The sequence below is a fragment of the Saimiri boliviensis genome, chromosome X, assembly GCF_048565385.1.
Source record: "Saimiri boliviensis isolate mSaiBol1 chromosome X, mSaiBol1.pri, whole genome shotgun sequence".
NCBI lineage: Eukaryota > Metazoa > Chordata > Mammalia > Primates > Cebidae > Saimiri > Saimiri boliviensis.
The window spans coordinates 67,132,991-67,205,079 of NC_133470.1; the positions used below are offsets into that span (position 1 = coordinate 67,132,991).

A 72,089-nucleotide genomic window follows, 5' to 3' on the forward strand; every position below is an offset into this window, starting at 1 on the left:
AAACACCGTATATTCTCGCTCATAGGCGGGTGTTGAACAATGAGAACACATGGACACAGGGAGGGGAGCGCTACACACTGGGGTCTGTTGGAGGGAAATGGGGGAGGGGCGGGGGGGAGTGGAGGTGGGAAGAAATAGCATGGGGAGAGATGACAGATACTGGTGAGGGGACGGAAGGCAGCAAAGCACACTGCCATGTGTGTACCTATGCAACAATCTTGCATGTTCATCACATGTACCCCAAAACCTAAAATGCAATAAAAAAAAGAAAAAAAAAAAGGAAATAACAGGAATGTTATTTGTAATGGGAAGATCCAGATAATATAGGAGAAATTATTGTCCCATTTAATCCGTACTACAAACACCATGAGCTATCTACTTGGAACTACTCCATGCATGTGAATACAGGCGTCATCACCAAAGCCTACCAGACATCATGTGAATTAATTCATTTTCATGCTGCTGATAAAGATGTATCTGAGACTGGGCAACTTACAAAAAAAAAGAGGTTTATTGAACTTACAGTTCCACATTGCTGAGGAGGCTTCAAAATTATGGTGGAAGGCAAGGAGAAACAAGTCATGTCTTGCAAAGATGGAAGCAGGCAAAAAGAGAGAGCATGTGCAAGAAAACTCCTCTTTATAAAATCATCACATCTCCTGAGACTTATTCACTATCATGAGACTAATATGAGGAAGACCTGCCCCCATGATTAAATCACCTCCCACTTGGACCCCCCCACAACACACGGAAATTGTGGGAGTTACTATCAAGATGAGATTTGGGTGGTGACATAGCCAAACCATATCATTCCATCCCTGGCCCCTCCCAAATCTCATGTCCTCACATTTAAAAACCAACAGTGCTTTCCCAACAGTCCCCCAAAGTCTTAACTCATTTCAGCATTCATTCAAACGTCCAAAGTCAAAAATTTCATCCAAGACAAGGAAAGTCCCTTCTGCCTATGAGCCTGTAAAATCAAAAGCAAGTTGGTTACCTCCTAGATAAAAGACGGGTGCAGGCATTGGGTAAATACAGCCATTTCAAATGTGAAAAATTGGCCAAAACAAAGGAGCTACAGGCTCCATGCAAGTTCAAACTCCAGTGGTGCATTCAAATCTTAAAGCTCCAAAATGATCTCCTTTGATTCCATGTCTCACATTCAGGTCACACTGATTCAAGAGGTAGACTCCCACACCCTTAGGCAGCTCCATCCCTGTGACTTTGCAGAGTACAGCCTCCTTCCTGGCTGCTTTCACGGGCTAACATTGAGTGTCTATGGCTTTTCCAGATGCATGGTGAAAGCTGCCAGTGGCTCTGTGATTCTGGGTCTGGAGAATGGTTGCCCTCTTCTTACAGCTCCACTAGGTGGTGCCCCAGTAGGGACTCTGTGTGAGAGCTCTTACCCCACATTTCCCTTTGGGACTGCCCTATTAGAGGTTCTCCATGAAGGCCCCACCCTTGCAGCAGACTTTTGCCTGGGTATCTAGGTGTTTCCATACATATTCTGAAATCTAGGCAGAGGTTTACAAACCTCAATTCTTGACTTCTGTGCATCTGCAGGCTCAACAACATTTGGAAAGTGTCAAGGCTTAGAGTTTACACCTTCTGAATCCACAGGCTGAGTTCCATTTTGACTCCTTTCACCCATGGCTGGAGGGGATGGGATGCAGGGCACCAAGTACCTAGGCTGCACACAGCATGAGGACATGTGGCCCAGCCAACTAAGCCACTTTTTCCTTCTAGACCTCCAGGCCTGTGATGGGAGGGCCTGCTGTGAAGACCTCTGACATGCCCCGGTGACATTTTCCCCATTGTCTTGGGGATTAACATTCAAATCCTTGTTACTTATGCAATTTTCTGTAGTGGAATTGAATTTCTCCTCAGAAAATAAAATTTTCTTTTCTACAGCATTTCCATGCTGCAAATTCTCCAAACTTTTATGCTCTGCTTTCCTTATAAAACTGAATAGCTTTCAAAGCACCCAATTCATCTTTTGAATGCATTGCTGCTTAGCAATTTCTTTTACCAGATACCCTAAATCATCTCTTTCAAGTTTAAAATTCCACAAATCTCTAGGGAGTGGCAAAATGCCACCAGTCTCTGCTAAAACATAACAAAGGTCACCTTTGCTCCAGTTCCCAGCAAGTTCCTCATCTCCATCTGAGATCACCTCACCCTGGGATTTATTGTCCTTGTCACTATCAGCATTTTGGGAAAAGCCATTCAACAAGTCTCTAGGAAGTTCAAATCACTTCCACATTTTCCTGTCTTCTTCTGAGCCCTCCAAACTGATCCAACCTCTGCCTGTTACCCAGTTCCAAAGTTGTTTCTACATTTTCAGGTATCTACAGCAGCACTCTACTAGTTCCAATTTGCTGCATTCATCTGTTTTAATACTGATGATAAAGACATATTCGAGACTTGGCAATTTACAAAAGAAAGAGATTTATTAGACTTACAGTTCCACGTGGCTGAGGAGGCTTCATAATCATGGTGGAAGGCAAGGAGCAGAAAGTCACGGCTTACATGGATAGCAGCAGGCACAGAGAGAGCATGTGCAGGGGAACTCCTCTTTATAAAACCATCAACGTTCATAAGATTTATTCACTATCACAAAAAAAGCATGAGAAAGACTTACCCCCCATGATTAAATCACCTTCCACTGGGTCCCTCCTATGACATGTTGAAATTGTGGGAGTTTCTATAAAGATGAGGTTTAGGTGGGGACACAGCCAACCATATCATCACGTGAGAGTATAACAACTGCTATGGGAAATAGAAAATTCTAAGCCAAATTCCATGGTGTATTGTTCATGGCCTGTTTTTCTTCTCTAAGGCTTACATAACCCTAAAGCCTTATTACTTATTTCCCTTTGAGTCTTCTGTACAAATACTTCTCTTTTCTCACACAAATAACAAGAGTTATTGTGCATAGCAATTAATTTATACACATTTTGGTTGCACATGTGTATGTGAGAGGTTTTTTCCCTACCAATTCTAAAAGCAGATCAACTCTTGACTTCTTATTTAAATAATTTCAACTTTTATTTTAGCTTATGGGGGTTCATGCACAAGTTTGTTACATGAGTAAATTATATAATGCTGAGGTTGTTCAACCTTTGCCCTCCTCCTTTTCTCCCTCCTCTAGTAGTACCTATGTCTTTCATGACATTCACTATGTGATCTTGAAAAAGTTACAACTTCATGGGTATTCATTTCATCATCAGGGGGTAAAACAAAATAAATAAAAGAAAAAGTGAGGCAATTTCTAACTACTCTTTACATAGAATTAGATTGTTCCTAGGTTTTAAAAGCTATAAAGGGCTATATAGTTGCTAGTGCTTTATCAATAGTTTTAGTGAATTAGAGTTTTATTAATTTACATACTGCCATAATTTAAGGTGGCAGTAAGTCTATCAGAATAGTTTTATAACAATGAAAGACTATCTTGTTGAGTATCTGCTTATTCCTGAATTCATAAAGACTTGAGTGAAACTTTTATAAAAGTAAAATTGTTGGATCGATGTGCATATACATTTAAAATATTTCTAGAACTTGCCAAATTGTCCTTCAAAACATTGTCTGAGACTAGCTGATTCCCCACATTCTTATCAATGTTGTATATTCAAAATATAATCTTTGGTGATCTGCTATTTTGCTTATTTTAAAAAATTTTCATTAAATTCACCAATTTTTCTTGGAGTGAAAATAGAATTTTGTAGAATGTGGGAGTTCAGTCAGGGTGGTGGCAAAAATATTAAAGGAAAAATATTAGATGAAGTTATAGAATATAGTCTCAAACTCTTTTGGAAGGCCTAAAAGTTTTTTCTATAGTTCTTGGTTGAAGGCAGCCAGAGTCTCTTCGCAGAAGCCAAAGAGATTAGGGTGCAAATACACAGGAATGTGAGTAGTTTACCTAGCTAGCTTGTTTACTCATGTGGGCCTATAAAATTAACCTTTGATCATTCTGGATGGCCCTCTATTGGGGGAGGTCCACAAGGGATATTACCTACTAATAGTATTTGCTTTAGACTTCAGAACCTGTCCTTTAATCTTTAACCTCTAGTGGTGTTGACTCAGAGTTTTTGTCGTTTAATGTGTGTTCAATAAAGGCCAGGGAGGCCAGCTTGTGGGGGTCAGTGATCACAACTGTTTTCAGCACTCTTCAGAAAGTCTGTAAGTGGCCAGGGACACACAGTCGAACTGACAAAGCGTAACATCTGTGTATCAGTGTACTTTATTCATCTTTCACTGAGTCAGGGTCTGCAGGACAGAACCCTTCAAGTGGTGACCCCCACAGTGGCACCCAGTGTGGGGTGACCCTGCCAGTAGAAGACTTTGGATGACAGCAAGCAGTGATAATCCTTTATTAAGAACATGACTAGACAAACTTTCATTCTGGAATCTAGACAACATATATTTGAAATATTTGCTTTAAAACATTGGCAACCTTGAATAACATTTTGGTACCTTGACAAAACTCATGCATACAACCAACTTGAAGTGATAGCATTCTTGTGGTCTCAGAGACTTTCAGGGATTCTGAATAAATTTGAAATTTTCTACATTTTGTGCATCAAATGTCTTTCAAATCAGTGTGATGAGATAACTTATTTAATTATTGTAAAAAAAGGTAAAGCTGCCAGACTCCAGGGTAACTTTTTGAATTAGTAAGTAGTTTTTCCCCATGAGAATCTGGCATAAGTTACTCCACAGCTGCAAGAGATCTGATCAAGAAAAAGGACCAAGGATGACCTCAGCAAAAGCATTACTGGCTTCCTGTTTCTGTATACTTCAAAATATAATTAGGCTGAAATGCAAAGAGCTAGGGAAAACACTTGGAATAAAGCTGGATCCAGGTTTACAAGCCAGATGATTTTTTTGGAAGGTTAATCATTTAGCATTTGAATTGTTTATTCTTGTTCATCTTTTGTTTGCTAAGATGACTTTATCACATCAACTGTTCTGTAATCTATGTTTTATATGACTTAATCTAAGCACAGTTTTAAATAAGTTATAATGATGTAATAGTTTTATTGAAGATCAATGAAGCGTCTAGCTATACTGGCTTCAGTATCTTGTTTTGTTATCTTTCAAAGCCACTTATTTCACATGTATTTTTGCACTTGATTTTTGCAGAAGTCTTCTGAGGCAAGGGTTATTATTTGTATTTTTACAGCAGAGTTGGAACTGAAAGCCAGCTCATTTATCTATTGTGCTTTCCCCTAGACAGATAGAAGGAAGCTCTGGTGAATAGAGGCATTGCAATTGCCTTATAAGTGTAAAAAACAGACAAGATGCTTTGACTATAAAAGGAAAATATAATAGAATTTAAAAATACTTTAGGGGCTCAAAACATTAAGTTCACACCAAAAGTGTTCTTTAAATTTGGAGTCATTACAAAAATATACATCAGTATTTTACTTTGGCTTTACAAATAAAATACTCTTGCTACAGGCAAAGACTCACAGACATTTTATATTTGCATCTTCATCACTAATTATGAAGTAAAAAGAGAAGATTCCCCATGCCATACATATATTGATTCTAACTTGATAGCTACTAAATTTGATCCATTCAATAAAATTACTGAGCACCTATCATATATATGACAGGAGCTTGCTGTTTGTTGGGGGGGGGAGGGGGCATAATAGATAAGACAGATACACATAGAACTAAGATGCCAAACAGAGTATAAATGCCTAAATGTTCTGGAGGTTCAGAAAATGGAAATTTCCTATCCAGTAAGGTAAATAAAAGGACATAGAGAGAGTGTTGTGTAAGAGGGGTAGTTTTGACAGAGTCTCAACAGAAAGATGGGTAGGATTTTAAATGACAGAAGACTTCAGGAAGATAACTCATACTGAAGCTTGGAAATAAAGTTTAATGTGTTTATGAAATAGTGATCATCTAGTTTTCTTGAGATACAAGGTACCACTAGTAATATGTACAGAATTAGGATAGAAAATACAACACATGGACACAGGGAGGGAAACATCACACCCCAGGGCCTGCTGGGGGATGGAGGAGCTAGGGGAAGGGACCATAGAGGGTGGGGGAATTGGGGAGGTATAACATTAGGAGAAATATCTAATGTAGATGATGGGGGAATAGATGCAGCAAACCACCATGACATGTGTATACCCATGTAATAATCCTGCATGATCTGCACATGTACACCATAACTTTAAGCATAATAAAAAAAAATCAAAATAAAAATTAAAAAATTAAAAAAAAGAAAAGTAGAGTGAAACCATAGGGCTTTTAAAGTACAAATAAAAGTGTTTAACAAAGAACTGGTGCACAGTGGTGAATTATTGAAGGCTTCTGATCAGGAAAAAGGACATGATTAAGCTGCACTTAAAGTAAATGAAGCTCATAGCTCTGGGTAGGACATATATATAGCAATGTAAACAATTGGGAGAATGTTTGAGTAGCTAAGCTAAATAATGAAAATGTCATGAAATGCAAATTTCAGTGTCCATAAATAATTTTGGAACATAGCCACATGCATATATTTAGATACTGTCTATGGCTACTTTGGTGCTACAATGACAGAGCTGAGGAGTTGTGACAGAACTGTGATTTACAAAGCTGAAAATATTTGCTATTTGGCCCTTTTTAAAGGGCCTAATTTTATTTATTTTGGTATTATTTCTTCTTTTTCTATCTTTTTTAAATATTTAACTTTTAAGTAAATGGTACATGCACAGGTTTGTTATACGGGTAAACTTGTGTCTTTTTTTTTCACAGATTATTTTGTCACTCAAATATTAAGCCTAGTAGCCATTAGTTATTTTTTTCTGATCCTCTCCCTCCTCCCAGCCTTCATCCTCCAGTAGGCCCCAGTGTGTGTTGTTTCCTTCTATGGGTCCATGTATTCTCATTATTTAGCTCCACTCATATGTGAGAAAATGCAGTATTTAGTTTTCTGTTCCTGCATTAATTTGCTAAGGATAACAGCCTTCAGCTCCATCCATGTTCTGCAAATGACATGATCTCATTCTTTTTTATGGCTTTATAGTATTCCACACTGTATATGTACCACATTTTTTAAAATCCAGTCTATCATTGACGAGTATTTAGGTTGAGTCCCTATCTTTGCCATTGTGAACAGTGATGCAATGAACACACGTGTGCATTTGTCTTTATAATAGAATACTTTATATTCCTTTGGGTATATACCCAGTAATGAGATTTCTAGTGGGTCCGGGGAAGGCTGCAGTAAGGAGAGGGAGCATTTGGTCTGGTGCTTGGCCTTAGAGACTCTCCACCTTTCAGTCATGGTCTGCCATTGCAGGAGCTATGGTGTGGTCCCCAGGGCACCCCAGGCTGCCCTGCAAGCAGGTGGGTAGGCTGGGGCCCTGAGAGAGGCCAGCAGACCAATGGGTGCTCAGGTCAGACTGGCCCCGCCTGACTGACAAGACTGCTCTTCACAATTTAGGATGACAGTTCTCAAAGGGCTAAAGTCTCCTATGGGAGCAACTTGAGCTTAGGGGGATGGTCATCCCTGGCTGTACTCAGCTACAGTTGCTCCCACACTAAACCTTCTGTGCTGCTGCACATCAGCTGGCTTGCTGCTCCACCACTTCTCTAAGCAGCTCTCCCTGCCAACTAGAGTGTCCATGGTGAGGGGTTCTGAAGCTTGTGGCTAGAGCGGGTTGCTTCTTTTCAGTTCAACTCATTGGCTCTCTTGGAGTCCTGGTGGGGTGGGCAGCTATGAGTCTAGATGTATTATTGCCCTGTGTGGACTTCCCAACTTTCTCCCCCTTCAACCCAACTTCTGTATCTTCCATCTGTCCACTCTCAGTGCCTTCTCTCTGAAGATCTGTTAGCAACATGCCAGTTGTCTGGGTCCCTCTGTGGGATCGGTTCCATCTGGTTGTGTCTGGTTGGCCACCTTGCCCTCCCCTCCCATTCATCTGTTGTTGGACATTTAGGTTGATTCCATATCTTGGCTATTATGCATAGTGCTGCAATAAACATGGGAGTGCACATATCTTTCATATACTTGTTTCCTTTCTTTTAGACATATACCCAGCAGTGGGATTGTTGCATAAAGTGATAGTTCTATTTTTAGTTTTTGAAGGACTTTCTACTGTTTTCCATTGTGGCTGTAATAATTTACATTTCCACCAACAGAGTATGAACAATCCTCTTTCTCCACGTCCTGGACAGCATTTTATTTGGCTGTCTTTTGGATGAAGGTAATTTTAAGTGGGATGAGATGATAGTGTAGTTTTGATTTGCATTTCTCTGACAATTAGTGATGTTCATTTTCTCATATACCTGTTTACCATGTGTATGTCTTCTTTTGAAAAATGTCTACTCAGGTCTTTAGCCCATTTAAAAATCTGATTATTTTTGTGTTTTTTCTCCTATTGAGTTGTTTGAGCTTCTTATATATTTTTATTGTTAGATAGGTAGTTGGTAAATACTTTCTCTGATTCTCTGTGTTGTCTCTTCACTTTGCTGATTGTTTCCATTGCTGAGCAGAAGCTTTTTAGCTTGATATAATCCCATTTATGCATTTTTGCTTTGGTTGCCTGTGCTTTTTAGTTCTTACTGAAGAAATCTTTGCTCAGATCATTGTCCTAGAAAGTTTTTTGGAGAGTTTTTCCACCTTTTTTTTCTAGTAGTTTAATAGTTTCAGGTCTTAGGTTTAATTTGGTTGTCTATTTTGATTTGATTTTTGTATATGGCAAGATAGGGGTCTCATGTCATTCTTCTGCATATGGATATCCTGTTTTCCTAGTACCATTCATTGAATAGACTACTGTTTTGCCAATGTATGTTATTGGCACCTTTGTCAAAACTGAGTTAACTCTAAATGCATGGATTTATTTCTGGGTTCTCTATTTGGTTTTATTTATCTGTATTTCTCTTTTATACCACTGCCGTGCTATTTTGATTATTATAGCTTTGTAATATATTGTGCAGACAGAGAGTGTAATGCCTTCAGCTTTGCTCTTTTTGCCTAGAATTATTTTATTTTAACTCTTTGGGGTCTTTTGAGGTTTCATATGAATTTCAGGATTTTTTTTTGTTCTATTTCTGTAAAGAATGTCATTGGTGTTTTCATAGTGATTGCATTGAATTATGTCCCATTTTCCCTTTATGTTTCTCTTTACCTTTTTTTTTTTCTTTTTTAAATTATACTTCAAGTTCTGGGATACATGCATGGAATGTGCAGGTTTGTTACATAGGTATACATGTGTCATGGTGCTTTACTGCACCCATCAACCCATCATCTACATTAGGTATTTCTCCTAATGCTATCCCTCCTCTATCCCCCCACCCCTCAATAGGCCCGGGTGTGTGATGTTCCCCTCTGTGTGTCTATGTGTTCTCATTGTTCAGTTCCCACTTATGAGTGAGAACATGTGGTGTTTGGTTTTTGGTTTCTGTGTTAGTTTGCTGAGAATGATGGCTTCCAGCTTCATCCATATCCCTGCAAAAGACATGGACTCATCCTTTTTTATGGCTGCATAGTATTCCATGGTGTATATGTGCCACATTTTCTTTATCCAGTCTATTGGGTTAGTTTCAAGTCTTTGCTATTGACCTATTATTAGTGTATAGGAATACTTGTGATTTTTGCACATTGGTTTTGTATCCTGAGACTGCTTAAGTTACTTATCAACTTAAGGAGATTTTGGCTAAGATGATGGGGTTTTCTGAATATATAACCATGTCATATGCAAACAGAGACAATATGACTTCCTATTTAAATACCCTCTATTTCTTTCTCTTGCCTTAGTGCCCTGACTGGAGCTTCCAATAGTATGTTTAATAGCAGTGGTGAGAGAAGGCATCCTTGTCTTGTGAAGGTTTTCAAGAGGAATGCTTCCAGCTTTTGCTCAGTTAGTATGATATTGGCTGCCAGTTTGCCATAAATAGCTCTTATTATTTTGAGATATACTCCATCAATACCTAGTTTCTTGAGAGTTTTTAGCACAAAGGGGTGTTGAATTTTATTGAAGGCTTTTTCTGCATCTATTGAGATAATCTTGTGTTTTTTGTCACTGGTTCTGTTTATGTGATGGATTACATTTATTAATTTGTGTATGTTGAAGCAGCTTTGCAGCCTAGGGATGAAGCCAAATTGATAGTGGTGGATAAGCTTTTTGATATGTTGCTGGATTTGGTTTGCCAGTGTTTTATTGAGAATTTTTGTATCTATGTTCATCAGGGATATTGGCCTAAAATTTTATTTTTTGGTCTGTTTCTGCCAGGTCTTTGTATCAGGATGATGCTGACCTCATAAAATGAGTTAGGGAGGAGTCCCTCTTTGTGTATTGTTTGGAATAGATTCAGAAGAAATGCTACCAGCTCCTCTTTGTACCTATGGTAGAATTCTGCTGTGAATCCTTCTGGTCATGGGCTTTTTTTTTTTTTTTTGGTAGGCTATTAATTACTGCCTCAATTTCATAGCTTGTTATTGGTCTATTAATCGATTCTACTTCTTCCTGGTTTATTCTTGGGAGGGTATATGTTTCCAGGAATTTATCCATTTCTTTTACACTTTCTAGTTTATTTGCATAGAGGTGTTTATAATATTCCCTGATGGCAGTTTATTTTTGTAGGATCAGTGGTGATATCCCCATTATCATTTTTGTTAGGTCGATTTGATTTTTCTCTATTTCTTCTTTATTAGTCTGGCTAGCAGTGTATTTTGCTGATCTTTAAAAAAAAAAAAAACAGCTCAGGGATTCACTGATTTGTTGAAGGATTTTTCAGGTGTCTATCTCCTTCAGTTCTACTCCAATCTTAGTTATTTCTTGTCTTCTGCTAGCTTTTGAATTTGTTTGCTTCTCTAATTTTTTTAACCATGATGTTAGGGTGTCAATTTTAGTTCTTTTCCCCTTTCTTTTGTGGGCATTTAGTGCTATAAGTTCTCCTGGATAATGTCCTAAAGAGTATTTTCTGACTTGGTTTCATTCGCCCCGTCACTTCCCGGTACACCAATTAAACATAGGCTTGTTCTTTTCACATAGTCCCATATTTCTTTGAGGCTTTGCTTGTTCCTTTTCATTCTTTTTTCTCTAATCTTGTCTTCACACTTTATTTCATTAAGTTGATCTTCAGTCTCTGATATCCTTTCTCCCACTTGATCAATTTGGTTATTGATATTTGTATATTCTTCACAAAGTTCTTATGTTGTGTTTTTCAGTTCCATCAGGTCATTTATGTTCTTCTCTAAACTGGTTATTCTAGTTAGCAATCCCTCTAACCTTTCTACATGGTTTTTAACTTCCTTACATTGGGTTAGAACATGCTCTATTAGCTCAGCAGAGTTTATTATTATCCACCTTCTGAAATCTTCTTCTGTCAATTTGTCAAACTCATTCTCTGTCCAGTTTTGTTCCCTTGTTGGTGAGAAGTTTTGATTCTTTGAGGGAGAAGAGGATTCCTGTTTTTTGGAATTTTCAGTCTTTTTGTGTGTGTGTGTGTGTTTTTTTTTTTTTAATCTTTGTGGATTTATCTACCATTGGTTTTGGATGCTGATGATCCTCAGATGGGGTTTCTGTGTGGATGTCCTTTTTGTTGATATTGATGCTATTCCTTTATGTTTGTTAGTTTTCCTTCTAACAGTCAGGCCCCTCTGCTGCAGGGCTGCTGGAATTTGTTGGAGGTCCACTCCAGACCAAAGATTGCTGCCTGTTTCTTCCTCTGGAAGCTTTGTCCCAGAGGGCCATCCACCAGATGTCAGCCGTAGCTCTCCTGTGAGGTGTCTGTCAACCTCTACCGGGAGGTGTCTCCCCATCAGGAGGCACGAGATTCAGGGACCCACTTGAGGAGGCAGCCTGTCACTGGATTCAGGGACCCACTTGAGGAGGCAGCCTGTCCTTTAGCAGTGCTCGAGCACTTTACTGGGAGACCCACTGTTCTCTTCAGAGCCAGCAGGCAAGAATGTTTATGTCTGTTGAAGCTGCACCCACAGCTGCTCCTTCTGCTAAGTCCTCTGTCTCAGGAAGATGAAAGTTTTATCTGTAAGCCATTGACTCTGGCTGCTGCCTTTCTTTAAGAGATGCCCTGCCCAGAGAGGAGGAATCTAAAGAGGCAGTCTGGCTACAACAGCCTTGCTAAGCTGAGGTGGGCTCTGCCCAGTTCGAACTTCCTGGCAGCTTTGTTTACACTGTTAGGAGAAAACCACCTACTCAAGCCTCAGTAATGGCAGATGTCCCTCCCCCGGCCAAGCTTGATTATCCCAGGTGGACTTCAGACTGCTATGTTGCCAGAGAGAATTTCTTACCAGTGGATCTTAACTTGCTGGGCTCCATCTGGGTGGGATTTACTGAGCTAGACCACTTGGCCCCCTAGGTTCAGCCTTGTTTCCAGGGGAATGAAGAGTTCTGTCTTGCTGATGTTTCAGGTGCCACTGGGGTAAGAAAACAAAACTCCTGCAGCTACTTCATTTTCTGCCCAAATGTCCACCCAGTTTTGTTACTTGAAACCCAGGGCCCTGGTTGTGTAGGCACCAGAGGGAATCTGATGGTCTCCAGTTTGTGAAGACCATGAGAAAAGCATAATATCAGGGTTGGAATGCACTGCTCCTCACGGCAAGGTCCCACAGGGCTTCCCTTGGCTAGGAGAGGGAGTTCTCCAATGATTTGCACTTCCTGGGTGAGGCAATGCCCCACCCTGCTTTGGCTTGCCCTCCATGGGCTGTACCCACTGTCTAACCAGACCCAATGAGATGAGCCTGGTACCTCAGTTGGAAATGCAGAAATCACCCACTTTCTGTGTTGATCCTGCTGGGAGCTACAGACTCGAGCTGTTCCTATTTGGCCATCTTGCTGGATACCTTCTTCTTAATTTTTTTTTTTTTCAGTAAGTGAGGAGCTTTTTAGTGTAATTTTAAAATCATTTTAATTAGTTTTCACTATATATATGTATGTATGTATATATATATATATATTTGAGGCTTTTTGTTGTTTCTCTCTCTATATATATATGTATACATATGTATATATATATTCTAACTTTTTCAGATTCCACTTAAACTTATGCAAAAGTAATTTCCATGAGATATAGAATGTTACTATTATATAGTTGTGTTTTCTCCTCTTTTGTGTTATTATTATATCCATTAGGCATATGTATGTAATAAATCCAGCATTACATTGTTGTCATTATTGCATTATGTTTTTATATATTTTAAAAGAGATGAGAGAGGAGAACATGTATATATTCATAAATTTTTAAATAAAATCCTTCTCATTTGAAATTTCTGGTTCTCTTTACTTTCTCCTGTGTTTCAAAATTACTATCAGGGTCATTTTCCTACTCTAATATATCTGAGCTCCCATTCACCTTCTTAGTGCTATTATTGTGAAATAATTCTTTTCTATGTGTTACAGCCGAATAATATGATTATTTTCATTTGATTTTATGCACTATTTTTTAAGTAAGTTAAGGGAAGGAAGAAGAAGGTATATGCTATTATATTATCTTTTTTATGTTTACCTACATTTACTGGCACTTTTGGGTTTTTCATGTGGGTTTTTATTACTTTAGTATCTGTATTCCTTTAGTATCTCTTGTATAGTGAATTGGCCAGAAACATGATCTCAATATTTGTTTATCTGGGAATGTCTTTTCATCTTCATTTCTGAAAAATAGCTTTGCTTTATATAGAATGATTGGCTGACTGTTTTTCTTAATTTATTTCAATATACCACTTCACTGACTGTTGGCTTCTATGGTTTCTGATAAGAAGTTATTCCTTTCAAGATTCTGTTTGTTTTGGATGTTAACAGCTTAATTATGTGGTATCTAGGTGCGGATCTCTTTAATTTATCACTTGTCGAGTCTATTAAGTTTCTTGTATATGTAGATTAATGTTTTTCACCATTTTAATATTTTCCTTAGATTAATGTTTTCATCTATTATTCCTTTGACTATTTCTTTGATTTTTTTTTTCTGCCTTTTTCTCTCCTCCCCTCTGGAACTCCTATTATGCATTTATTGGTATGCTTGATGGTGCCCCACAAGTCCCAGAGTTTTTTTCATTTATTTTTTTTTAATTTTTCTGTTTGTTTTTTAGATTGGAAAACCTCAATTATTCTGTCTTCATGTTTACTAATTCTTTCTTCTGCCTGCTTTAATGTTTTCCTCTGTATATATAGTAAACATTGTTTTAGTGTTGTACTTTCAACTCCAGAATATCTATACCATTCTTTCAAAAAATGTTGATCTCTTTATTGATATTCTGTTTTTGCTGAGACTTTTTTATTTTCTTTAGTTTTTTAGACATGTTTTTTCTTTAGTTCTTTGAACATATTTTAAACAACATATTTATTTATTTGTTGAATAGAGATGGGTCTTGTTATGTTTCCCAGGCTGGAACACAGTGGCTATTCACTGGTGTAATCATAACATATAGCACCCTTGAACTCCTGGAATCAAGGGATTCTGCTGCCTCTGCCTCCCAAGTAGTTGTGAGTACAGGTTCATGTAACTGTACCACCTTAGCTAATTCAATTTCTGTTTAGTAACCCTACTCTCTGGGCTTCTTGGGAACAGTCTCTATCAATTATTTTATTTTCTCCTGTGATTGTGCCATACTTTATTGCTTCTTTAAATTTCTCATTTTTTTGTTGTAAACAGCTGAAGTTATATAATGTGGCTATTCTAGTAATTGGATTTTGCTCTTTCTCAAAGTTTGTTTCTGTTGCTGTTTACTGTAATTTCTGTTTACTGCTACCATTGTTTGTTTAGTGACTTTCTAAAACTTATTCTGTAAATTTTTAATTTAAACTCTGTAATTCTTTTCTTTAATGTGACCACTAAAGTCTTTGTTCAGTTAGCTTAGTGATCATCTATTTAATGATTGAACAGAAATTGCCTAGAATCAATAAGTCTCCCTAACTTTATCAAAAGCATATGTGTGCATATTGTGGTGCACCTTCAACACAGCCTAACAGTCTCAAATCTGTATTGCCTTTCACTTCTTCCTTGTGCAACCTTAAGTTCAGGCAAGGTTGAGAGATTAGAATCTTCTCAAGTCTTTCTTGAGCATGTGCACAGCTTTGGGGGTGTACCTAGCCTTACACATTTGTGAAGTCTTCATATTTCCAGGAATATGCCAAAGCTTTTCAAAGCCCCTTATGTGCTTATTATTCTCTAGCTTTTCTTTTTGAACATTTTGATTAGGTTAACATCTTCCCCAATTATCTACCACTTTAGGCATCCATAATCTTAAACAATTACTGATACTATTTTTGACAAGTGTCTTCAGGGAAAAATGCTGTTCAGAACAGTAGATCTCTGAGTCAGGTCAAAGAAGCCCTCTTAATGGCATTTTCCAGGGGATTTTCAGACATGGTCCAATAGTGGCAATGCTCTTAGAGTGCTGCTTTGGAAGACTTTCAACCTAATTCTAAATCTCTCAGTGGCTGCCAGATTGCTGGTTTTCACCCTGGTAGCAAAATATTGGTTTTCAAGGTTTGAGAGAGCATGATGGGAATCAAGCTAAAATACAACAAAGTTCATTGTTCTTACCAATACTCAGCCATTTTTTTCTCTAGTATACACTCTCTGAATTGTTGCAAGGCTTTAATTTCTAAAATTCTGAAGAAGTCTATTTTGATAATTTCTCCAGTGTTCTCATTCCTTTCTTACAGAAGTGCAGTTTTGAACGTTCTTACTTCACCATTTTATTGAGTATTGACCCAGAGTAAAGATCTTTTTAATATTCAGTTGTGAAAAAATGGAAAACATGTATAAAGTACTTCTCCACATTAATGGTTGTCTCAAGGAAAAGTACCTGTATACTTGTATAAGATTTGTGGTGAATTAGAAATAATTTCCATGGAATACCACTTTTACTTGAAATAAGATTTGAAAGAAAATTCTTGTTATTTATATTTTTGTATTTGGAAAACATTTTTAAGTGACTGAAGTAAGTCTGTCACTTTGAAAAAATCAAATGACAAGTATTTGTTGCCAATGATAAAAACTGAATTTTCAAGTTAAAATTAGAACTTTGAAAAATCTGCACCCATCAACATGAACTTCATAGCTTTTTATTAATTAGTTTTCTGATGAGACTAGTAGTGATAGTAACAAATGTGATGCATTTGTGATACTGTGTGGTAAACTATGTCAACATTTGCATAAATCAGTGAACCAATATTTTCCAAAAGACCAAAGCATGTTGTTATCAATAATACACACTTAAAAGAATCATTAAAAGTACAAGATAGACCAATGAATCATATTGCAATAGAATAGAAAATATTCATCAGTATGTTTTCAGAATCCACACTGAAATTATCTTGTAAAAAGCTACTGCTTATCTAGTTTTGGTATGGTATGAAAGAAAAAATTTGTACATTTTTCTGAAAAAGCTATTAAAACACTCCTCCCTTTTTTATCTACATACCCATGTGAGGCCAGATTTTTCCCATTATTGCAACTAAAACAACATATTACAACAGATTGAATGTAAAACAAGATATAAGAATCCAACTACCTTTTGTTAAGCCAGAGATTAAGAGTTTGCAAAAATGTAAAACAATGCCACTCTTCTATTTTGGTAAAGTACTTATATTTTATGAAAATGTGTTATTTTTATTAATGTGTAACAAATTTATTATTTTGATGAATATGTGAAGTATTCATTAATACTTTTTTTTTAAAAAAGTATTACTTATTTGAGGAATATTAATTTGGAAAATCTTCCATTGCTTGTCAGTGCCTAAAATTGCAGGCAGTTAGAACCTATTATTCTGGGTTTGTAGTGCTCTCTTCCTAAATACTTTTTTTCTGTTTTAATATGAAGGGCCTATTCATACCACATTATTTTGTAAGAATAGAAACCCAGAGGGTCTGGAAACATACCATATTCTTGAGAAGAATGCTGAACAAAAAGGCTAGTGGAAAAAATAGGGTGCAAATATAGTCTTCACCTATTCCACTATTTTCCCAATAGTCAATCCTGGTGACACATATGAAAGTTAATAAGTCTCATAGCAAAATGCCTGAAGTATAAAACTGATACAAGAGATGCCATTCTTTGCTTCATTCCTTGGCCTCTTGCTCACTGTTTACAACTTTGACTAAATGGGCACCAAAGAGATCACTCACAATTTATTGAAATCTCATTTTTCTGGTTAATTCACAGCACATTGACCGAAATGGCTGGTAATTTGACTGAATAAAATTTCTTAGGAACATTTTCTGAAACACAATTCATTAAAAATTCATATTATGTGAATCGTTTTCCGTGTCAAGACTACAGATTCTTCACAGGGGCCCTCAAGGACTGGCCATGTGCTAAACCTGTCTCCATAACAAGCCTTTGAATTTCAGAAAAAAAGAATCTCTCTTCCAGCTACAAAGTATGTTTTTTTCCTGAAAGAAGTTATACATCCTCATATGACTCTAAAAATGTCTTAATGGAAAATATGCAAATATTGAACCCTTTCAAAGATTTATTTATTCTTATTCATGAAAATTTATTTCCTCTTTCATTTTGCTGATTACAGTTTTAAGAGTTATTTGAGAAGAATATTTTTTGAACTACCCTCTGTCTTAATTATTGTTATTGTTCCAATTCAGGCTCTAATTACCTCAAACATAATGATCTATCCTCTAAAAGAGGGCTTCACCTCCTCTTTTGCCCTCTCCTGCAATCCATTCTGTGCACTATTGTCTCAGTGATCATTCAGAGAAAAGTAGAAAGAAAGCAGGCTCTAGAGCCAGTGAGATGTGAGTCTGAATCTTGCCTCTCCCACTTCCTTATTTATAATCTTTAAGAAGTTATCTAATTTCTCTGTGCTTCAATTCATTAATGGTTAAAATGGGAGATAATATTAGTCCCTATTCCATAGGATTGATGAATTAAATTAGATGATGAGTGCAAATTGCCTAGAATGGTTATAGGACATGGAAAGTACTCAATAATAATTTTATTTTCCCTCCTCCAACTCTATTTATATCCTTTCAATTATTTCCTGTGTCCCAGGACTTGTATACTCTAAGACATTTTTGCAGAACTCCATCCTCCAAGCTTCTTTCCCTCTGTTTCATACCATGCTCTATGGGTCAGACAAAATTTTGTCCTCACTTTCACACAAATAGTACATATTTATTCTCCATTCATGTACTTGGCAATATTCCTTCTCTCTCCTGGAATCCCTTGCCTCTGGTACTCTCTTTAAATTTTCTGAACTTCATACACTCAAGTGTTCCTCTGCAGATTTTATTATTTGCATATGCTCTATAGTTTCGTGGGGTTTCTTTTGTAGTTTTTTTTTTTAAATAATCACAGGATTTAAAATTTAGTTACCCACTTTAGCCTCTTCTTAAGATGTATTATCTAAGAAATAATATATTTGTATGGCTAATGTTATTATACTGGAAAGATTTAATGAATATATAGCTTTAATTTTTAAGCTTTTCTTCATACCATCTAAAATACAACAACCTTGGTATGTCTCCACTAGGACACATATTATATTTTGGGAGACACTGCTTTAAGCAAAATTTGCTCATCAAGAAAGGACCAGAAAATCACCTCCAACAGATTCAGCCCCTGGTTAATTTGTCATCTTAATTTTCACACAAATTAACAGTAAATCATATACTATGCTATATTTTCTAATTATTTTATGAGTAATTAACTTGTCACTTAACCTGTGGAATCTTGGAGGATAGGAAACACAGTTTTTGCTTCCAAAACCCAGCCTTCCCACACAGCTTTGGAGAAATTTCTCATTATTGTAGTTCATTAAGTATTTGTTAAATGATTAGTTTCTTAAAATGCATGGAAATACTCTGCAGATATATAATCAGACATGGAAAACTCTTGATGGTGGTTTATCTGAAGCAATTTAGTTTCACTAGCTCTGATTAAAAAATAATTGAGGTTTGCAGTTCACTCTGTCCTTTATTTTTCATTTTTTGATTCCACTAATGTTCCAGAAAGGACTGGAAATTGTTTCAAAGGAAGAATGTTATAAGAAGGAAATATAAGTTAAGAGTAGATAAATAATAATAATAAAAAAATTGGCAAAGACATAAAAATTGAGATATGATAAAAACGAATCCCACAAAGTACACCATGAAATATCTCCATAATTGCTACCAGTAGACTCTAAGTTGGTTCAAGATTTCAGACTTTGTAAAAGAGACACATGACCAATTATAAAGTCAGTGTTCATAAAAAATAAAATCTAACCATTTGTTTAAGAAAAAAATATCTAGCTTCTTCTAATACTAAATCACATAGAGCTCTGAGGTTACCTAGGAAACACAATACATGGTAATGAATAACATCCTCAACAATAGCTATCACTCCTCATTTATTGATACAATTAAAATTAAAAGACTTTGAAGCACCAAATCATGAATTTTCCCCAGCCTATGGGAGACATAATTTATCAATTAAAGTAAACTTTGATGACATACATAAGAATAAGGGAATAATTTAGAAATATTGGTAAAATAGTACAACTGCACTACTTTTAAGACTCTTATAATTAGGGTACTTATTACTTGGTTTCAGTTTATAATAATTTGTGGACCATAGGTCACACCTAGTAACTAAAAAACTTTCTTCTAAAAGTTGATTGGAGATGATTGTTAGGTTATCAGCTTGCTTTTTTGCTCCACAGATTTGTTTATTATAATTGCAATAGTTCATTTTCATGCTGCTGATAAAGACATACCTAAGACTGGAAAGCAAAAGAAGTTTAATTGAACTTACAGTCCCACATGGCTGGGGAAGCCTCAGAGTCATGGTAGGAGGCAAAAGGGACTTCTTACATGGTGGCAGCAAGAAAAAATGAGAAAAAATGCAAAAGCAGAAAGCCCTTATAAAAACATCACGTCTCATGAGGCTTATTAACTACCATGAGAACAGTATGGAGGAAACTGTTCCCATGATTCAAATGATCTCCCACCAGGTCCTTCCCACAACATGTGGGAATTTATGGAGCACAATTCAAGATGAGATTTGGGAGGGGACACAGAGGTAAACCACATCAATAATTAACACTCAAAATTTACTTGAGTTAAAATTTTTCTACATTTGAATTGAGACACTGACTTCTGGTTTTCTTTTACTTCCCTTTTTAGGTTTAGTGATAGAAGAGCATACTTGCATGCAAGACAGAAATGAAGTGAACTGGCAGGCTTCCTTCTCACTATGTGAAGGTTTTGTCCATGAAATGAAGTTGGGATGTGGTGATGATAGCTAATTGTAAGAAAAGGATTTTATTTTCTTTCTCTATCCCAGGGTTTTACAGGCCTGAAACTTTTTGTTGTTGTTGTTCAGAGGAGAATCTTACCCTAAGAAAACTGGCTCATACTAGCCATAGTGAGGAAAAGAACTACCAAAAGGACTGAGATGTGGATTGGCTTGTCAGTGTACTCTCTTTTCAGTAGGGATGCCAAGTCAGAAAACTAAATTATCAACAAATAGGAGCTGAATAAATATTTGAAATCAAAATTAAGAAGGGAATTACAAGATTAAACTTGCTTCATTTGATATACATCAGCCAGGATGAGTACCATCTCCCTTTGCCAGTCTTCACAAGTTATGATGTTTCCAAGTTCTTAGTTTCCAATGCTGACAGCTTCTCTTTTCCATCTCCTGACACTCTTGTGATTTGTATTGGACATCTTTGAGTGTTGGGTGTGGATCTACTTAATTCACTAGTGGTTCCAGTGCTATAAAAAGAGTTTGTTGCTTATCCAGGTTGCTGTCCTGTAAGAAAGTTGCCATCCACTTTTTTCTTTAATAAGTCTTATCCATGAGTCAAAATTCTCCAGTTTGACCCATCCTACAGTAATTATTTTGTCTCGTTTGCTAAGGTTGTTACTCAGAAAGCTTTTTGCAGCTACTGATCTTGGGTTTTGAATGTGGTTTGCTTACGTATCCACAGAGGTTTGTGCTGCATTTTAAACCTTGTTTCTCAAAATTACTCTCAGACTTAGTTGACACTATAGTCCTCAAGCGTGTGATCTCTCTGTATTCACATGGTTTTAAAGGCCCCATATACATTGTACATAAATACAAGAATTTTAGTACACTGAAGGGAGACTCTGTAATCAATAATGTTCATTTATTTATTTATGCATTCTTTGAACATTTGTTTATTCATTAATTCCCATATGTATTTATTTAATAACAATTCATGAAAATGCCTTGTGCTGGACAAGTTGGGAATACAGCTATGAGTCAGACATGATCTTTTCCCTCAAGCAATGTGTAGTCTAGTAAAGGGCTAATAAATATACAAAAATAACCCAAATTATGTATTACATTGTAGAAGTACCCAAATTATGTATTAAAGCCTCGAGATGAAGGGGTTGGGAGAAAGGCACTCCAGATGGAGGGAACATCTTAAGCAGAGGTACTTCTACTGTTTCTAATTTTAACTTGTATTTTTTAGGTTTCCTCAGCCTTTGCCCCTCAGGCTTGCACAAGCTGCAGCTTTCCTGTTACTATGTAAACACTCTTTAGATTTGCCTGAAAATTTCATCTTACCATGGAATCTACTGGAATCTAGTGAGAGTCTAGGTATGCCAGTTGTCAAGGATAGAGATAAGGTGAGGAATGCTGCTGTATAGCCATTGTGTGAGTATGTATAGCCTCTGACTCCCTGCTATTTGAAATTCTCTCCACCAATTAAATAAAAAAAATGAAATTTGAGTAACGTCATTTGCTCAAGGGACTTACCTGTCATCTGTGAAAATAAGGTTTCTGTGGTGAGACACCAGATAAACTCAACTTCCTCTTTCAACAACAAATGTGTCAGTTATTAGCAGGATCCATGCTGCCAGAGTAAAGCTTTTTACCCTTTGCTCCCTGCAAAGAAACAAGAGTGCTTATCCCAGCTAAGCTCCAGGGTAAGTTAATGCCTTTCACCTGGGGATTGGTGGTTTCATGTGGGAAGACTGGTGTGATCATAAAGATCAGAACAGAGGTGGATGTGGGGCCAGTGTCTGTATTTAAGTTGTCCCTGGTTTCTCATCTCAGACCTCTTACAACAGGAGCAAAGTTAATTACCGTTAAGTTTGACCAGAGTCCAAAGTTAAGGTTAATGCCATCAGTCCTCTTCATTATGCCAGGAGCATGGAGTCTGTGATGCAGCTCACTCTTTGATGAGGGCTCTTTGTAGAGTGGGACCAAGGAAGATGGCACAAAGTGGTAAGAAAAGTACACAGTGAGAGTCACTGGGACAGCTTGACATATTCAGCCAATAAGAGGCAATCTGATTTTTTATGGTGTATAATTTATCTAGCGACATAATGAAAAAAGATTTTTAGGTGTAAAAGTCTTGCTTTTGAAAATTTAACTTTCAGAGATACTGAGACAAATAGTAGAAAGTAAGACAATATATTCTGGGGGCTGTAAGGGGTCTTAGAGGTCCAAATTCCTCACAATACAGTCAGTGAAACTGAGAGGCAGTGAAGTGAAGACACTTATGTTCACCCAGCTTGTTAGTGGTATAGGTGGAACAAGGACCTGTGTCTTTAAACTCATGTTCCCTTTCCCCTACAGCACTTTGCATCTCCCAGAGAATACTGTAAACGTATTTGTGACTTTGTCACTTTTTAGGTTAGGAAAGGAGAAAATATCCAAGATGACTTCAGAGTCTGCTAAGAATGATTCCGTGATCCTTTGAAAGCTACTTTTTGACCAAAATTCAGCCTTACTGGATAGGAGAGCCCATGAATGAGGCACTCATTTTTTCAGTTATTATTGCTTCAGTTATTCAGGTATTACTCTGAATGCTAGCACCTCTCTCCTTCTGAGCTAAGATGACTAAATCGAAAGGAAACTTTCAGCTAGGGAGCCCCTGAAGGGAGACTGTGCCAAATCAACTGGAACCAAGATTAGTCTGGATAGAGTGATACCAGATTTTGCTGTGCTTTCCGGGGGAATAGGCTCAGTTCCCAGAATCCTGTAAGTGAGAATATTTTTATTTCAGTTGTTCAAACGGATGTGTGGAGTCATCATAATGTCTATTAATCAGAGAATCTGTCTCTTAGTAATTGCAACACAGTAAAATTAATCACTTATGAAAGCAAATGATATACAGATATATAGAGAAAGAAAATGGTGTAAAGTATTCTCAGAATCAGACCACACATTTGGGGCAATTGTTTTTGCGATTGTTCCTGTTGAACACAAATTCTTTGGCCAAATGCAGTTTATTTTTGGGCTCAACTGGGAAAGTTGTAGAGTTCAAGTTGTACAGACTACTCAAATCCAAAGACACCAAATGAGTACACACATTTCTGGGTGGTATTGGTTTGAAGTGAGTTGGGGTCTTAAAAGACAGGCCAGCCTGTCTCTCCTACAGCTCTGTCGTGGCTCAAGCAAAGAGAACAGAGCTGTATGTAGTAAAATGAGACTTTCTACAAGTTCTAGCAATCAGGACAATGGCTTCCTGGGGGTGTATGATTTATTATAAAAGCTTTTGTCCAAAAGGTTTACTTTTACTTCAGATGTGTATATTTTGAGGGGAAGTTTTTACCTAGTATCAATTCATATATATTACAGGTAGAGTGATAAAGTAGATAGATAAATACACAAGGAGTCAGAAGTCTGTGTTATAGTTCAAGTTCTGCCAATGACTTGTGTGATCTTTGGTGAATTATTTCATTTCTGTGGGTCTCAATAATCTTATTTATTATAATGGGATAGGGCTTGGAATAGATAGTTTCTAATTTCCTTCCTAGCAATAAAATGATGTGATATAGGCTGTTAAATATCTAAGAAGAGTTAAATGTCATGAAGTGGTGAATAATGGGGCCATGATAGGGAAATCTATCTAGACAGGACACTCGGGAAATGTAGTTTAGATCTCCAAGAGAACCAAGTATCCTTTCCCAATGGCCATTATATTTATTTCAGGAATTCATGAGAACTTCAACTTTTAGACCACAAGCAAATGCTTTGTAAGTAACTTCCCTTTTTTAAAAATGATAAAATGCAAGAACAAAGATAAAACTTGCTGAAATCTTATTTCCACAGTGACAATGACACTCAATCAGCATTTCTCAATCTTTCAAAGCCAAGGTTCCCTTTGAGAAACAGAAATATTTCACCACAAGGTTATTGTGAACTTGCAATCCTAGAAACCAGACGCTGGACTTGTAGGAAAATCTGCTCCATTACATTTACATTTCTTAAGTACTAAGTGTCAAACAGCCAAGAAGATTCTGTAGATCTGTACTTTCACAGTTTGTATTATAGAAACAATAATAACATTAAAAAAAATTTTATGATAATATTTTTTCAAGTAGTACTTATTTTCTACCTCTCACTTTAAAAATTACTGCTCTAGATCTTCTAGTCCTCTGTTACAATTACACTTCTTAGGAGATGTTCTAAACCTGGAAATGTACAGGATCCAACCAAAGTCCCTTGGAGATGACTCTGTACAAATAAAGAGAAAATAAACTTGCATTTATTTAATGCTTACTGTGTATCAGATGTGAAAATAGGTACTATCACATACTAATTTTTAAACTTGTATTTTAATAGTTTTTGAACTACAAGTGCTTTTTTTTGTTATATGGATGAATTACATAGCAGTAAATTCTGAGATATTTTAGTGTACCCACCACATGACTAGTATACATTGTACCTAATGTGTAATATTTTTGCACCAAGCCTGTCTCAACATCCCCCTTCTGAGTCTCTATAATCCATTTATCACTCTGTATACCTTTGCATAATCGTAGCTTATCTGTCACTTATAAGTGAGAACATCTGGATTTTGGTTTTTCACTCCTGTGTTACTTTTAGTCAGAATAGTGGACTCAAGCTCCACCCAAGTTACTGCAAAATACATTATTTCAATCCGTTTTATGGCTAAGGAGCATTCCATGGTATATATACACCACATTTTCTTTATCCATTCGTTAGTCAATTGGCACATAGATTCATTTCACATCTTTGCAATTTTTTTTTTTTTTTTTGAGACGGAGTTTCGCTCTTGTTACCCAGGCTGGAGTGCAATGGCGCGATCCCGGCTCACCGCAACCTCCGCCTCCTGGGTTCAGGCAATTTTCCTGCCTCAGCCTCCTGAGTAGCTGGGATTACAGGCACACGCCACCACGCTCAGCTAATGTTTTGTATTTTTAGTAGAGACGGGATTTCACCATGTTGACCAGGATGGTCTCGGTCTCTCGACCTCGTGATCCACCCGCCTCGGCCTCCCAAAGTGCTGGGATTACAGGCTTGAGCCACCGCGCCCGGCCTTGCAATTGTTATTAGTAGGATTGCTGTATCAAATGGTAGATTTACTTGTAGCTCTTTAAGGAATCTCCATACTGTTTTCCATACAAGTTGTACTAATTTACATTCCCACTAGCAACATAGAAGCATTCTCTTTTATTCACATAGCACCAGCATCTACTGTTTTTTGACTTTTTAATAATGGCCATTCTCGCAGTAAGTTGCTATTTCACTCTGGTTTTCTCTGATGATTAATGATGTCGAGCATTTTTTTAATGTTTGTTGGCCATTTGTATATCTTCTTTTAAGGAATGTCTGTTTATGTCCTTTGCCCCCTTTTTAATGGCATTATTTGTTTTTCTATTGCTGACTTGTTTGAGTTCCTTGTAGATTCTAGTTTCTAGTCCTTTGTCAGATGCATATCTGCAAATATTTTCTCCCACTGTGTGGGTTGTCTGTTTACTCTGATTATTATTTTCACAAACATTTTTCTTTAATATTCAAAACAATTTATGTGACAGGAAATATTCTAATTTTACAAAAGAGGAAACTGAAGCCTGGGGATATGAAGTAAATTGTTTCAGGCCAGAAAGCCAACAACTGAGACATGATATGATACCAGGACTTCCCAAAGAGCATGATTATTTCCACCCATAAAATGCTGCCACAATGGCAAAAATAATTAGGTCACCTTCCTAAATGATTGAAAATCCAATAAAGATTCATACCTGAAAGTTCAAATTCAAACTTTAAGTTGTTGTTTTGTTAATGTCCTAATTGCTTTAATTCATTTTAAGGATAAAAATAATTTTTACTCCCTCTAAAAAGAAAATGTCTATACTTGCAAGATGTGTCCAAATCTGTGTGTTTCTGATGTCATATAGGCTTATTTGGAGTTGATGTAGATTTATTCAGGAAACAGCAGAGTTCCCAATTCTAGCTGCTATTTTTTGGTTCTGGTTGTGAGCTGTTGAATCAAGAACACCGGAGTCATGGAGATCAGATTGGCTTGGATAATTCATGTGAAATTCAGTGGCTAAAAAATAAAAGAAAAAGGTAAGATGAGGCAAAGCAAGTTAAGTTCCCAGATGACATGTAAAAGTTGTCCTGTAGAGAGTGGGAGGGGCCCCCGTCAGCAACTTTCTCTGTTCAATTTTTAATTCTCCTGCCAGGATGACAAGCCCACAGACCGGCCTCAGCATTAAACAAAATGAAGAAGTAAATTTGATAAACATGTTTATTTAGTGGTGCCAGTGCCTTAATGATGAGTAGTGAAAAGACAGGGAAGATTGAGAGTGAAGATTTATAGAATTGGTACCAGGTGCATAAGTGGCAGCAGTGGCAGTGGTGATGGTATTGGTTAGGGGCAGGGTCCAGAGGGGGAATTCTCATAAAATTATGCCAAATGGGAGCTAGAAGGAAGTTAAAGTTCATGTCATTCAAATCATATTATTTTAATAATGAGAAAATGAAACTCAGAGAAGGGAAAGAGCATATCGGAGCAGCACAAAGAGTAAATATTACTGAAATCTAAGTATCTTAGCTCCAAATCCAGTATTCTTTTCAATATATTCTACTACTTTTAAGTCTTCTGTGTCCTACAAGTCTTGTCCTATTCAGATCACTTCTGTTGTAAAGAAATTGTTCCAGTACTTCTATCTACAGATTTATTATGATTTGAATTCATAAGTACTACTCCATAAAAAATGTTAGTTTTTATATAATTCTATCTTGACACCTGGTGTGCAGCAATATGCCATATATGCATAGTGCATATGCATAAATCTGCTAGAAATAGAACTGAGAACAATAGCTTTTTTTTTTTTTTTTTGCCTTTGAGGAACAATCTTACCCACAGAAACACCACTTTAAAATATGTTTCTGTCCATATGACAAGTTATTCAGTTAAAAGTTATTATAGCTTTCTGTGCTTATGAAAAGCCTTATTACAGCTGAAATCATAACAACTATGACCTGCTGAGACTTCATTTTCTAATCTGTAGGAGAGTATAATATTAATTAACTCAGAATTTCTACAAAGATTAAAGGTAACATACGAATAGCACTTAGCTAGTGACAGACAGGATGTGGAAATTTCTTCACTGGGACTTTAGGAAACTGATATAAATTCTGATACCATAATAACATAAGCTCACTTTGGCTGTACCTTTGCGAAAACCACAACGTTGAGCTACTTGGTTGGGAAGAGCAGTTGCTGTTAGGTAGATGATGTTGGTACCTACTAAGATTTTAGACTGAGCTCCTATGAATCATATTTAAAGACCTGCCATACTTTTGTATTCTGAGAAAACATTTAGTTATTTCCACAAAATAAAGTTTTCAGTGATCCAATTTCTAATTAAGCTTATGGGATTTCTGTTGGATTTCAAATAGAAACCTGGATTGCCTGCTTGGAGCTCTTAGGTGTCCAGATTTCTTAGACCAAACCCTTATTATTCTTGCTTTGACCACATTTTCCTCAGTAACAAAAAGGGGGAAAATATGGCTGTCACTTGGGAGAGTGGTTCATGGGAGAGACTTTAGAAGTAAAAATGCCTAAGGCTCTGCTAATATGTGCCTATGCTCCATAGTCTTACCTTTATAAACCAATGCTTTTGAGCTTAACGCCTATTGCATGCCTAAACCTTTGCTAGACAAAGTGAATGATAGGAAAGTCGAAGATGTAGAATCTTCCCTCAGCGAGATTGCGGTCTCACAGTTAAGCCTATAAACTCAGTAGAAGTTCAAAGAAGAGGGGAATGAGAGTAGAGCTGCCCAATGTGAGGATAAAATGGGAGTTGAGATGTGATATTAAGACAGAAGTAAAATACTGACCTATGAAAAGGGCTCCAGGTTAAGAGGAATTTGATGGTGTTTTAGTCATAACTTTGTGACATTCTTATTATCAGGAACATCCTTAGAGCCACACTTTGATTTTTCTTTTTGTTTTTTTTTTCCTATTTTTTTCTTCAACTTTCATTTTAAGTTTATGGGTACATGTGCAGGATGTGCAGGGTTGTTACATAGGTAAATGTGTGTTATAGTCATTTGCTGCACAGATCACCTAGGTATTAAGCCCAGCATCCATTAGCTATTTTTCCTGATGCTCTCTTTCACCCCATAGCCCCCAACAGACTCCAGTGTTTGTTGTTCCTCACTATGTGTCCATGTGTTCTCATCATTCAGCTCCCACTTTTAAGTGAGAACATGTGGTGCTTGGTTTTTCATTCCTGCATTAGAATGCTGAGGATAATGACTTCCAACTCTGTCCATGTCCTTAAAAAGGAAATTATCTCATTCTTTGTATGGCTGTATAGTATTTAGAGTCACAGTTTGTAAGTGAATCTTGTTATTTCAGAGATGGTGGCTGATTTTTCTGCTTTTCTTGTTAGATTAAAACTCTATGCTGGTCATTCCCTTCAGGATTTAGCACTCATCAACAGACCCTTCTTTCAAGTGAAAAGACATCTCTATCAATGGTCCTGATCTTTGGAGTAGGAAGTATGTACTCTGTAGAGAGTACTTCCAACTAGAGATACCAAGAGTAATTACTTCTTTAAGGCTGGTATTGGAGGCACTGGGAATTTTATTCTCACCTCTGTCTAAGTAATTCACAGTCACAGAAGTACTGACTGAAGTGAGGTTGTGGGGACATGTATGTCACCTTGAAGTGCTTTAAAGAATGGCTAAAAAGTGAAGAAAAGAAAAAGTTGGTTTTAAAAACTATTAAGAGAAGGGCAGGAAGGCAACAAAGAGCTATAATAAGGTGCAGAGACAAGAAAATTACCTTGGGAGCTGGAGAGACTTGATGACAAAGATCTAGCTGAGGGTGTAGGAAACCATGATTTTATAGTAGTGAAAGGAAGCAATCAATGAAAGAGTACCCTGAGGGAGGTAAGAAGAGTGTGATAATTCATCTGGAGCAACAGGAAGGACAGCTGTGCTGGGAAGTAAGAAGAACGCAGCTATAAATAAAATTGTGTGTGTTGGGAAAGGACAATAGATGAAGTTGGTTTCTTCTCACCTAATAATCTTAATTTACTCTTCGAGCTAAGGGGTAAAACAAATAATATTCTGAAAAAAGTGGAGGATGGAGAACAAGAGAGAGAGAAATAAGCTTTAGTAGAATAGTAAAGGGGCTGATCAGACACCATGGGAATAGAAGGAGATACTAATTAGGCTCATGCAAAAAGAAGCTAGAGGAAAAAAAATCTTAGATTGGAGATTATTAATTTCTACTTTGCCATTTAAAAAGCACACTGGTATTTTAACAGGAAAATTTAGCCATTTAAATAGTAAGAAAGAATATGGGTTAGTGACTTAACCTGGGATTAGGGCCTTGCCAAACTGGTGCAGCAGAAGAATGGAGAACAAAGAAATTGTGTATTCTTGTGTAAGAGTGGATAATTTGGCCAACTATTTATTCTGGGTTAGACACAGGAGGAAATAAGATGAGGGAGGATGCTATGCAGGGCTAGGAGAAATGGAGACATTTAGATATTGAAGATTTCTGGAAACATATGATGCAAGTTAGTGTAGTGCAATTTGTAGTGAAGCTCAGTCATTATATTAGAGAAAGAAAACCATTTGAAGAGTTAAGAACTGATAAGGTTTGGCAGATAGTACAACACTGAAAACTACTGGAATAAGAAACAGGAGAATTGATTCAGATTGTCAGCAGAAGTGGATGCTATTAGTTGCTGCATATGAAGTTGCTCTGGAAAAATGCAAAACTGTGATACCCTTTTTATAACATTTCACATGTTATAAATGAAATTACCTTTGACTCCTCAAGCAGTCTTCAAAATTGCTCAATTCCATATCTGATTTTTACTTTAAATTTTAATATAATAGGGTGATCAACTATTTCCTTTGCCTTGGACTGTCACAGGTTTAGCACTGAAAATACTACATCCAAAAAAACCCTTAGTCACAGGCAAACCTGAACTGTTGGTCTTCCTACATACTCCCAAAGTGATTTGGATTTCCTGTATCCCATTTTTAAAATTCATCTTCCACAAAGTTGCCGGCATGACCTATTTTTTATCTATTTATTTTAAAAATATTATTTAGTTCCTTATTTTTGAGATGGTGTCTTGCTCTGTCACCCAGGCTGGAGTGAAATGGTGCAATCTAGGCTCACTGCAACATCGGCCTCCCTGGCTCAAGCAATCCTCCCACCTCAGCCTCCTGAGTGGCTGGGACCACATATGTGCACAACTGCACCCAGCTAATTTTCATATTTTTTTGTAGAGATGAGATTTTGCCATGTTACCCAGGCTGGTTTCAAACTCCTGAGGTCAAGCAATCTGCCCACCTGGACATCCCAAAACACTGGGATTACAGGTGTGAGCCACTGTGCCCGGCCACCAGCCTGACCTGTCTAAAACACAAATATGGTGATATCACATATCTTCGCAGAATCCTTTCATGATTCCTTATGAGGTGCATTAAAAATCTTTCATGATCCTGCCCACTCCCAAACCTGCTTATTGAAAAATTGACTTCCAATTTTTCTGTTCTACACAGATGTTATTTCTGCTCCCACAGAAATGTCATTGTTACCGCTTTCATGGAATGTGTGAAATCTATTATGGTTAGTTAACTTATGGCTACTTAGTTTCTATCCATAGGATATGTCTGACCACTTGTGATTTCTAAATTAATTCATTTTCTCTTTTCTCAGGCCTCTACATATATGGCTTTTCTGAGGTGAAAAGGATAGGTGTAGGAAATGTTGATAGGTGCAGCCCATGTCAGAAGACAACCTTTTAGGGAAATGGTAGGCATCAGAAATGTATTTGTTGATATATCAAGGTTTTTTAAATTTGTGCTTAATCCTTCTAAACAGAAACTTTGAACTATTATGTAAGCAATTCAGTCCAATTATACTTTTTATATATTCTTTGAATGCTTACTAGGCTAGGTCCTGGCTATATAGTGATGAACAAAGGAGATCGTTTTGTGGCACTGACGGACTTACCAGCATAGTGAGAGTAATAACCAATAAACAAATAATAAAAACCCAAATTACAAATGTTGATGCTACAAAGAGAAAGAATAGAGAATGTGAGAGCATGCAATGCTGTATAGGATCATCTAGATTGAGTTGGTGGTTAAGGTCTCTCAGACCCACAGATTGAGATTAAAAAGGAACAAGATGTGAATTTTGTGACTTCTGCACAACTTATTTAACCTCTTTGAGCCACAATTTTCCCAACTGCAATATGGAAATAATTATAGGGTTCCTGTGAGGATGAATGAGATAATGAATAAAGTGTTCAGCTTGTAAATAAATGGCACCCCTAAATAAGTGGTAGTCACATTTAATGTTAACGTTAGACGTGGTATGGGGAATGAACTTTAAGGGAAGGACTGAAATGCAAACAGTTCAGTAAGGGAGCTGTTGCAATAATCAATAGGGTTGATGACAGTAGCCTGGATTAGGATGGTGACAGTAGAGGTGGAGATAGATTAGAGAGCATTTTACATGGAAGGAAGGATCACCTGGATTTTTATTGTCCATGGGAGGAAATACAGTGGCAACGGTCAGAATTACTCCCTAATTTTCAGCTTGAGTTTCTGGGAGAGGAGTCAGGGCACTGACTGAAAAGGGAAGCACAGACTCAGGAATGAATCACTAATCTCACATCCCTGTGAGACAGGAACCACAAATATGTCTAGATTGAAGGGGAGATAAATTGGCAACACAAAGGGAGCAAACTGCCCACAAATAGGCAGCAATAGAGCCAGAGTCATACAGAGACAGAGAGATGAACAGAAAGAGACAGGGACAGAAAGAAAGAGAAAGAGAGACAGAGAGAGAGATGGAGTAGGGGAACAGAGAGGAGAATACTCTGATTTTAGTTCTTCCATCCAGCATTTTCTTGTTGGTGGCGTCTTAGCTTCTCTTTTCTTACATTTCAGATATGACACAATTGTCCAAAGCAAGCTAAATGTTCCCTCTTTGAGAGTCTACATTTCTGCTCAACCTCTAAATAAATACTTCTGCCTCTTCTCATCATGGGGATTTTACATTTAATGATCACTAAGAAGATTTGAGGGGGGGGGGACCTTCTTACCTTCTCTTCAGACTGAAGAAGAAAAGAGGTTTTTGGAAGGAAGCCATGCAAATCTCTAAGCTCACAATGAACTGTGAATTGCAGAGGCATAAGAACCCACGGTGTGGGGGTGGGGGGGGGAAACAAAGGTATGAACTTGACCACTAGCTTGCTGTTCTCACATAATTGGGCTCCATTTTTTTTTTTTTTTTTTTTTTTTAACAAGGAGGTATTAACAGAACATTCCCCTTTAGTAACTGAAACTTTCTACTCCAGTGAAGCTAAAACAAATCGCCATTTCTTTTAAGTGCAAAAGTGGAAGTGTGACTGGACGAGGGTAGGGTTATGAACAATTCTCAGTTCTTGAAATTGTAATGCACTGATGCTCTTTCTTTGCTCTTTCACAGCCTGTGTGTAGACAATAGATGATAGTAGAAGCAGTGCCAATACTGCAGTCAAAGTAGGTGTTGGGGTGGAAACTGTGTTGCATAAGTAGGGACAGGTGCTTACTTCTACTCTGACTGACAAACTAGAGGAATTCTAGTGCTATGTGATTATAAGTTTCTACTATGGGATTAGAATGATTCTACCACAATGTGCTCTTCACATGTCACAGTGAAATTGAAACAATGTTTTTTGTAGCAACATGGATGGAGCTGGAGGCTGTTATTCTAAGTAACACAGGAGTGGAAAGCCAAAAACCAGGTGTTCTCACTTATAAGTGGGAGCTAAGCTATGAGAATGCAAAGGCATGTGGAGTGATAGTTAAGACAGCCTTATTCTACTAAGTAGTCCCTCCTAGTCAGGGAGAGGAAAGTGGCATAAGGGAAATATCACAGGCTTCAGAGCAAGCCAGGAATGATAGTAAATCTTATCTTTACCATTTTTTGCTTTGCTATTTAAGGCAATTTACTGATGTCTCTGAAGCTCAGTTTTTTCATCTAGATCATAGGGTGATAATAGTTCCTACATCTTAGAATGGTTGTGAAAATTGAATTAAATAATATGCTTGAAAAATTCCATTACAGATTCTTGGATACATCCTTGATGGTCACAGCATGATAATTATTTCCTGTCTTTCTCCCTGTGAATGCCCCTTCCACCCTCCATTCTAAGTAACACATATATAAGCAAAATGACTGCCTATTTAAGACATATAACAAATAAGAGGGCAAATAGGGAGATGGAATAGAACAGGGGGAAAATAAAATTATTATTTACAGTAATAGCAGCTCATAACATCCACTCTCTTTTATCTGTAAATTCATCACTTGAGGCTCTGTTTTTGTTATCACAACTCTATTTCCTGGAGCAGGACTTACAACCATCTAGGAAGCCATTTTGCTACTTATGGGAAGAATCTAAAGCCAGGTTACTCTTTTGTTTTTTGTAAACTTACTTCAAACAAAACAAAACAAAATAAAAACAATAAACAACAAAAACACTTCCCTATCTGAGAAACAAGCTCAGTACATTATTTTTTTACACTTCTAGCTTGAAATACAATAAACGTTCCTGCAACATGCACAGAAGTTATGTTTGTGAACTTTGTCTTGGGGAGAAAAACAAAGATGAGGAGAACGGTATACATGAAGGCAAGTCCCCTTGTCCTCCCATTTCAAGTCTCAGATCTTCCATTAATAGCTGTGTGGCCATTATAATCTCCTCTCTCTGGGCCTTGCTTCTCTCTCTATTATGTGGAGGCTGAATTTAATGATTTCCATAGGTCGTTCCCAGTCTGAAATTCTGTAAGATAGCTAAAGCAAAATGAGGAATCTGTTGCTCTCCTTACCATTCTTATCTGCTGGCAATCAGCATAATTCCATGCCCAGCCTCTGATAATCTCTAAAGATTATGCTACTCTCTATATACCTTAATATAACACATATTTAAAAAATACTAAATCATAAAACACGAGTAAGAACGTCCAAAAAGAAGGAATCTCTTCATAATGATTAATGAATAAAGAAAGCATTACATTTTAAACTGTCGTCAAATGTGGTTTTAGTGATCCTGTTTTTCTAGTGCCCAAAGCAGTGTTCATTGTGACTGTTGCATAACTTGTCCTGTCAGTGTTGCCACAGCAGTGCAGGATTCTACTAAGAGGTAGAATTGGTCTTTTCCCCTTCAAGATTTTCAAGAAGGAAAATACTCTATTTCAGCTTATACATTCATATATTATTAAAGCTTTTTTATGTAAATTTGGATATCCAAGCCTAGGGAGCGAGACAAACTGCAGGATAACCTCAGAGTCACAAGCTATTATGATAGAATAATGAGGCCATATTCTCAGGTCTTGAAAATCAGCCAGGACACTGACAATGCAGGCATTTGGAGGTAGGACCATTTTCCAAGTGCTGGGGTTCCAAGATAAGAAGCCAGGGGCAGGGAATGGTGGCTCACGCCTGTAATCCTAGCACTTTGGGACACTGAGGCGGGCGGATCATGAGGTCAGGAGATCGAGACTATCTTGCCTAACATGGTGAAACCCTGTCTCTAGTAAAAACACAATTAACCGGGTGTGGTTGCACACAGCTGTAGTCCCAGCTACTCAGACAGCTGAGGCAGGAGAATCACTTGAACCCCGGAGGCAGAGGTTGCAGTGAGCCGAGATGGCACCACTGCACTCCAGCATGGGTGACAGAGCAAAAAAAAAAAAAAAAAAAAAAAAAAAAAGAAGAAGCAGCCAGGACCCAATGAGCAAAATGGCAGACAAAGGACAGGCAAGGGAACATAAAAGGTGAGCCTGAATTTCTACCATTGCAATTAGGTGTGAGTAGTATTTATTCTCACCAGAGCTTTGGACAAGATGAATTTGGAGGCAAAATAAACATACTCGAATGCTATGCTGTTTTTGCTATGGTGAGAATAAAAGATTTAATATTTCAAGACATTTTTGCCTGCAAAATACAACTTAGAGAATCTGGGAGGGCAGTTGTGGGGTAATTTTATGGTTCCTTAACTATTACACAGGGTGACTTTGGATCAATACTGTATCTTCCTTGAGCCTCTAATTGTTTATATGTAAACAGGTCTCTTCTAATACTCTGTGCCTCCATAAGTATATAAGAGAGATCTAGGTGTTACCTAAATAACTAACTAACCATTATACTTTTTATTTTGTTTTACTTTGGACAGGAACTGTAAATCCATGACTTACTTTGACGAATATACTGAAACATTCAAGATGCATAGCAACAGTACCAGCACTGCTGAGACTTACTGTAATGTCACTAATGTGAAATTTCAATACTCCCTCTATGCAACCACATATATCCTCATTTTCATTCCTGGTCTTTTGGCTAACAGTGCAGCCTTGTGGGTTCTATGTCGCTTCATAAGCAACAAAAATAAAGCCATAATTTTCATGATCAACCTCTCTGTGGCTGACCTTGCTCACGTATTATCTTTACCCCTCCGGATTTACTATTACATCAACCACCACTGGCCTTTCCAGAGAGCCCTTTGCCTGCTCTGCTTCTACCTAAAATATCTCAACATGTATGCCAGCATTTGTTTCCTGATGTGCATCAGTCTTCAGAGGTGCTTTTTTCTCCTCAAGCCCTTCAGGGCCAGAGACTGGAAGCGTAGGTACGATGTGGGCATCAGTGCTGCCATCTGGATCGTTGTGGGGACTGCCTGTTTGCCATTTCCCATTCTGAGAAGCACAGACTTAGAGAACAACAACAAGTCCTGCTTTGCTGATCTTGGATACAAGCAAATGAATGCAGTTGCATTGGTCGGGATGATTACAGTTGCTGAGCTTGCAGGATTTGTGATCCCAGTCATCATCATCGCATGGTGTACCTGGAAAACTACTATATCCTTGAGACAGCCACCAGTGGCTTTCCAAGGGATCAGTGAGAGGCAAAAAGCAGTGCGGATGGTGTTCATGTGTGCTGCAGTCTTCTTCATTTGCTTCACTCCCTATCATATTAACTTTATTTTTTACACCATGGTAAAGGAAACCATCATTAGCAATTGTCCCATTGTCCGAATCGCACTGTATTTCCACCCTTTTTGCCTGTGTCTTGCAAGCGTCTGCTGCCTTTTGGATCCAATTCTTTATTACTTTATGGCCTCAGAGTTTCGTGACCAACTATCCCGCCATAGCAGTTCTGTGACCCGCTCCCGCCTCATGAGCAGAGAGAGTGGTTCTTCAATGATTGGTTAAAATTAAAATGTCTCTTTAATATAACTTTGTTTGCCTACGTTCTTTGTCTTCTTTCAAAGACCAGAACTGCCAACCAATTTCTTTATATGAACCTTGTAAACAGCAGAAATAAGTGTTTGTTTGTGTGATATTCATAGTCACAGGGGTGTGATGATGAAGGTAGTGTGAAAAATGTGAGAGAGGAAGAGAAAATAGGTTTACCTGCTTCCTCTTTGAAATTCAAGACACTTTCTTATTTAAGAAACCTACATCAAATTTTTACAGATATAAATAAAAGTTGTATAGTTTCCCTTAATTTTTTTCAATAAGTTATTGTTAATAATGCACAGTAAATATGTGATTTTTTCCTAGCATATTAAAAAAAACCCTTTCATATAAATGCCTTTATTTCTGAGTGAAAGTAAAAATGTCTAGTCTTCTTTATAACAGGTAAATTTTTCTAACAGGAAAGACAGTGTGAAGAATTGAAGCAGTATGTGCATAAATTTCAGAACCACAAACCTGTTACTAAAGAAAAGGCATGGAAATACATTCATTCCTTGAAAATGTGTTGGATGCCTGTTGTGCTCTGGGTTGTCACTTTGTTAGGTGCTTCGTTTTTTGTTTGTTTGTTTGTTTGTTTGTTTTTCCATTTATTGTTGGGGTACAGATGGTATTTGATTTCATGAGTAAGTTATATAGTGGTGATTTTTGAGATTTTGGTGCACCCATCACCGGAGCAATGTACACTGCACCGTATTTGTAGTCTTCAATCCCTTGCCACCTTCCCACTCTCCCACACATAACATCTCATCCGGCCCTCCTGATAAACCTGTGTAAATTGCCAATACAAATGAATAAATGGAGCCTCAGAGAGGTTAAGCAATTTGTCTCAGGATCAACAGTGGTTAGCCAAAATTGGTCAAGTATAATACACCACAAATGCTTATGTTATTCCCTTGTTTTTGTTGTTATATTTATTAGGTCTATAATAAATTAATCCTCAATGATGAAGACACAGACCAAAGCTAAGCCAATTGAGATCAAGGCCATTTCAACGTGGTTTGCCTGGAATTCTCTAAAAAATCTGTATGTTGTGGCTTTGGCATGTCAAACCTCAGGCTGCAAGGTCTTAAGTGGTAAATAGATGTGTTGTCTTAATACTGTTCCAAGGTACAGAATCCTGATGATAAGGAGTACAGAAAACTCAAATAATTCATTATTTCTAAAAAAAAAAAATGTGTATTTTAAGGCATGATACAGGTCATACAAACCCCATAAGTAGATTTTTAAAAACCCTACAAAATAGAGTGATAACCATTCTATAAAATGTCAAAATGTGTTTGGAGTTCACCTAAGCTCACTTTTCCTAAATAATACTATATAGTATTGTACACAAATTTGTTTTTAAGAAACTTTTAGGAAGATTTCTGTGAGCATAACTGACAATATCTCCATTAGAAGCAAAAAGTATTATTACATCATAAATACAAGAAAAGTGTATGTTCTCTTTCTGGCAATCTTTTTATCTTATTTTTTTCAAATGTTATGGGTGTTGTTTCAGCATCATTTTAAAGAATTTGAATACAAACAATCTCTCAGCTTATCAAGTTGAAATGTACGAAGCTTACCTCATCACTCTTTTATGTCTCCAATATAAATAGCATAGACATTTGTTGTGCTGGGAGGAAAAAGGAAATAGTAGTTCTGAGAATATTCATTTGAATAGAGTGGCTGTGGAAGAATGAATAACAAAAAAAGAGATTTTTTTTAAAGATCTTTCACTGGGAAAAGAAAGAGTTATGCAATTACAAAGTAATTAAACTGGTTTTCCTTGTACTTTATTAAGCTGGATCTAATGACACTTCCTTAGGAAGGTTTCCAGTTGTGTTTGTAGTTAATGGCAACATTATAATAATGACTACATAGACGGTCCTATTCTAAGGAGATGACTTTAGAAAAAAACCTATTTGGAACTCCACATCTGCTTCTTGCGCAACCCTCAGGAAGCTTATAATTATGATAGAAGGTGAATGGAGAGCAGGCATGTCATATGGTAAGAGAGGGAGCAAGCGAGAGTGAAGAAAAAGGTGCTACACTCTTTCAAACAAACATCTTGCATGAAATCATAGAGTGAGAACCCACTTATTACCTTGAAGACTGAACCAAGTCATTCATGAGGGGTCTGCTCCCATGAACCAAACACCTCCCCATAGGCCCACCTCCACCATTAGAGGTCATATTTCAGCATGAGTTTTAAAGAAGATGAAATATTTAAACACTATCAGCACTAAATACAGAGGAAGAGTAAGCCTTCGTATTGGAAACCCTTTTGTGTTAGGGGTGGAAAGAGAAAACTAAGGAGTGCCTAGTACTGAATACCATAGCTTGGCTAGAAATATAGAAAGGAGCAGTAATTAACAAGGCTGTAAAAGTTAGAAGTTTAGAATATGAAGGGCCTTAAATGTCAGGTATATAATTTGTACTTTTGTGTGGTGAGGTGAGGCAAGATGGATCATAAAAATTGTGGAGATGAAAAAGCTTATACAGATCTTGAGAAACAATGATATGGCATAATAACATGGGCAAAAGCCTGCTGGCAAGTAAACACTATTATTTACTCCTTCATTTTGAGATTTGGATTATCTAGATAATTTCACAGACATACGCATGAATTATAAGAAACATACAACAGGAATAGTTGTCATTTATCAAATCTAACTATTTGAGGCGCTTTACATGGATCATCATATTTACTTTTCTTTTTTTTTCTGTGTTTCTTTTTTATTTTTTGACAGAGTCTTGCTCTGTCACCCAGGCTGGAGGTTGGAGTGCAGTGGAGTGATCTCAGCTCACTACAACCTCCATCTCCCAGGCTCAAGCAATTCTCCTGCCTCAGCCTCCCGAGTAGTTGGGACTATAGGTGAGCACCACCACACATGGCTAATTTTTAAAATTTTATCAGAGATGGGATTTCAATATGTTGACCAGGCTTGTCTTGAACTTCTGACCTCAGGTGACCTCCCCACCTCAGCCTCCCAAAGTGCTAGGATTACAGGCATGAGCCACCACACTCAGCCAGGGCATCATATTTAATTTTCACAGTCCCATGAGGTAGAGACTATAATTAATCCCACTTTCCAGATGTAAAACACATACAGATAGCTTAAGTAACTTTTTCAAGTATACACAGCTAACAAATGATAACGTCAGGATTTTTAACTCTGAAAATCGGAATCCAGAACTCATGCGCTTAACATGGTATTATTGGCCTATGTATTACTATAATGCAATAAATTTCATGGGAAATGTTAATACTTTAAAAATGCTCTCCCTAGTATCCAACATAACTATACAATTAAAATGTATAGTTATGACACTTGTGATACTTGTGTTGTATTTTTTATATTTTCCAACATTCTAAAACTTTGTGCACAATTATAACTTGTCAATTTACAATTTTTAAAAAATAAACCAAAAATTTTAAACTCTCATTTTATTACACTCCTCTTTATAAATGCTTATTCTAGTCTCTTGAATGATTGCAAAGTTAAAGATAAATGTGAATAAATATAGTATGGATGGTCTTGGCCATAAGTACACATATTTTTATTTGTAAAAACTAGAAAAATACAATGAAATGTTAAAATTTGCAACATTTGAGAGATCTGATTATAGATAATTATTATTTTCTACATTAAATTTTTCTGATTTTTCAGAACGTTTTTGGTAAGCATAATATTTTTAATCAGAATATGATAAATATTATAAAGCATGAGTAGACAATTAGACAAAGAAAAAATACAATTGCTTCAGAACAAACAAAGGTTTTTGGATAAATTTAAAAATCCAATAAGGCAAAAGACATGTTTGGTAGACATTAAATTACATAAAATGGGAGTGTATGTTTTGCAACATCCATGAAATGTTTATAAACATTGATTATATGCTAGGTAATAAAGGCTCAGATGCAGATAGGAGGAATTATGCATATGACATTACACAAACAAAATTAGAATTACAAAAAATGTAAATATTAGAAAGTTTAAAAGGACACATGTTGATTACAACATTAGCTAAAATTTTTAAAATACTGTGGTAAATCTAATGCCAGTAAGTTTGAAAATCTTATTGAAATGGATGATTTTTTTGTGCCAAAGAATTATCAAAATAAAGCAAGAATAGAGAATTTGAATAATTGACTACATAAGAATTTTTCTTTTGAGTTACAGTCTGCTCTAGAATTTATTTTTTATAATTTTAAATTTTAGATTCAATATAGTCAGAAGTGTACATGCTGGTTTGTCCCATGGGTATATTTCATGATGCTGAAGTTTGAGCTTCTGTTAATCTTATCACCCAAACAGTGAACATAGTATTCAGTAGGTAATTTTTCAACCATTGCCCTACACTCTCTCTTCTCCCTTTTCAAGTCTTTGGTATCAGCTGAACTAATCTTTATGTCCATGTGTACTCAATGATTAGCTCCCATTTATAAGTGAGAATATAAAGTATTGGGTTGTCTGTTTCTGCATAAATTCACTTAAGTTAATGGCCTCCAGCTGCATCCCCATTGCCGAGGACATGCTGTTTTTTTGTGGCTGTGTAGTATTCCAAATACAGTTTCTTTATCCAATCGACTATTGATAAGCACTTAGTTTAATTCTATGTCTTTGCTATTGTTAATAGTGCTGCAATAAATGTGTGAGTACAGGTGTCTTTTCATTAAAATGACGTATTTTCCTGTGGGCACATACCCATTCATGGGTTTGCTGGACTGAATGGTAATTCTATGTTTAGCTCTTTGAGAAATCTAGATATTGTTTTCTAAAGTGGTTGTAATAATTTGCTTTTCCTCCCACAGTTTATGGGTTCCTTTTTAAAAAATTCCATGCTAGCATATATTGTTTTTGAACTGACTTCTGTGAGATGAAATCTATTTATAATTTGATTTACAATAATGTGATGATAAGTGCTGTTGAGCATTTTTTTCATGTGTGTGTTGGTTGCTCATATGCCTTATTTTGAGAAGTGTCTGTTTATATATTTTGCCTACATTTTATTGGGGTTATCTATAGTTTTCTTGTTGATTTATTCAAGTTTCTTGTAGGTTCTAGATATTAGTCCTTTGTTAAATGCATACTTGCAAATATCTTCTCCCATTCTGTAGATTATGTTTACTCTGCTCATAGTTCTTTTTGTTGTTGTTGTTGTTTGTTTGTTTGTTTGTTTCTTTTGCTATGTAGAGCTTTTTAGTTTGATTAGGTCTCAATTGCCATTTCTTTTTTCATTCTTCATTTGCTTTTTGAGGATTGGACATAAATTATTTGCCTGGGACAATATTCAAAAGAATATTTTCTACTTTTTCTTCTATCATTTTTATAGCTTGATACCGTAAATTAAATTCTTTAATCTATCTTGAGTTAATTTCTGTATATGGCAAGAAGTAGAGGTCTAGCTTCATTCTTCTGCACTATTTATTAAATAGGGTATTGTTTCACTGGTGTTTATTTGTGTCAACTTTGTCAAAGATCAGTTGGTGTCGGTGTGTGTATTCAAGACTGGGTTCTATGTTTGGTTTCATTGGTCTATGTGTCTTTTTTTGTACCAATACCATGCTGTTTTGTTTTCTGTCACCCTGTAGAGTAGTTTAAAATTGGGAAATGTGATGCCTCTGGTTTTGTTCTTTTTACCTAGGACTGTTTGGCTATGTGGGTTCTTGATTGTTTACATATTAATTTTAGATTTTTGTTCTAATTGTGTAAAAAATGATGTCTGTAATTTGCTAGGAATAATATTGACTGTACAGATCGCTTTAGTATACGTTAATGATGTTAATTTTTCCAATTAATGAACATCAAATGTTTTTTTCATTTGTTTGTGTCATTTATGATTTCTTTCAGCAGTGTTTTTTAGTTGTCTTTGTAATGATCATTCACCTTCTTGGTTAATTGTATTCCTAGCTATTTCATTATTATTTGGCTATTACAAATGGGTTTGCCTTCTTGATTTGCTTCTCAACTTCAAAGGTATTAGTGAATAAAAATGATAATGATTTTTGTATATTGGTTTATTAACCTCAAAACCTTACTGAAGTCATTTATCAGGTCTAAGAGACTTTTGGCAAAATTGTTAGGATTTTCTGGGCATAGAATCATACCATTAGTGAAGAGAAGTAATTTGACTTCCTCTTTTCCAATTTGGACGCTTTTTTTTTTATTATTGCATTTTAGGTTTGCAGGTACATGTGAAGAACATGCAAGATTGCTGCATAGGTACACACGGCAGTGTGGTTTTCTGCCTTCAATCCCCTCGCCTGTATCTGTCATTTTTCCCCATGCTATCTCTTTCCACCTCCCCACCCCCCGTCCCTCCCCCATTTCCCCCAATGGACCCCAGTGTGTAGTGCTCCCCTCCCTCTGTCCAAGAGTTCTCATTGTTCAACACCCACCTATGAGTGAGAAGATCTGGTGTTTGATTTTTTGCTCTTGTGTCAGTTTGCTGAGAATGATGGTTTCCAGGTTCATCCATGTCCCTACAAAGGACGTGAACTCATCGTTTTTGATGGCTGCATAATATTCCATGGTGTATATGTACCACATTTTCCCTATCCAGTCTATCATCATTGGGCATTTGGGTTGGTTCCAGGTCTTTGCTATTGTAAACAGTGCTGCAATGAACATTCATGTGCATGTGTCCTTATAGTAGAATGATTTATAATCCTTGGATATATACCCAGTAATGGGATTGCTGGGTCAAATGGGATTTCTATTTTTAGGTCCTTGAGGAATCGCCACACTGTCTTCCACAATGGTTGAATTAATTTACATTCCCACCAACAGTGTAAAAGTGTTCCTATTTCTCCACATCCTCTCCAGCATCTGTTGTTTCCAGATTTTTTAATGATTGCCATTCTAACTGGTGTGAGATGGTATCTCAATGTGGTTTTGATTTGCATTTCTCTAATGACCAGTGATAATGAGCATTTTTTCATATGTTTGCTGGCCTCCTGTATGTCTTCTTTTGTAAAGTGTCTGTTCATATTCTACGCCCATTTTTGAATGGGCTTGTTTGTTTTTTTCTTGTAGATCTGCTTTAGTTCTTTGTAAATTCTGGATATCAGCCCCTTGTCAGATGGGTAGACTGCAAAATTTTTTCCCATTCTGTTGGTTGCCGATTCACTCTACTGACTGTTTCTTTTGCCATGCAAAAGCTGTGGAGTTTGATTAGGTTCCATTTGTCTATTTTGGCTTTTGTTGCCATTGCTTTTGGCGTTTTGGTCCTGAAGTCCTTGCCTACGCCTATGTCCTGTATGGTTTTGCCTAGATTTTCTTCTAGGGCTTTTATGGTGTTAGGTCTGATGTTTAAGTCTTTAATCCATCTGGAGTTAATTTTGGTGTAAGGTGTCGGTAAGGGGTATTGTTTCTGCTTTCTGCACATGGCTAGCCAGTTTTGCCAAGACCATTTATTAAACAGGGAATCCTTTCCCCATTGCTTGTTTTTGTCAGGTTTGTCGAAAATCAGATGGTTGTGGGTATGTTGTATTTCCTCTGAGGCCTCTGTTCTGTTCCATTGGTCTATATCTCTGTTTTGGTACCATGTACCAGTACCATGCTGTTTTGATTACTGTAGCCTTGTAGTATAGTTTCAAATCCGGTAGAGTGATGCCTCCTGCTTTGTTCTTTTTGCTTAGAATTGACTTGGCTACGCGGGCTCTCTTTTGGTTCCATATGAAGTTTAAGGTATTTTTTTTCAGTTCTGTGAAGAAGGTCATTGGCAGCTTGATGGGAATATTGTTGAATTTGTAAATTACTTTGGGCAGTATGGCCATTTTCACGATGTTGATTCTTCCTGACCATGAACATGGAATGTTTCTCCATCTGCTTGTGTCCTCTCTTATTTCGTTGAGCAGTGGCTTGTAGTTCTCCTTGAAGAGGTCCTTTACATTCCTTGATAATTGTATTCCTAGGCATTTTATTCTCTTTGTAGCAATTGCGAATGGCAGTTCATTCTTGATTTGGCTCTCTTTAAGTCTGTTACTAGTGTATAGGAATGCTTGTGATTTTTGCACATCAATTTTGTATCCTGAGGCTTTGCTGAAGTTGTTTATCAGTTTCAGATTTTGGGCTGAGACGATGGGGTCTTCTAGATATACAACCATGTCATCTGCAAATAGAGACAATTTGATTTCCTCCTTTCCTATTTGAATACACTTTGTTTCTTTTTCTTGCCTGATTGCTCTGGCTAGAACTTCCAGTACTATATTGAACAGGAGTGGTGAGATAGGGCATCCTTGTCTAGTGCCAGATTTCAAAGGGAATGCTTCCAGTTTTTGCCCATTCGGTACGATATTGGCTGTTGGTTTATGGTAAATAGCTTTTATCATTTTGAGATACGTTCCATCAATACCTAGTTTATTGAGGGTTTTTAGCATAAAGGACTGTTGAATTTTGTCAAAGGCCTTCTCTGCATCAATTGAGATAATCATGTGGTTTTTGTCTTTGGTTCTGTTTATGTGGTGAATTACGTTTATGGACTTGCGTATGTTGAACCAGCCTTGCATCCCTGGGATGAATCCTCCATGATCATGGTGGATAAGCTTTTTGATATGCTGTTGCAATTGGTTTGCCAGTATTTTATTGAAGATTTTTACATCTATGTTCATCATGGACATTGGCCTGAAGTTTTCTTTTCTTGTTGAGTCTCTGCTGGGTTTTGGTATCAGGATGATGTTTGTCTCGTAAAATGATTTGGGAAGGATTCTCTCTTTTTGGATTGTCTGGAATAGTTTCAGAAGGAATGGTACCAGCTCCTCTTTGTACGTCTGTTAGAATTCGGCTGTGAACCCATCTGGACCTGGGCTTTTTTGGGGTGGTAGGCTCTTAATTGCTGCCTCGACTTCAGACCTTGTTATTGGTCTATTCAGGGTTTCGGCTTCTTCTGGGTTTAGGCTTGGGAGGATGCAGGTGTCCAGGAATTTATCCATTTCTTCCAGGTTTACTGGTTTATGTGCATAGAGTTGTTTGTAATAATCTCTGATGATGGTTTGGATTTCTGTGGAATCCGTGGTGATATCCCCTTTATCGTTTTTTATTGCATCAATTTGGTTATTCTCTCTTTTCTTTTTTACTAATCTGGCTGGTGGTCTGTCTATTTTGTTGATCTTTTCAAAAAACCAGCTCCTGGATTTATTGATTTTTTGAAGAGTTTTTTGTGTCTCTATTTCCTTCAGTTCTGCTCTGATCTTACTTATTTCCTGTCTTCTGCGAGGTTTTGAGTTTTTTTGATCTTGCTCCTCTAGCTCTTTCAATTTTGATGATAGGGTGTCAATTTTAGATCTCTCTTTTCTTCTCATGTGGGCACTCATTGCTATATATTTTCCTCTAGAGGCTGCTTTAAATTTGTCTCAGAGATTCTGGTATGTTGTGTCTTCGTTCTTGTTGGTTTCGAAGAACATCTTTATTTCTGCCTTCATTTCATTGTTTATCCAGTCAACATTCAAGAGCAAGTTGTTCGGTTTCCATGAAGCTGTGCGGTTCTGACTTAGTTTCTGCATTCTGAGTTATAACTCGATTGCACTGTGGTCTGAGAGACTGTTTGTTATGATTTCCGTTTTTTGCATTGGCTGAGGACTGATTTATTGCAAATTATGTGGTCAATTCTAGAGTAGGTGTGACGTGGTGCTGAGAAGAATGTATATTCTGTGGATTTGGGGTGGAGAGTTCTGTAAATGTCTATTAGGTTTGCTTGTTCCAGGTCTGAGTTCAGGTCCTGGATATCCTTGTTGAGTGTCTGTCTGGTTGATCTGTCTAATATTGACAATGGGGTGTTAAAGTCTCCCACTATTATTGTGTGGGAGTCTGAGTATCTTTGTAAGTCATTAAGAACTTGCCTTATGTATCTGGGTTCTCCTGCATTGGGTGTGTATATATTTAGGATTGTTAGCTCTTCTTGTTGCAGTGATCCTTTTACCATGATGTAATGTCCTTCTTTGTCTCTTTTGATCTTTGTTGCTTTCAATCTGTTTTATCAGAGATGAGAATTGCAACTCCTGCTTCTTTTTGCTCTCCATTTGCTTGGTAGATCTTCCTCCATCCCTTTATTTTGAGCCTTTGTGTATCCTTGCATGTAAGACGCGTTTCCTGGATACAGCACACTGATGGGTTTTGGCTTTTTATCCAATTTGCCAGTCTGTGTCTTTTGATTGGGGCATTTAGTCCATTGACATTTAGGGATAGTATTGTTATGTGGGAATTTGATACTGTCATTTTGATGCTACCTGGCTGTTTTGTTGGTTAGTTGATGCAGATTCTTGATTGCATTGATGCTCTTTTGCCATTTGGTATGTTTTTGGAGTGGCTGGTACTGGTTGTTCCTTTATATGTGTAGAGCCTCTTTCAGGAGTTCTTGTAGAGCAGGTTTGGTGGTGATAAAATCTCTGAGTACTTGCTTGTTTGCAAAGGATTTTATTTTTCCTTCACTTATGAAGCTTAGTTTGACTGGATAGGAGATTCTGGGTTGAAAGTTCTTTTCTTTAAGGATGTTGAATATTGGCCCCCCTCTCTTCTCGGTTGTGGGGTTTCTGCTGAGAGATCTGCTGTGAGTCTAATGGGCTTCCCTTTGTGGGTAACCCGACCTTTCTCTCTGGCTGCCCTTAGCATTTTCTCTTTCATTCAACCCTGGTGAATCTGACAATTATGTGCCTTGGGGTTGCTCTTCTTGAGGAATATCTTTGTGGTGTTCTCTGTATTTCCTGAATTTGAGTATTGGTCTGCCTTGCTAGGTTGGGGAAGTTTTCCTGGATAATATCCTGAAGAGTATTTTCCAGCTTGAATTCATTCTCTTCATCACATTCAGGTACACCTATCAGACGTAGATTAGGTCTTTTCACATAGTCCCACATTTCTTGAAGATTTTGTTCATTCCTTTTTGGGCCTTTTTCTCTGTTCTTGCTTTCTCTTTTTATTTCATTGAGTTGATCTTCGACCTCTGATATCCTTTCTTCTGCTTGGTCAATTCGGCTGTTGAAGCTTATGCATGCTTCACGAAGTTCTCTTGTTGTGTTTTTCAGCTCCATCAATTCAATTATATTCCTCTCTATGCTATCCATTCTCGTTAGTATTTTGTCCAGTCTTTTTTCAAGGTTCCTATTTTCTTTGCGTTGGGTTAGAACATGTTCTTTTAGCTCACTGTAGTTTCTTACTACCCACCTTCTGAAGTCTGATTCTGTCATTTCATCACCCTCCTTCTCCATCCGGTCTGGTTCCCTTGCTGGTGAGGAGTTGTGATCCCTTTTAGGAGGAGAGGTGTTCTGGTTTCGGGAGTTTTCATCCTTTTTGCGCTGGTTTCTTCCCATTTTTGTGGGTTTATCCACCTGTTTTCTTTGTAATTACCGTCTTTCCGATTGGGTCTCTGAGTGAGCTTCTAGTTCGTATATGCTGAAGTTACTTCTTTTTTTTTTTTTTTTTTTTTTGTTAAAGCTTTCCTTCTAACAGAGTGGCCCCTCTGCTGTAGGACTGCTGAGGTCCTCTCCAGGCCCTGCTTGCCTGGGGGTCACCTGCAGTAGCTGCAGAACAGTAAGGGTTGTTGCCAGTTTCCTCTTCTGCTATCTTTGTCCCAGAAGGATGCTCGCCTACTGTCAGTTCGTTCTCTCCTTTATGAGGTGAGTCTTTGTATCTATCGGGGTCAGGGAGCTACTTGAGGAGACAGTCTATCTTTTATTGGGGCTTAAGTCCTGAGTTATGAGCTCTGTTTTCATTCAGAGCTGCTGGGCAGGTATGTTTAGGTCTGCTGCAGCTGAACTCATAAAGCACTTTTTGTTCCCAGGTGCTCTGTCCTAGGGAGTTGGACCTTTATGAGTTTCCGTTGCACTGCTGCCTTTTTTGATTTTTCTTTCAGGTCTGACCCGCCCAGCTAGCAGCATGCCTAGCACTGCCCGCCCGCAGGGGCTTTGCTGAGTTGCTGTGGGCTCCGCCCAGCTGCCCTGAGCTCTTCCCTGCAGTCCTGTTTATCTGGGTGTAGTTAGAACTGTCGGTTATGGCTAACTTTCTCTGTTGTGGCAGGTTGCCTCGGCAACGGCGGGTTGCCTCAGCAACAGCAGCCTGCCTCCGTAGTGGTGGAGAGTCTCAGTAATGGCGGAAGCCCCTCCCCCACCGTGCCGGACCGTCCCGGTTCAACTGTGCTTGGTTTGAAGGGCTCAACCCAGAGCGTTTACAATTACTGTTTTTGTTTTCGTTGTTGTTGTTTTGGGGGATGGGAGATGGGACCCACCGAACCCACAAGTGATATGTGGTAGAGCCAGTATTCAAACTTAGTTTGGCAAAAAAATCAATGCTCTTTACCACTATGCTGTAATACCAATAAAATGTTACCCTTCCAGTTTCTTAGTAAACTACATTTGGCAGCTCTTGGGACCTAAGCTACACAGTGCAGTGGACCTGGAGTATGAAAACATTTTGTTTTATTGTGATGGTCCTAAGCTATTCATCATTGTTTTCTTGAAGTCATGTAATAGGAAGCAAATGAAAAACCTACAGTTATCGTAGAGCCATTGGATCCCATATGGGGCACTGGAGTTTTCTTGTAATGTTAGTCACTGCTTTTTCTACCTGGGTCTTAACTTATTCTCCAAGATCAGCAGTCCTGAGTACAAATGAGAACAGAGATATAATATAACTGAATATAGATAGCATAGTCCTTTTTACCAAAGCTTATGAGCAGTAGACCATAAGCTTTACATCAGGGCTGTATTTACACATGTAATTCCAACAGCTGCAATTTGATGGGTACAAACAGCTCATTAACTTCAAAGTATCCGTTAGTTTGAGCTCTAGTATTTGAAATTGCACCATTCCATTCTTTAAAATAAGCTATTATATTTTGTAATACTTTTCCTATTAAGTACAAATATCCTTGTGGGAAATATTATTTTAAACTATAGCCAGTCACTAACATTTCAGTGTGAAGTGGTTCATTACATTATTGATTCTATTGATAGAAAAGGACTACAGTAGAATGTGAAAGAATCATGCTGGCAGGATGGCATTCAAAGAAGCCTTCATTAAAGATGTATGATATAAATTGAATTTTGTTAGAATGGTAGGATTTCTTTGGGTGAAGGAGATAGATTGAATGTAGTATAATGAGATTGCAAACTTCATAAAGGCATATATGTCTGCTTATGAATTCTTTTCTAGAACAATCTGTACCTAGAACAATGCCTAACACATTGAAGACATGCCAAATATTAAATTAATTAATACTCATTATATTTGAAGAGAAGCTTTCATTCTGGGGCCCAAAGAAGGACAGTTTTATGTTTGGAGGTACATGAAAAGAGATAATTAGGGGAAAAGCCCTAAGTTCTGTATAAACCCCATATAATCACTGTTACAAGTTGGGGTTGATAAGAAAGGTTAAATTAGTAAGGAGGGGCCAAGATGGCCAAATATAAACAGCTTCAGTTTGCAGTTCCCAGCAAGACCAATACAGAAGGTGAGTGATTTCTGCATTTCCAACTGAGGTACCCAGTTCATCTCATTGAGACTGGTTAGGCGATGAGTGCAACCCACAAAAAGGGAGCAGAAGCAGGGTGGGCTGTCACTTTACCCAAGAAGTTCATGGAGTGGAATACCTCCTTCGAACAGCCAAGGGGAGCTGAGAGGGACTCTGCTACCTGGCTCAGGTATTACGTTTTTCCCATGGGTTTTGCAATCTGCACATCAGGAGATTCTTTCATGAACCTACACCACCAGGGCTATGGGTTTCAAACATGCAACTAAGCGGCTGTTGGGGAGGCGCCAAGCTAGCTGCAGGAGTTTTTTTTTTTCTTCTTCTTTTTCTGTTTTACCCTGTGGTGCCTGGAACCTCAGCAAGAGGGAACAGTTTACTCCCCTGGAAAGGGGGCTGAAGCCAGGGAGCCAAGTGGTCTCATTCAGGGGATCTCATTCCCACAGAGACCTGAAAACTAAGAGCCACTGTCTTGAGATTCTCATTGCCAGTACAGCAGTCTGGAGTCCACCAGGGACAATCAAGTTTGCTGGGGGAAGGTGTATCTGCCATTATGGGGGCTATAGTAGGCAGTTTTCCACTGACAGTGCTAAGGAGACTGGGAGATTTAGAATAGGCAGAGTTCACCAAAATGCAGCAAAACAGCTGTGGCCAGACTGCTTCTCTAGATTCCTCCTCACTGGGAAAGGCATCTCTGAAGGAAATGCAGCAGCCCCAGTCGGGGGTTTATAGATAAAACTCTCATCTCTCCAGGGCACAGCATCTTGGGGAATCGGGGGGCTGTGGACACAGCTTCAGTGGATTTAATCTTTCCTGCCTGCTGTCTCTGAAGAGAGCAGCTGATCCTGACAATGGGGATTCTCCCAGCACAGCACAGGGGCTCTACTAAGGGACAGATTGCCTCTTCAAGTGGGTGCCTGACCCTCGTGCCTCCTGACTGGGAGAGACCTTTCAACAGGATGGCAAACACCTCATACAGGAGTGCTCTGGCTGCCATCAGGCCAGTGCCCCTCTGGAATGAAGCTTCCAGAGGAAGGAGTGGGAAGCAATCTTTGCTGTTCTTCAGCCTCCACTGGCGATATCCAGGTGAACAGGTTCTGGAATGGACCTCCAGCAAACTGCAGTAGACTTCCAGAAGAGGGGCCTGACTATTAGAAGAAACACTAACAAACAGAAAGCAACAACATCAACACAAAGTACCATCACACACACACACACAAAACTATCAAAAGGTCATTAGCATCAAAGACCAAAGGTAGATGAACCCACAAATAGGAAAAACTAGCACAAAAATGCCAAAAATTCCAAAAACCAAGCCTCTTGTTGAAATGATCACAAATCTTCTCCAACAAAGGCAAAAAATTGGGCAGAGAATGAGATTGACAAATTGATAGAAATAGGCTTCAAAAAGGAAGTAATAAAAAACTCCTCTGAGCTAAAGGTGCATGTTCTAACCCAATGCAGGTAAGCTAAGAATCTTGATAAAACGTTGCAGGAACTGCTAACTAGAATAACCAGTTTAGAGAGAAACACATATAACCTGATGGGGCTGAATAACACAGCACAAGAAATTTGTAAAGCATACACAAGTATCAATAGCTGAATCAATCAAGTAGAATAAAGAATATCAGAGATTGAAGATCACCTTGCTAAAATAAGGCATGAAGCCAAGATTAGAGAAAAAAAATAAAATGGAATGAAAAAAGCCTTCAAGAAATGTGGTACTATGTGAAAATACCAAGCTATGGTTAATTGGTGTACCTGAAAGTCACAGGGAGAATGGAACCAAGTTTGGAAACGCACTTCAGGTTATTATCCAGGAGAACGTCCCAACCTAGCAAGACAGGCTAACATTCAAATTCAGGAAATACAGAGAACACCACTAAGATACTACATGAGAAGAGCAAGCCCAAGACACGTAATGGTCAGATTCTCCAAGGTTAAAATGAAGGAAAAAATGTTAAGAGCAGACAGTGAGAGAACTCAGGTCACCTACAAAGGGAATCTCATCAGACTAAGGGTGGATCTCTCTCCAGAAACCTTACAAGGTAAAAGATAGTAGGGGCCAATATTCAACATTTTTTTAAAAAGGAATTTTCAACCAAGAATTTTATATCCACTCAAACTAAGTTTCATAAGTGAAGGAGAAATAAAATCATTTCCAGACAAGCAAATACTGAGGGATTTTGTCACCACCAGACCTGCCTTACAAGAGTTTGTGAAGGAAGCATTAAATATGGAAAGAAAAAAACCAGTGCCAGCCACTGCAGAAGCACACCAAAATATAAAGGCCAATGATGCTATGAAGAAACTGCATCAACTAATGTGCAAAATAATCAGCTAGTACCATGAGGACAGGATCAAATTCACACATAACAATATTAACCTTAAATGTAAATGGGTAAAATGCACCAATTAAAAGACACCAAAAGGCAAATTGGATTGGATAAAGAGTCAAGACCCATTGCTGTGCTGTAATCAGGAGACCCATTTAACATGCAAAGACACACATAGACTCAAAATAAAGGGATGGAAAAATATTTACCAAGCAAATGGAAAGAAAAAAAGGAGGGGTTGCAAACCTTGTCTCCGATAAAACAGACTTAAAACAAACAATGAGCAACAAAGACATTACATAATAGTAAAAAACTCAATGCAGGACAGTGTGGTGATTCCTTAAGGACCTAAAAATAGAAATTCCATTTGACCCAGCAATCCCATTACTGGGTATATATCCAAAGGATTATAAATCGTTCTTCTATAAGGACACATGCACACGAATGTTCATTGCAGCACTGTTTACAATAGCAAAGACCTGGAACCAACCCAAATGCCCATCGATGATAGACTGGACAGGGAAAATGTGGCATATATACACCATGGAATACTATGCAGCCATCAAAAATGATGAGTTCGTGTCCTTTGTAGGGACATGGATGAACCTGGAAACCATCATTCTCAGCGAAATGACACAAGAGCAGAAAATCAATCACCACATGTTCTCACTCATAGGCGGGTGTTGAACAATGAGAACACATGGACACAGGGAAGGGGGCACTACACACTGGGGTCTGTTGGGGGGAAATGGGGGAGGGACGGGGGTGGGGAGTTGGGGAGAGATAGCATGGGGAGAAATGCTAGATATAGGTGAAGGGGAGGAAGGCAGCAAATCACACTGCCATGTGTGTACCTATGCAACAATCTTGCATGTTCTTCACATGTACCCCAAAACCTAAAATGCAATAAAAAAAAAAAGAATTGGCCAGATAATTGGAAGTAAAATGCTCCTCAGCAAACGCAAAAGAACAGAAATAACAACAAAGTCTGTCAGTCCACAATGCTATCAAATTAAAACTCATTATTAAGAAACTCACTCAAAATTGCACGACTGCATAGAAATTGAACAACATGCTCCTGAATGACTCCTGGATAAATAATGAAATTAAGCGATAAATAACAAAGTTCTTCGAAACCAATGAGAACAAAGACACAATGTAGCACAGTCTCTGGGACACACCTAAGCAGTGTTTAGAGGGAAACTTAAAGTACTAAATGCCCATATCAGAAAGCTGGAAAGGTCTAAAACTGACACCTTAGCATCACAATTAAAATAACTAGAGAAGTAAGAGCAAACAAATTAAAAAGCTAGCAGAAGACAAGAAATAATTGAGATCAGAGCAGAACTGAAGGAGATACATGAAAAAAAACTTTTAAAATCAAAGAATCCAGGAACTGATTTGTTGAAAAAAAATAAAAAGAAACATATAAACCACTAGCTAGACTAATAAAGAAGAAAATAGAGAAGAATCAAATAAACACAATAAATAATAAAGGGAATATAACTACTGATCCTGCAGATATACAAACTACTGTCAGAGAATACTATAAATACCTCTATGCAAGTAAACTAGAAAATCTACTAAAAGTGGATAAATTCCTGGACACATACACCCTCCCCAAACTAAATCAGGAAGAAGACGAATCCTTGAATAGACCAATTATAAGTTCTGAAATTGAGGCAGGGATTAGTAGCCTACCAACCCCCTCCAAAAAAAAAAACAAAAACAAAAACAAAAAAAACTCAGGACGAGATGGATTAACAGCTGAATTCTATCAGAGGTACAAAGAGCAGCTGGTACCAGTTCTTCTGAAACTATACCAAACAATAGAAAAAGAGGGACTCTTCCTTAACTATTTTTATGAGGCCAATATCATCCTGATACCAAAACCTGGCAGAGACACAATAGAAAAGAAAAGAAAATTTCAGGCCAATATCCCTGATGAACACCAGTGTGACAATCCTCAATAAAATACTGGCAAACCAAATCTAGTAGCACATCAAAAAGCTTAGACTCCCACGCAGTAATAGTGGGAGATCTTAACACCCCACTGTCAACTCTAGACTGATCAACAGGACAGAAAATTAATAAGGATATTCAGGACTTCAACTCAGATCTAGACCAAGCAGACCTAATAGACATCTACAGAACTCTCCACCTCAAAATCACATAATACACATTCTTCTTAGTACCACATCGCACTTATTCAAAAATTGGCCAAATAATTGGAAGTAAAACACTCCTCAGCAAGTGCAACATAACAGAAATAATAACAGTCTCCCAGACCACAGTGCAATCAAATTAGAACTCAGGATTAAGAAACTCACTCAAAACCACACAACTACATGGAAACTCAACAACCTGCTCTTGAATGACTACTGGATAAACAATGAAATCAAGACAGAAATAAAGATGTTCTTTGAAACCAATGAGAACAAAGACGCAATATACCAGAAGCTCTGGGACACATTTAAAGCAGTGTCTAGAGGGAAATTTACAGCACTAAATGTCCACCAGAGAAGCAAGGATAGATATAAAACTGACACTCTAATGTCACGATTGAAAGAACTAGAGGAGCAAGAACAAACAAATTCAAAAGCTAGCAGAAGGCAAGAAATCAGTAAGATCAAAGCAGAACTGAAGGAGATAGAGACACCAAAAAAAAAAAAAAAAAAAAAAAAACAAAAAAACAAAAAAACAAAAAAACAAAACAAAACAAAAAAACCCTTCAAAAAATCAATAAATCTAGGAGGTGGTTTTTTGAAGAGATCAACAGAATTGATAGACTGCTACCCAGACTAATAAAAGAGAGAATATTCAAATAGATGCAGTAAAAAATGATAAAGGGGACACCACCACTGATCCCACAGAAATACAAACTACCATCAGAGATTACTACAAATATGTCTATGTAAATAAACCAGTAAATGTAAAAGAATGGATACATTCCTGGACCTATACACCCTCAGGACTAAACCAGGAAAAAGTTGAATTCCTGAATAGAAGAATAACAAGGTCTGAAATAGAGGTAGCAATTAATAGCCTAGCAACCAAAAAAAGTCCAGATCCAGACGGGTCCACAATCAATTTCTACCAGACATACAAAGAGGAGCTGGTACCATTCTTTCTGAAACTCTTTCAGACAGAACAAAAAGAGGGAATCCTCCCTAACTCATTTTATGAGACCAACATCATCCTGATACCAAAACCTGGCGGAGACACAACTAAAAAAGAAAATTTTGGGCCAAAATCCATGAGGAACATTGATGCAAAAACCTTCAATAAAATAGTGGTAAACTAAATTCAACAGAACTCAAAAAGGTTATCCATCACTATAAAGACAGCATCATCCCAGGGATGCAAGGCTGGTTCAACATCTGCAAATCTGTAAATGTAATCTATTACACAGAGAGAACCAAAGACAAAAACCACATGATTATCTCAATAGGTGCAGAGAAAGACTTTGACAAAATTCAACAGCACTTTATGCTAAGAACTCTCAATAAACTAGGTATTGATGGATCGAATCTCAAAATAACAAGAGCTACTTATAACAAACCCACAGCCAATATCATACTGAATGGGAAAAAACTGGAAACATTTCCTTTGAAAACTGGCACAAGACAAGGATCTCACCACTCCTATTCAACATAGTATTGGAAGTTCTGGTCAGAGCAATCAGGCAAGGAAAAGAAATAGAGTCTTTTTTGCTTGCTTGTTTGTTTGTTTGTTTTTATTTTTATTGCATTTTAGATTTTGGGGTACATTTGAAGAGCATGCAAGATAGTTACATAGATACACACATGGCAGTGTGATTTGCTGCCTTCCTCCCCTTCACCTATATCTGGCATTTCTCCCCATGCTATCTCTCCCCAACTCCCCACCTCTCACTGTCCGTCCCCTTTTCCCCCCAACAGACCCCAGTGTGTAGTGCTCCCCTCCCTGTGTCCATGTGTTCTCATTCTTCAACACCTACCTAAGAGTGAGAACATACGGTGTTTGATTTTCTGCTCTGGTGTCAGTTTGCTGAGAATGATGGTTTCCAGTTTCATCCATGTCCCTACAAAGGACACGAACTCATCGTTTTTGATGGCTGCATAATATTCCATGGTGTATATGTGCCACATTTTCCCTGTCCAGTCTATCATCGATGGGCATTTGGGTTGGTTCCAGGTCTTTGCTATTGTAAACAGTGCTGCAATGAACATTTATGTGCATGTGTCCTTATAGTAGAACGATTTATAATCCTTTAGATATATACCCAGTAATGGGATTGCTGGGTCAAATGGAATTTCTATTTCTAAGTTCTTAAGGAATCACCACAGTGTCTTCCACAATGGTTGAACTAATTTACACTCCTGCCAACAGTGTAAAAGTGTTCCTATTTCTCCACACCCTCTCCAGCATCTGTTGTCTCTAGATTTTTTAATGATTGCCATTCGAACTGGCATGAAATGGTATCTCAATGTAGTTTTGATTTGCATTTCTCTAATGACCAGTGATGATGAGCACTTTTTCATATGTTTATTGGCCTCATGTATGTCTTCTTTTGTAAAGTGTCTGTTCATATCCTTTGCCCACTTTTGAGACTTTGAATAGGAAGAGAGGAAGACAAATTGTCCCTGTTTGCAGATGACATGATTGTGTATTTAGAAAATCCCATTGTCTAAGCTCAAAATCTCTGTAAGCTGATAAGCAACTTCAGCGAAGTCTTAGTATACAAAATCTATGTGCAAAAATCACAAGCATTCCTATAAACCAGTAACAGACAAACAGCCAAATCATGAGTAAACTCCCATTCACAATTGCTAGAAAGAGAATAAAATACCCAGGAATACAACTAACAAGACATGTGAAGGACCTCTTCAGAAAGAACTACAAATCACTGCTCAAGGAAATAAGTGAGAACACAAACATATGGAAAAACGTTCTATGCTTACGTTAGGAAGAATCAATATTATGAAAATGGTCATACTTCCCAAAGTAATTTATAGAGTTGATGGTATCCCCATTAAGCTGCCAATGACTTTCTTCACAGAATTGTAAAAGCACCTTAAACTTTATATAGAACCAAAAAAATAGTCCACATAGCCATGACAATTCTAACCAAAAAAATAACAAAGCTGGAAGCATCACGCTACCTGACTTCAACTATAGTATACTGCAAATTATACTACAAGGCTACAGTAATCAAAACAGCATGGTACTGGTACCAAAACAGAGATATAGACCAATGGAACAGCACAGAGGCCACAGAAGTAATGCCACACACCTACAACCATCTGACCTTTGACAAACCTGACAAAAACAAGCAATGGGGAAAGGATTCCCTTTTTAACAAATGGTGTTGGGAAAACCTACTAGCCACATGCAGAAAGTTGAAACTGGACTCCTTCCTTACACCTTGACTTTATGACGAAAACACTTTTTTTTTTCTAAGCAATGACAACAAAAGCCAAAAAAGACAAATGGGATCTAAGTAAACTAAAGAGCTTCTGCACAGCAAAAGTAACTATCAATAGAGTAAACAGGCAACCAACAGAATGAGAAAAAATTTTTGCAATCTACCCATTTGACAAAGGGCTAATATCCAGAATCTACGAAGAACTTAAATTTACAAGAAAAAAAAATCTCATCAAAAAGTGGTCAAAGGATATGAACAGACACATTTCAAAAGAAGACATTTATGCAACCAACATTATATGAAAAAGAAACTCATAATCACTGTTCATTAGAGAAATGCAAATCAAAACCACATTGAGATACCACCTCATGCCCGTTAGAATGGTGATTATCAAAAAACCAGGAGACAACAGTTGCTGGAGAGGATGTGGAGAAATAGGAATGCCTTTACTCTGTTGGTGGGAGTGTAAATTAATTCAACAATTGTGGAAGACAGTGTGGCAATTATTCCTTAAGCATCTAAAATTAAAAATACCATTTGATCCATCAATCCCATTACTGGGTATATACCCAAAGGATTATAAATTATTCTATTATAAAGAGACAAGCACACGTATGTTTATTGCAGCACTGCTCACAATAGCAAAGGCACAGAACCAACCCAAATGCCCATCAATGATAGACTGGATAAAGAGAATGTGTCACATATACACCATGGAGTACTATGTAGCTATAAAAAGGATGAGTTCATATCCTTTGCAGGGACATGGATGAAACTGGAAACCATCATTCTCAGCAAACTGACACAAGGACAGAAAACCAAATACTGCATGTTCTCACTCATAAGTGGGTACTGAACAATGAAAGCACATGAACACAGGGAGGGGAACATCACACACCAGGGCCTAGAGGGTGGGGGCTAAGGGAGAAATAGCAGGAGGGTGGGGGGATTGGGGAGGGATCACATTAACAGAATTACCTAATGTCGATGACAGGGTGATGGATACAGCAAACCACCACCATGGCACTTGTATAGCTATGTAACAAACTTGCATGATCTGCACATGTACCCCAGAACTTAAAATATAATAAATAAACAAGTTTATCCACCATGAGCAAGTCAGCTTCATCCCTGTGATGCAAGGCTGGTTCAACATATGCAAATCAATAAGTGTAATCCATCACATAAACAGAACCAATGACAAGAACCTCATGATTATCTCAATAAATGCAGAAAAGGGGCGTTGAAAAAATTCAACACCGCTTCATGCTAAAAACTCTCAATAAACTAGGTATTGATGGCACGTATCTCAAAATCTATTCATGACAAACTCACAGCCAATATCATACTAAATGGGTAAAAGCTGGAAGCATTTCCTTTGAAAATCTGCACAAGATAAGGATGCCCTATCTCACCACTCCTGTTCAACATAGTTCAACATTTGAAGTTCTGGTCAGGGCGATCAGGCAAGAGAAGGAAATAAACGGTATTCGAATAGGAAGGGAGGAAGTCAAACTGTTGCTGTTTGCAGATGACATGACTGTATATTTAGAAAACCTCATCATCTCAGCCCCAAATCTCTTTAAGCTGATAAGCAACTTCAGCAGTCTCAGGATGCAAAATCAATGTGCAAAAATCGTAAGTATTCCTATACACCAATAATAGACATAGAGCCAAGTCATGAGTAAACTCCCATTCACAATTGCTGCAAAGAGAATACGATACCTAGGAATGCAACTTACAAGGTATGTGAAGGACCTCATCAAGGAGAACTACAATCCACTGATCAAAGAAATGAGAGAACAGGAACAAATGGAAAAACATTTCATGCTCATGGATAGGAAGAATCAACATCGTGAAAATGTCTATACTGCCCAAAGAAACTTATAGATTCAATGCTATCCCCATCAAGCTACCAGTGACTTTCTTCACAGAATTAGTAAAAACTACTTTAAATTTAGTATGGAACCAGAAAGAGTCCATATAGCCAAGACAATTCTAAGCAAAAATAACAAAGCTGGAGGCATCATGCTACCTTACTTCAAACTATACTACAAGGCTACAGTAACAAAAACAGTATATTACTGGTACAAAAATAGTTATATAGACCAATGGAACAGAACAGAGGCCTCAGAAATAATGTCACACAACTACAACCATTTGATCTTTGACAAACCTGACAAAAACAAGCAGTAGGCAATGGGGAAAAGATTCGCTGTTTAATAAGTGGTGTTTGGAAAACTTGCTATTCATATGCAGAAAACTGAAACTGGACCCTTTCCTTACACCTTATACAAAATTAACTCAAGATGAATTAAAGACTTAAACATAAGACCTAAAACCATAAGAACCCTAGAAGAAAACCTAGGCAATACCATTCAGGACATAGACATGGGCAAAGACTTCATGATTGAAACACCAAAAGCAGTGGCAACAAAAGCCAAAATTCACAAATGGGATCTAGTTAAATTAAAGAACTTCTGCACAGCAAAAGAAACTATCATCAGAGTGAATAGGCAACCTGCAGAATGAGAGAAAATTTTTGCAATCTCTCTGTCTGACAAAAGGGCTAATATCCAGAATCTACAAGAAACTACAACGAATTTACAAGAAAAAAAAAACCCATTGAAAAGTGGGTGAAGGTTATGAACAGATACTTCTCAAAAGAAGACCTTTATGCAGCCAACAAACATGAAAAAAAAAATCTCATCATTACTGGTCATTAGAGAAATGAAAATCAAAACAATGAGAGACCATCCTACACCAGTTAGAATGTGATCATTAAAAAGTCGGGAAACAACAGATGCTGGAGTGCATGCAGAGAAACAGGAATGCTTTTGCACTGTTGGTGGGAGTGTAAATTAGTTCAACCACTGTGGACATCAGTGTGGCAATTCCTCGAGGATCTAGAACCAGAACTACCATTTGACCTAGCAATCACATTACTTGGTATACACCTGATTATAAATCATTCTACTATAAAGAGACATGCACACATATGTTTATTGCAGCACTTTTTACAATAGCAAAAACTTAGAACCAACCAAGTCTTTGCATTCTTTTTTATGCAGCCATAAAATATAATGAGATGATGTCATTTGCAGGAACACTGATGAAGCTGGAAGCCGTTATTCTGAGCAAACTAACACAGGAACAGAAAACCAAACACCAAATGTTCTCACTTGTAAATGGGAATTTAACAGCGAGAACACATGAACACAGGGAGAGGAACATCACACACTTGGGCCTGTCTAGGGGAGGTGGTCAAGGGGAGGGATAGCATTAGGACAAATACCTAATGCCTGCGGGGCTAAAAACCTAGGTGACAGGTTGATAGGTGCAGCAAACCACCATGGCATATGTATAGCTATGTAACAAATCTGCACGTTCTGCACATGTATTCCAGAACTTAAAGTAAAATAAAACTAAAAATTAAATAATTAGTTCAATTAAATAATGATTCAGCATGTCTGCTAAAAAAAAAAAAAAAAAAAAAAAAAAAAAAAAGCTAAATTAGTGTAGCCAAAAATTCCTTTTGATGCGCATCTCTCCTGTCCACCGAAAAACTTGTCTGTTCCATGCCTTCTCTTACCACCAGTGTGCCTGGTTTTGAGGAGGTCCACTCAGCACTTTCTTCTCTCATCAAGGAGCCAGCCAGGTGAAGTAGAAATGTTATTAGAGTGAAAGGGCTGGTTTCTAGGCACACTTTAAAGCCAAATTTGCAACAAGTTTCTTTATCCCTAGTCAAGTTACTTCACCATTTTGTGCCTGTGCCTCACCAAATAAGGTAGTGAATGTGAAATTTAAAATAATCATTTTTATTTTCTATGGCAAGAGTCTTTAATCTCCGGGGCTAACAACATGGGCCTTGTATCCTTTCTGGGGATGTAATGTTCTGCAACCCTCTCTGCTGGCCCAGTCCCCAGTAAGAAACATAAAATTCAACAACAGCCAAAGGAGCAAAATGCTAGTTAGAATATTTCATTCCCAAGTCTTTTGTTATATGAAACAATCAGCTCTTCTAGACCTATCTAGTAGGCATTGCCAGGCAGAAGTTAGAAACATTAATAATTCTGGATTTGGAGAAAAGAGAAATGTTGCCTCCAGTCGAGATGGATTACCATCTATTTGAAAGCTGAGAGCTAGTATTTCAGAACGGATTGGAATATTTTAATGAAATAAATGGAGCTCTCTACTTGTGAAGCAAGTTTAAGGGTCTGAGTCTCTGGAGAACATAGTAGAAATATGCACCTGTGAAGGAAATCTGGGAAAATCCTGGAGAGGCCAGTGAACAAGCCATGAATATTCAGAGCAGGAATTTCAAAGCATGATTCTCTGCCGACTACCAGTCTAGGCTGTGTTTCACAGGACTTAAGAGAAGGTGTATGTCAGAGGGCTCATACTTAAGACCAATACCCTAGATACAGTAGCAAATAATTTACTAATGGTAGGTAATAGGGTATTTTAATGTAGACTGTGGAATCAGATTCATTGGTTTTAAATCCCTGTTCCATCACAAACTAGCAGTTTAACCATTGGAAAAAAAATTGTCAATTGCTCAATAGTGAAATGAATATAAAGACAGTATCTTCATCTTTATATGATTGTAATTATGAATAAGTGATATAATGTATATTTATATAAGGCGATTGGCCCATATGAAATTCTCAGAAAATTTATTATTATAAACTGATGTCATGTGGTATAAGTTGTGAGATAATTCAAAACATCCAAGAAAGTTAATGTTAACAAAAACTAGAGAAGTTGAGAGTAGCTTCCTTGGGTATGTGCAACTTAAGCTGGATTTTGAAATGGATTTATATTTTATCTTTTAAGAATTCAGAAGAATTGCACAACATGAATTATGGTAATAACAACTCTTATTGTGTTATTACTATGTACCAGATATATGCATTGCATAAATTAGCTTACTTATTTGAATGTACAAAACAATGGTATATATTGTACAGTAGAAGAAGCTGTAGATCAGACAAATTAGGAAAAACAACTCATAAGCAAGGCAATTTGTATTCAAACTCGGGTATGTCTGACTCCAAAGCCTGTGGCTGGATCCACTATGCTGTATTGACTATCAGGAAGAACAATAAATTCAGAAAACTGAATTTAAAATATATTAGAATCAAGTGATAAATTTTGAGTTGGGCATGGGAGAAAATTCATAAGCCTCTACAATTTTTATGAGAAAAAATAAAACAAGAAATATGTTTTTTCCTTAAAAATTAATCATAAATTAATAAAGTTCATACCAGCTAGATTTTGAAAGCTAATGAACAATTTTAAGACCAATGCATTTTTTACCTTAATTGAATTTACTGTTTTTAAGTTTCTGACACCAAAGAGAGGAAAATAGGAATTGTGAGATGACATATATCATTTATCTATGACATATCTTATAGTAGTTTTGAATTTTTGGAAACTTTTTTTATGTAAGTGCATAGGCCATAAAGCAGTGGTTATTCTGGGAATTTTTTTTTTAAATTAAATCTGTTAGATAAGAATGTTTTAGGAGTAAGTTTATTAAACTTTCTTAAAGATCCATTGTGGTAAAAAAAATCGATTAAAATCTTAAGTTTTCACTATGATATTGAAAGAGCTGTCACACTTCCAGCAGCAGAAGCTTTTTTTCTTTTAAAAATGGGATCAAACACAATGCAATATTTTTGTCATTATCTTTGTTCCGTTTTATTGTCACTTTTTCTACATGGTCTAGAGAAATAAGTGACCATGGATAAACAGGCCAGCTTATATTACACATTTATAAAAGTGTAGCTAAAAACGTTTCTGTGACTTTTCTCATGTCCAAAGTCGAAAAGAAAACATCAATTATTTATCTAACCAGATGATGTACAATATTTATAAGGAGATAATATGCTGGCCTCTCAGATAAACGCAATCCTTGTTGGTATAAACAGTGTGTTAAGTCAGTGATTTTGAAAGTGTGCCCCCTCGATCACATGAAAACTTCTTAGAAATACAAATTCTTGGGGCCCATTCCAGAACTATTGAATCAGAAACTCTGTGGGTAAGACAGATCTCTAGTTGATTGTGAGGTATGCTTAAATTTGAAAAGCACAGTTATAAAAAGAGAATGATAAACTGTTTAAAATGATTTGTGACAAGGTAGATTAAGTTACTTTGAGCTGGGCCTTAAAGAATGGGTCATAAGTCCTGGAGATCTATTGTACAGCATGGCAATATAATAACAATGTATAGTATACTTAAAATTGTTAAGAGTGTAGATTTTAAATGTTTCATCAAAAAATGGTATGTGAGATGGTAGATATATTAACTTGACTTAAACATTCCTCAATGTATTCATATCAAAAGATCACATTGTACACCATGAATATATAATTTGTCATTCAAAACAATTAAGAATGAGTCAAAATTCTCTATGCTATATTTTTTCTTTTAGTTAAACAAAATTTGATATATTTTGGAAAGCCCATAGATGTGACATTGTGACGTTGTAAAAAAAGAGCATTTAATTTGAAATTTCCTATGAGGTTTCATCCTGAAGTATAATTTAGTATTACACATCAAAAGCCCAGCAATTACTCTGCTAAGTATTTTTCCAAAGGAAATAGTTGCTCAAATGTACAAAAATGAGTGTAAAATAAGGTTTATCAAGGCATTGTTTCTGATAGTTAAAATTGAGAATCTACCACAATGTCTACTACTTAAATAAATTGTAGTATATAATTCTGATGGAATTCTAAGTATTCATTAAAATGATTATTTATTGATTGATGTGGAAGACTATCTACAATAATTATGATTAAACAAATTTAAAAAGATTATAAAATTATATGTCTGTATTAGTTAAATTTGGTTAAAATAGCTTTATATATTAATTTATAGCTCCACTTACATAGAAAAAAATAAGTATGGAAGGTTATACACCAAAATGTTAACAATGGAAATTCTGGTTTTATATCTCTATACCCACACATGCATATGTATATATGCATACACATATATATACACACAAATATAGAGGGATATAAAATTTGTTTGATTTTACTTATCTCTGTTTTCTAAAGTGAAACTATTTCTTGTGTGGAGAAATAATGAAAATTTAAAAACAACATAATCTAATCTGAGATTTTTAAGCAGCCTTCTTATACAATCTTACCATTAGTAACTAGAAATACTCATTTTAGAAAGTACTGTATCTGTCCTAGAACATTTGAAAGAAACTAATTCATAATATAAAAATTCACTGTTATGGTTAGTGGTCTAAAATCTAGCATCAGTTTATTTCTCAACATTTGCATTATTATTAGATAATTAACAAAAATCTGGTTTTCATCATAGAAGCTTTTAGAAAAGTAGAAATTGCTCTGCCGTATGAAGCAAGTAATCCTAATTGAGCTATTGCCACTAACTTTCTGTGAGAATTTGAAAATTCTAGTACCCCGTTTTTTGGCCTTGGTTTTCTCAAATCAAAATAATCAGAACATCTTGATGGCTTTTAAAAACTCTAATATTCTAGGAATCTACAATGCATTTAGAAGCAAAACCATCTTTAGAGAAATATATGAGGCGGTATGGAGGCTGAAAAAATAAAATAACCTCAAACACTCTAAAAGATCCTTTAAAGGATTCTGCTTCTGAAGTTACACAGGATGCTGTTGGTACTTCTCTCCCTGTTTGATTTCTCCTTTAATGGGATTTTATTTTTTTTTTATTTTTTTTTCTCTTTTTTTCTTTTTTTTTATTTTTTATTTTTTTAAATTTTATTTTAGGTTTTGGGGTACACGTGATGAACATGCAAGATTGTTGCATAGGTACACACATGGCAGTGTGGTTTGCTGCCTTCCGTCCCCTCACCTGCATCTGTCATTTCTCCCCATGCTATCTCTTCCCACCTCCCCAACCCCCCGCCCCTCCCCCATTTCCCCCCAATGGACCCCAGTGTGTAGTGCTCACCTCCCTGTGTCCATGTGTTCTCATTGTTCAACACCTGCCTATGAGTGAGAATATACGGTGTTTGATTTTCTGCTCTTGTGTCATTTTGCTGAGAATGATGGTTTCTAGGTTCATCCATGTCCCTACAAAGGACGTGAACTCATCGTTTTTGATGGCTGCCTTCATTTCATTGTTTATCCAGTCAACATTCAAGAGCAAGTTGTTCAGTTTCCATGAAGCTGTGCGGTTCTGAGTTAGTTTCTGCATTCTGAGTTCTAACTCGATTGCACTGTGGTCTGAGAGACTGTTAAGATTTCTGTTCTTAGATACTTTACAAAAGAAGACATACAGGAGGCCAACAAACATATGAAAAAATGCTCATCATCACTGGTCATCAGAGAAATGCAAATCAAAACCACATTGAGATACCATCTCACACCAGTTAGAATGGTGATCATTAAAAAATCGGGAAACAACAGATGCTGGAGAGGATGTGGAGAAATAGGAACACTTTTACACTGTTGGTGGGAATGTAAATTAACTCAACCATTGTGGAAGACAGTGTGGCGATTCCTCAAGGACCTAAAAATAGAAATCCCATTTGACCCAGCAATCCCATTACTGGGTATATATCCAAAGGATTATAAATCATTCTACTACAAGGACACGTGCACACGAATGTTCATTGCAGCACTGTTTACAATAGCAAAGACCTGGAACCAACCCAAATGCCCAACGATGATAGACTGGATAGGGAAAATGTGGTACATATACACCATGGAATATTATGCAGCCATCAAAAACGATGAGTTCACGTCCTTTATAGGGACATGGATGAACCTGGAAACCATCATTCTCAGCAAACTGACACAAGAGCAGAAAATCAAACACCGTATATTCTCACTCATAGGCGGGTGTTGAACAATGAGAACACATGGACACAGGGAGGGGAGCACTACACACTGGGGTCTGTTGGGGGGAAATGGGGGAGGGGCGGTGGGGTGGGGAGGTGGGAAGAGATAGCATGGGGAGAAATGACAGATACAGGTGAGGGGACGGAAGGCAGCAAAGCACACTGCCATGTGTGTACCTATGCAACAATCTTGCATGTTCATCACATGTACCCCAAAACCTAAAATGCAATAAAAAAAAAAAAAAAAAGATTTCTGTTCTTTTGCATTTGCTGAGGAGTGATTTATTGCCAATTATGTGGTCAATTTTAGAGTAGGTGTGATGTGTTGCTGAGAAAGCCAAAACCCATCAGTGTGCTGTATCCAGGAAACCCATCTTACATGCAAGGATACACAAAGGCTCAAAATAAAGGGATGGAGGAAGATCTACCAAGCAAATGGAGAGCAAAAAAAGGCAGGAGTTGCAATTCTCATCTCTGATAAAATAGACTTTAAAGCAACAAAGATCAAAAGAGACAAAGAAGGACATTACATAATGGTAAAAGGATCACTGCAACAAGAAGAGCTAACGATCCTAAATATATACGCACCCAATACAGGAGCACCCAGATACATAAGGCAAATTCTTAATGACTTACAAAGAGACTTAGACTCCCACACAATAATAGTGGGAGACTTTAACACCCCATTGTCAATATTAGACAGATCAACCAGACAGAAAATCAACAAGGATATCCAGGACCTGAATACAGACCTGGAACAAGCAAACCTAATAGACATTTACAGAACTCTCCACCCCAAATCCACAGAATATACATTCTTCTCAGCAACACATCACACCTACTTTAATGGGATTTTAAATCAAATTACTCGTTAAATGCCAAAAGACATTTGAATCTTGGTATAGTTCTGACACCTAGTGGTCAAATCAAACACCACAGCTAAATTCTAACTCCCCACTCCCACCCCATATTCATTCACTTCCTTTCATTGGGTTCTCTTTTTTATTTTTTCAGATATATTTATTCATCATGCATTCAGTTATTTGCTCAACAAGCACTTAGTGGACCCTTTATATGTTCAAGGCACTTTACTGGACACTTTACTATAGAGGAAAGCAAGAAGTAAGAGATCTTTGATATGTGGAAGATTGCTAATATATTTAGGGAAACAAAATGACTCCATAGAAAGGCAAGTAACTACAGCATGCTGAATTTGTTACGTGCACTCTCACTAAAGAAAATAATCAGAACTATAGATAGTCTGTGGCCAGCCAGAGGAATGCCTTGTGATGTGCAGAGGTTAAGAAGGGCTTCCTAGACTAAGTGGAACATGCCTTAATTGGAGGCTCCGTTTCCCCATCTGAAAAATAGCAATAATATTTTATTGTTTCATAAATTGTTATCAGAGATTGAGACACAGTATATATAAAGTACTTAGCATAGCATGTAGCCCAAATTAGGTACTCAGTGATTAATCATTTTATAACAAAACTAAAAACTTCATGTATATTAACTTGTTCTTAATTTTATTTTAAGACTAGTTCTGGCTCAAGTTTACATGACATTTTAAAATTTAGACTGAATGTACAGAACACAAAATCAGTTATTTTAGTTAATTCAATGGATAAATAGACAGCTGCAAGAAAAGATAGTGTTGGCTCTATCTTTAGATGAATATAATAAACAGTTTAGATAAAAATAAGCTTTACGACTTTTATACTTTTATCTTTAGCTAGAAATAAGGAGTTTACTAGACTAACTGGCTGAATCAACAAAATATCTAATTCACAGAAAAAAATTATTCAAAGTAGCTGTTTGCCAAATGAGCTAGTTGTTTTATTGCAATGAACTGTCAGCTCAGTAAATACAGTCTATCTGGAAGCTCCGTTTAGTCAGTGCAAAGATATCAAACAGATTGTTTGGCATTGTATGGGTTGTATGTGGGTAGACTGTTTTTGTATACTTTTTAATTGGTTATGTTTTAGACACTGTCTTAAATCCTATGCTGCCTTCCAAACTCATATTTCAATAATTATTGCAAAATGTGTATTTACTTTTGCACTTGAGTACTGGGTAGTTAATGTTAAGACTATCTCTATTTTTTTTAATTCTATAAAAATGTGTAGCACTCTAACTGTGCTTGCAAGCAGCAAAAAGTACAAAGGAGTATTAACACCCCACTTATCCTTTTGTTTCTGCAAGTGGAGGCATAAGTCATATATTTGCTAAAAGTATCAAACAATTATGTAGTTCATCTGTCATTTTCAAGGGTAAAATAAACTGTATTGTAGTGGCTTTTTGCCAAAAGCCATAATGTTCCAATAGAAAAGAAAACCAACCACAAGGAACATGTCATATTATTTAGAAATGCATGTTTAACCTGAATAAGAAAGATTTGAGAGAGAACAGAATTGTCTTCAGATATTTGAAGAGCTTTCATGTGTAACATGACTTTATTTTATTTGGCCTTAGCAGGCAGAAATAGGTTGAAATGATATAACAGATTTGACTCACCAAAGGGAAGAAAATTGATTTTTAAAAGTTGAACCTCCTGCAGTAATAGTTTTCACAGGACTTCACCTGAGAGCTGAAAGAGAGATAGATGCTGTTTGCTGTATCTACTACCAGATATACTCCAGGCCTTTACATGCTCTGGTAGTTGCTTAAAGTGGTTACAAAAATAGTCCCAAGAAATGTGAATGTCTGAGGTTACCACAATTCTATTAATAAACAGAACTTTAGTTATAGGAGCTTCTAAAAAGTACAATGACATTAAAGGAAGACAAAATTTGCCCTCTGCAAAATTCTGAAGGAGGCAAAGATTGTCTGAGTAGCCCTGTCTTTTCCAAGCCCCTATCATTCCGAGGCCTGGTAACCTGACAACCCTTCCCCAGGCTCCTATCCTATGTCTTATTCACAAAGGTTCACAGATTTGCCTTGCAGTCACCTAATTCTTTACGAGGTTGCAGTTGACAATGAATTAAATTTTCCCTCCCCAGGGTTGATGATGAGGAATTCGTTTAGAAATTAAAGTTTGAAAATACAGATCAAGACAGTAAAACTAAAATGTGTAAGCCTGTGACAGGGTTGAAATTTATGTTTGGGGGCTATTTTGCAGTGAGGTCTTGTCTGTTGGTTAGGTCTGCCAGTTTGATTACTTATCTGTTAATACTAAGGTAAAATACAACTGAGGTTATTGCCAAAATACTAATCTTCTTAATTCTTGAAAATGTCATCCTCAATACTGTTATCCATTTGTAGATTGGCATGCTATTTTCAGTTTACGTAGATACCCTTGAATTTATAAAAGTTTACACAAGTTCTTCTTTATTAGAAAACAAATATATTTGTACACCCAAACATGAACTGACTTGCCCTTGACACTGTTTTTACTCTACTGTCTGCAGAAATTGTCATTCTAATGCTTTATTGAGGAAGGAACATAAGTCTTCAAGGTGGGAAGTAACAGCACAAACAGCACAAGAGCAAAACACACTGATCTTCAAACTCCATTTCAGTGCTCTCTCTGTGAAGCTACCTATATCTTCATATTCATATCTGGTCTTCTGGCCAACACTGTGGCCTTGTGGGTTCTGTGTCAGTTCATCAGAAAGAAAAATAAAGTCTTCTTTTTCATGATCAACCTCTCTGTGGCTGACCTTGCACACGTGTTGTCTTTACCCCTCTGTATTTACTATTACATCAGCCACCACTATCCTTTCCAGGGGGCCCTAAGCCTGCTGTGCTTCTACCTGAAGTATCTCAACATATATACCAGTATTTGCTTCCTGATATGCATCAGTCTTCAGAGGTGCTTCTTTCTCCTCAAGCGCTTCAGAGCTAGAGACTGGAAGTGTAGGTATGACATGGGTATCACTGCTGCCATCTGGGTGATCATGGGGACTGCTTGTTTATCTCTTTCCATTCCAAGAAGCACTGACTTAGCCAACAACACTGAATACTGCTTTGCTGACTTAGAGTTTCAGCACATTAGCATGGCTTCCTCCATTGGCATGGTAACTGTAGCTGAACTTGGAGGGTTTGTATTACCCATTATAATTATTACTTGTTGCACATGGAAAACAATAAAATCTTTACGGGAATTCCAAGTTTCCCTAGGAGTACCAAAGAGAGGAAAAAGGCTTGGGAGATGGTCCTGATGTGTGAAGTGGTGTTCATTGTGTTTCACTCCTTACCGCCTCAACTTTCCATTCTTTATGATGATGAAGGAACATGTCTTTTTGAACTGCTTTTTTATTAAGAGCACTCTCCATTTCCAGATTATTTTCCTGTGTCTTGCAAATCTGAATTGTTTTCTTGAGCCAGTTGTGTATTATTTTATGGCCTCAGAATCTTGTGACCAATTTTCAGATCATGGCAGCTTGGTTCTTCAGTCATGTATGAGATGCAGTGACAGTGCTTTGGAAATTCGTCAGAGGGAGGAGGATCTTCAAACTCTCTCTCTTTAATGTTTGAATGATTCCAAGACAACGTAATCAAATAATTAACAAGAAAAATCCATATGTTCTATTAGTATAGCTATGTCACTTTGAAGGTTTTTCTTTAAAAATGCTGTTGTTGAGTATCTTAAAGAAACACGGCTCCTTCCCTTTATCCTCAAAATGATCCTTCTGAAGCAATTATACATACATATATTTTCTATCAGAATGGAAACATATTATTGTATGGAGCATGTGAAAAATATATTTTCTTACAGAAGATGATGAGCAACAGAATAAGTTGCACACCTGTTTCTCAGAAACAGATCCAATCTTTCTTTCTTCTTCTGAGAGAAACAAAATATACATTGAAAGCAGGTAGACATAGGTGAATTGTCCAAACATTGAAAAGTGTACAGAAAAGCAGTATGACCATAGATTTCCTTAGAAAATATTCACTACTTGAGCAAACAAGATTATAGAGAAAAGGCTTTTTAATATTAATATGAGTTATGGGAATCAACATTCTTATAACTTGGATTTTCTTATAACTTGAGATTTTTGTTTTCTCTCCTCTGAGAAATAAACAATTCAGATAAACCTCAAGTGCCTAACACTATCATGGGATTCACACAATGAATACACCTTAATCAAAAAATAAAGTTATGTCCTTATTTATTTCACAAACTTGAGTTTCAAGGCTTACAATTAAGGCATTTTGCTTGTTTATTAAAATCAACTGTGCTATAGTCTGCCTAAATTGATTGCTGTATATACAACCTCAGTCACAGCTTCACTTGATATGTTTAAATCAATGAGTTAGTTTTTTAAAAAATCACATACGTGCCTATATTATTCCAATGCTAAAGTCCAGCTAAGCCTCATTTTTCAAAAGTAAAGATATATTTAAGGACAGCATGGGTAGACTGAATCTTATTATAAATGCCAGATGAAAACTTTCTATTTTTAAAATCCCTGTGACTAAATAATTTTATAATACAAATCACTTCCATTGGAAAATTTGAAACTTAAAATTTTCATATATTAGATTTCATTAAAATAATACTTTAAAAAGCAGTGGTTAGTTTTATAAAATTATAAAGGGTTGTTTTCTTGTACTTACTAGAAT

General features: G+C 37.1%; 1 protein-coding gene and 1 pseudogene across 2 annotated transcripts; both read left to right on the forward strand.

Annotated features, from left to right (window-relative positions):
* The first annotated feature begins 21,738 nt into the window (after window positions 1-21,738).
* On the forward strand, window positions 21,739-42,720 carry P2RY10 (P2Y receptor family member 10). Of its 2 annotated transcripts, XM_074391521.1 has the most exons (3): window positions 21,739-21,867; window positions 23,882-23,925; window positions 35,410-42,720. In XM_074391521.1, the coding sequence occupies exons 2-3, from the start codon at window positions 23,888-23,890 to the stop codon at window positions 36,443-36,445; spliced, it is 1,074 nt and encodes a 357-aa protein (XP_074247622.1). In that variant the 5' UTR covers window positions 21,739-21,867; window positions 23,882-23,887; the 3' UTR covers window positions 36,446-42,720. The 2 variants fall into 2 exon arrangements, with proteins under 2 accessions (XP_074247622.1, XP_003936887.2); XM_003936838.4 differs by lacking the exon at window positions 23,882-23,925.
* A 26,567-nt stretch (window positions 42,721-69,287) lies between these two features.
* Window positions 69,288-71,017, forward strand: LOC141582712 (putative P2Y purinoceptor 10; annotated as a pseudogene).
* Window positions 71,018-72,089: the final 1,072 nt, after the last annotated feature.

Coding starts and splice junctions, on each gene's coding strand:
- P2RY10 (XM_074391521.1), top strand. CDS start 23,888: ATGAGAACTTCAACTTTTAGACCACAAGCAAATGCTTT. Junction 23,926..35,409: donor AGACCACAAGCAAATGCTTT/GTAAGTAACTTC, acceptor TACTTTGGACAG/GAACTGTAAATCCATGACTT.